Source organism: Dermacentor silvarum, chromosome 4 (genome assembly GCF_013339745.2).
Source record: "Dermacentor silvarum isolate Dsil-2018 chromosome 4, BIME_Dsil_1.4, whole genome shotgun sequence".
NCBI lineage: Eukaryota > Metazoa > Arthropoda > Arachnida > Ixodida > Ixodidae > Dermacentor > Dermacentor silvarum.
This window is the reverse complement of record NC_051157.2, coordinates 167,669,047-167,741,135: the sequence shown is the minus strand read 5'-3', so window position 1 is coordinate 167,741,135 and position 72,089 is coordinate 167,669,047. Positions and strand designations below refer to the sequence as shown.

At 45.9% G+C, this 72,089-nt stretch overlaps 2 long non-coding RNA genes across 3 annotated transcripts; both read right to left on the bottom strand.

Annotated features, from left to right (window-relative positions):
* Positions 1 to 20,331: 20,331 nt before the first annotated feature.
* On the bottom strand, positions 20,332 to 30,995 carry LOC125944836 (uncharacterized). Of its 2 annotated transcripts, none has more exons than XR_007466541.1 (4): positions 30,449 to 30,995; positions 29,580 to 29,683; positions 23,241 to 23,332; positions 20,332 to 22,548 (listed from the first exon to the last, which is right to left on the bottom strand). It is a non-coding gene; the product is annotated as an uncharacterized LOC125944836 (long non-coding RNA). The 2 variants fall into 2 exon arrangements; XR_007466540.1 differs by having other exon boundaries at positions 30,440 to 30,994.
* Positions 30,996 to 34,776: 3,781 nt separating this feature from the next.
* Positions 34,777 to 37,095, bottom strand: LOC125944837 (uncharacterized). The gene is made up of 3 exons (XR_007466542.1): positions 37,001 to 37,095; positions 36,718 to 36,776; positions 34,777 to 36,128 (listed from the first exon to the last, which is right to left on the bottom strand). It is a non-coding gene; the product is annotated as an uncharacterized LOC125944837 (long non-coding RNA).
* Between the last annotated feature and the right edge of the window lie 34,994 nt (positions 37,096 to 72,089).

Here is a 72,089-nt window from a genome sequence, read left to right as displayed (position 1 = left end):
AACCTCACGGCGACGGCAGAAATCCGGTTGAAGTGTCCATATAATTGCTATCGCAATAAAAAGCGGGGAGGCAGCGCGGGAGGGACGGGGGGAGCAGCTTCTACTCTGCCAACAAATACGCTTGCACTGGCTGCACCGTCTCTTTATCTCCACCACGGCCGGGCTCGACTGGCGCGCGCACTCGCTTCTTAAGAAGCGAGCGAGCGCGCGCGCCAGTCGAACCCGGCCGTGTCTCGACACGGCTCTGACCTTTATGCGCTGTCCATTCGCCGCTCAGTTTCCGTTGAAGTGATAGACCGCACGATTCTTCGCCCGCTGCAGCGGCCGCGCCAGCGTTTTGACAGTCGTTGTCTGCGGTCATTCAGTGGGATCTATTCATGTTTGCTTGTGCGCGATGACACCACGCTTGTCAATTCAGTTAGAAAGCGAATGTGTCCAAGTTTATGCGGCCGATAAAACTACTCTACTATCCCTACTCCGAATAGCTCTCTACCAATTTGCTATCGCAATTGATGCTTCGCCTTTCGGGCGAAACTGCGACATTTTGTTTTAAAAACATTTCATTTTTCTTGTACAGGTGACAAAGAATGCCCCTCTTCAGAACAACCGGCAGTGCGACACCTTGCAGGTCATGCAATTAAGCTAAGCAAAAATTTAGCAATCCGTACTTAAGCGAGTGTGGAGCTCTGCTGGAGCATGGCATTTTCCCATTTATGCTTCAGTGTTATGTGCTCAAGGACGTTTGAACTTCGCCCATGAATTCTCACAGCTGATCCCATACCGCATCTGAAGCTGTTGACCGTGAAGGTGCATGCAGGTGCAACATGTACAAAATTATTTGCAAATGGCGAAACCATTTAGCGAGGCCATTCAGACCTGTGCATGCAAGCAAAGCTTTTTGTTGCATCAGTTCCACCGAAGACTGCTTTTTTCAAGTAGTTTGTTTCACTTCTGCATGTTCTTATTTTGCAGCTTCTGAGGAGCCTTCATGCTTGGGATGTTCAGCGCTACAAGAAAATGTAGCCACAGTTCAGTGCCACCTGCAAGTGAATCTGCAGAATAACCAAGCTTCTGCATGTGAGCATCACACAGTTTTGTTTCTGGGACTTGTAAATCTCATTTTAATTCCTCCATGTCTTTCCGATTTGAACCCAAGTGGTATGAACAGATGTAAAGACATTAATGTACTTGTTTAAAATACAGTTCCTTAATGTGGAAATATGGTTAAAATATATAAAAAATGATCACATTGTTGGTGTGGGTGTGGCATCTACAGTACAATATGACCATTATGGGTGTGAAAAAATAGGGACGCATTTTCGCTTGCAGTGCCAGCTAATTGTACAACAAACAATTCAGTCTGAGGGGCACATTCAAGGTCCTACTTTATTAGAATCATAAAATCATCATGTAAAGGTGCTGAAATAAGCAACAGCATTATACATTCAGTGTTGACACCAGTGCTTTCCCTTTCATGCAGCCATCACACATTCAATTTATCATGCAGGCATGACAAAGGGGTGACACTGACCTGCTGTCAACCCACATCTCTTCACTGGAGGAAGAAAACCGCTGCCTTCAGCATGAACTGGCTAGCGCACACAGCCGCCTGGCAAAGGCAGTCCCGGTAGACAGGAATGTGCTCCGCAGCAACCCAGACATGGTTGTTTTATACAGGGCTGCCAAATTATGCAGTTTTAGAGGCTGTTTACAGCCTAGTTGAGCCTCATGTAAGGCATGCATTACGAAACCACCTGACCAAATTCCAGGAAATTATCGTTTTCCTAATGAGGTTGCGGCTTAACCACCCGTTGCAAGATCTTGCATACAGGTATTTGATTCGGGGCAACAGCCATACCTATATTCATTTGTATTAAGCTTGGTGCACCATGCAGAATTGCTCAGTTGAGTATTCAGTAGCTATGTTGTGCTGGTGAACTTTATTGCATTAGCTTAGATAAAACTTACTGAAGCATATAACAACTTCGCAGTTTTATCTTACAGGTTTGGCATTCACCAGTCCACAGTAACGACGACAGTAGAAAGGTGGCTTGATGCTGCTTACATTAGGCTTGTTGTGTAGGACGCGAGCATGGCTGGAAATCAGCAGACAGAAGCGAGTAGTGCGTCCCTGAAAAAACAAGCAACAACTGAACTTTATTTTTTAATCGTACAGCCTCTACGGCTCGGTTGCGCACCCTCGCACCACTTCCCTATCCCGCACACAACGCGATAAGATTTTACCGAGTCAAAGATGGGAAAGGGCGTCTGGCTGCTGCTGTGCGACCGTGAGGCCGCCACATCACTTCCCCTCCTAGTGAGTTAACGAACGTTCATAGGACGATTGAAATTGTTCACAAGTCCATACGACGGGGCGCCCTGGAGACTCGTCCACTGCGTGTCCTTGTGACTTGGCGTGTTTGAATGAGTAGAGCCTTGGAGGGCGGTGTCGCAGATGGCGTTGCATGTGAAACAGTGTCTGTATCTTCAATGTGCGCTGGCTTCAGCCGATCGAGTGATACCACTTCGTGACGACCGCGCACGTCGATAGTGAACTGCTGGTTACCTCGACGCAGTACTCGGAATGGCCCGTTACACGGTGGTTGGAGTGGCTGATGAACTGCGTCATGGCGCACAAACACGTGTGTGCACGAACCGAGTTCTGGATAATGTATACCGCGCGTGGCGCTGCCCGTCGCGGTGGCGTAGCGCGAAGGTTTTCCATTATGTCTCGTAGCCTAAGTGCGTAGGCTGCGGTAGCTGTACAGTCGTCTTGCGGACTGCCCGTGAAGAATTCTCCTGGAAGGCGCAGTGTTGTTCTGTAGACCAGTTTGGCCGCGCTGCAGCCGATGTCTGTCTTGACAGCTGTCCTGATACCGAACAGAATGAGTGGTAGTGCCTCCATCCAGTTGCGCTCTTCTGTTGCGGCGAGCGCAGACTTGAGCTGGCGGTGGAAACGCTCCACCAAGCCGTTGCTAATCAGGTGGTAGGCGGTTGTTCTCATCGAGAAGCACCAATGAAACGTGTAATGCTGGCGAAAAGTGATGGTTCCAACTGCCTTCCACGGTCCATTGTTATTATGGATGGTGCGCCAAAACGAGCAACCCAGTGGTGCAAAAATGCGCGGGCAACCGTGTCAGCAGTGATATCCGCTATAGGTATGGCCTCCGCCCAGCGTGTGAGTTTATCAATGCACGTCAGTAAATAGGCATGCTCTTGGCAAGGCGGCAGAGCTCCGACAATGTCGAGGTGGATGTGGTCGAAACGCACGTCTGGAGGCGTGAACTTTGCCAACGGGGTCACAGTATGTCGATGAATTTTGGCACGCTCACATGGTATGCATTCTCTTGCCCAGCAACGCACGTCTCGGTTGATACCTGCCCAGATGAACCTTGCTGTGAGCAGCTTTTGCGTAGCTTTGGTTCCAGGATGCGATAGCTTGTGAACAGAAAGAAAAATGTGGCGACGTATATTGGCAGGCACGAAGGGGCGTGGATTGCTCGTGGAGGTGTCACAGCAAATCTGGTCACCTGAACCCGGAATCTGCATCCACTGTAGTTTGAGGGCCGTTTTTGTTGTTAGGAGGCTTTTTAGCTCTTCGTCTTGTCTTTCGGCTGTAGCCAGCGCGAAGTTAACTCCTTCTGGATCATTGATGAAGTTTATAGCGCTCCGCGACAGGGCGTCGGCAACGACGTTGTTGCTCCCTTTTACGTGGCGGATGTCTGGCGTGAACTCTGAGATGTATGCCAGTTGCCGAAGTTCATGGCCCGTGTGCGTGCCACCGTCCGAATGCATAGAGGGAGAGCATAGGTCAGCAGCTTATGGTCGGTTAAAATGAAGAACTCGACGCCTTCCAAGAAATGCCGGACGTTGCGTATACTTGAGTAGACGGCTAGCAGTTCGCGCCCGAAGGTGCTGTAGCGGTGCTCAGTAGGCGTCAGCTTTCTCGAGAAGAATGCAGTTGGGTGCCATGTGCCGTTGCTTAGCTGTTGAAACACGGCGCCGATGGCTATGTCTGAGGCATCGACCATTAAACACTGGGGAATTCTGGCTGTGGGTATGCCAGGAGAGCCGCATTTGCCAAGGCCTGCTTGCTTTGGTTGAAAGCCCCTTCCGCTTCTTCGCACCAAGGCAGGTCATTCGAAGATCCTTGCGTTGCCTTCAGCAGTCCGTGAAGTGGTTGTATGATATGTGCGCATTTAGGCACAAAGCGGCGGTAGAAGTTTAGCAATCCGAGAAATTCACGTAGTTGGCGCTTCGTGGTTGGCAGTGGAAAATTTTGTATGGCCTGCACTTTAGATGGGTGTAGCGGCTGTAGCCGTACTCCAGAGTTCGAAATGATATGGCCCACAAATGATAACTTAGGCACGCCGAGTTCACTCTTGGCCGCATTGACGATAACGCCGTGCTCAGATAGGTGCCGAAAAACAATCCACAGATGTGCTTCATGTTCTTCTGGGGTGGTGCTCGCGATAACTAAGTCATCCAGGTAGGCGTGACAAAAATTCAGGCCCCGTAGAACACCGTCGATAACCCTTTGAAACGTTTGACCTGCATTGCGAAGGCCGAATGGCATGCGCAGGAATTCGGATAGACCAAATGGTGTAGTGATAACAGTCTTAGGGACGTCTTCCATTGACACAAGTATCAGGTGTTATGCGCGCACAAGATAAATTTTTGAAAAAATCTTGGCCCCATGCAGACCTGCCAGTATGTCATGAATATGTGGCACGGGGTACCGGTCGGGTGTTGTGACACTGTTCAGCACTCGATAGTCCCCGCAAGGACGCCAGTCACCCAATGATCGGTTAGGAACCATGTGAAGGGGAGAGGCCCAAGGACTGGAAGAAGGTTGGATGATGCCCAACTCCAACATATGGTCGAATTCCTGTCTTGCCACCACTAGTTTTTCAGGCGACAATCGACGTGGTCGAGCATGAACCGGTGGTCCAGTTGTGGTGATGTGGTGAAACACGTTGTGTTTTACTGGGGATCCCACTTGGCGCTGGTGTGTCAGGTCAGGAAATTCGCTGAGTATAGAAGTGAAGAGTGGGCCTGTTGGCTTGATCAGCGTAGGGCTGAGCAGCATATGTCTTGAAGGCTTGCCTTTTACATCGCTTTGTGACACAGGGTCCTGTAGCCTCCGGTTACACACGTCGACTAACAGTCCAAAGTGGTGGAGAAAATCCGCCCCGAGGATGGCGAATTTCACCTCGGCTAGTATGAAGATCCATCGTAGCGTTCTGTGCAGGCTCAGACTGACGGTTAGGGAGCGATTTCCGTACGTGGCGATGGCCGTGTTGTTGACTGCTTGCAGAGGCGATGTGTTCGGGCGCTTGCGGTCTGCGGGTGATGCTGGGGTACCTCACTTCGGCGCCTGTGTCGCCGAGGAAGCGGAAGCCGGTACGTGTTACGGTCGGTTAGGAAAAAGACTGATGAGCGACCTTCTTGCGTGGCAGAAGCGCTGGTCGCCCTCAGCGCCTGCCCGGGGCGTTTCCCGAGAGCTCGCAGGGTGGTACGCATTTGCGTGCAGCATTGCCGAACTTGCGATGGTACCAACATAGTTTTTTGGCGTTTCGTAGGCGATTGCGGAGCACCCTGACTGGTTGACCGTGACGCGGTATGGAGGGCGGCCACGGAATCCACGAGACGCGAGATTTCGTACTTCATCTCTTGAAGCTGTTCATGTGGCGACGGTTCGCTTGTGACGGCCGCGACAGATGTGGGAGTTACCGCCATGAGCTTGTCGGCTAACTCGGCCAGTTTGGATAGATCGTTTTCATTTGAGGCAGTCATGACCATTCTGACGCTCGGGGGAATTTTCTGTAAAAATATTTCTCGGAGCAGCAGGCTGTCAAGACCGTCCACTTTGCTGCCAAATAAATGCTGCATGTGACGCAGCAGCTGGCTTGGCGTTTTGTCGCCGAGGTTGGCTTCATGAAGAAGCTGTTGTAGCCGTTGGCTTTCGGAGGGCGTGATCCTACGAATGAGTGTTGCCTTCAACGCCTTGTAAACGTTGTCTGCTGGTGAAGAAAGCGACAGGTCTCGAACTTCGCTAGCGGTTGTTGGGGGCAGACTGCTCACCACATAATGGTATTTCGTGGAATCTGCTGTGATGCGCCGTGCAGCGAATTGATTCTACCTGAATGAACCACAATGCAGGATCCGCAGTTCAAAACGAAGGCAGTTTGACGTCGACGCCGGAGAGCGTCGGAGTTTCGGTGCCTTGAGGTGTGTCCATAGCCCTTGCTGCTCGTCCGGGTCACCAATGTTGTGTAGGACGCGAGCGTGGCTGGAAATCAGCTGACAGAAGCGAGTAGTGCGTCCCTGAAGAACAAGCAACAACTGAACTTTATTTTCTAATCGTACAGCCTCTACGGCTCGGTTGCGCACCCTCGCACCACTTCCCTTTCCCGCACACAACGCGATAAGATTTTACCGAGTCAAAGATGGGAAAGGGCGTGGCCGCCACAGGCTCAACAGTCTGATCAAATGGCCGCAATGTGAAGATCTTCAAAGAACAATGCCAATGGTATTTCAAGAAACATTTGGCAAGAAAGTAGCAGTCATTCTTGTTTTGAAAAATTTGTGGACAGACCTTCATCCATGGAACCTAGATCATTATCCAACAACTTAATGCGTACTCTGTTGAGGCCACACGTAGGCTTGCAAATGTTAGAATTCATGTAGAAAGAGTTATTAGGTTAGTCAGGAACAAGTACTCCATTCTCAAAAGCACTCTTCCCACTAATTTTTGGAAGTGAAGGTGTTTGACGGCAGAAAAGTCAGCGCACTTTACAAGGTTTTATTTGTGTGTGCTGCGCTTACCAACCTGTGCGACTCTGTCATACCATTTGACTGACAAGTGTCCTTCATGCAAAGCATCTAATAAATGTACACTACCATTTTTCACGTACAACCATGGTCTAGGTTCCATGGATGAAGGTCTATGTACAAGCATGGGAACACCGTGAAGTACATAATTGGCATCGCTCCGCAAGGTGTAATTACATAAATATCAAGAGGGTCGGGCGGACGCACAAGTTACAAAATGCTGACAGAATAGTGCGGCATTCTTGACAACCTGCTACTTGGCGACTCTGTGCTGGCAGACAGAGGTTTCTTGATCTCTGATGCCGTGGGCATGTGTGGAGCGAAGCTGGAAATCCCAGCTTTCACCAGAGGGAAGCCACAACTTATTGCATACTTCTGTTGAGGCCACACGTAGGCTGGCAAATGTTAGAATTCATGTAGAAAGAGTTATTAGGTTAGTCAGGAACAAGTACTCCATTCTCAAAAGCACTCTTCCCACTGAATTTTTGAAAGCGAAGGCGATTGACGGCAGAAAAGTCAGCGCACTTCACAAGGTTGTATTTGTGTGTGCTGCGCTTACCAACCTGTGCGACTCTGTCGTACCATTTGACTGACATGTGTCCTTCGTGCAAAGCATCTAATAAATGTACACTACCATTTTTCACGACTTTTTCCAGTCATTACAAAACCATTTCCGTGATTTTGGTGCCCTCTTCAAATCAACACACTGTAAATGAAACCATTGTCAAATACAATGCTTGCCATCACACCTAATCATGCCACCATACTCTGGCAGTTGACAGTAGCAATATTTATCGTCCCGACTGCCTGCACTTTGCTCCACTACTGCTTCTTCAGCAGCAGTAGTCCAATAATGGAAACAAAGTTCAGGCAGGAGAACTCGCTCAAAGTACAATGCACATTTATCCACGATTTTGTTGCATAACTCCTGATCAAGCATTACTCTTTCAATAAAGACATCTTTCTGTGTCCATACTACAAAACCGCAGTAGCTTCTTTTGCAGACAAACATCTGCATCATTACGTGTGTCACAGACCCCGTGAACGAGGCGCAGACGCCGGACCAAATTCCAAAGCCGACTTATCAGCTTCAGAAAATAATCCCACGAAAGCAAGGACAATTAAGAATGGGCCCTCTGGTATGCCAGCGAACGCCGGTTGCTGTCCAAAGACCGAGTCAGAGCCCAGAATTGTCAAAACACAACAAAATATATTCTTCACACAAGGCAGTTACACACACACACTTGGACACTTAGGCTAGACACAACACAATACAAATCAGATGGGTATTCACAAAACACAGGAAAATAATTAACGACAAGCACTAAGAGTCCAACACGCAAAGTACAAAAGGAATAGGAACACTAAGTGTCCAATCGTATTCACCGTGCTGGTTGGTCTTGGAGTCATACGATCTCGGCGTAGCTCGGGCAAATCTCAAAGAAAGAACTTCTTCCGGAAATGCAGACGCTCGATGAACTCGTCGACTAGCTTGCCGGGGAATCCCCTTCTTCCACAGATGCTTGGTCTTCACGTTACATCACCGGTGCAGACTGAACTCTCGAACTCCTGAATTCCACTGAACGATTCTCGCACGGCGGTTATATAGCTTCCACAGGCGTTCTCGAACCTTCCTATCGGAGTCGTGATCTCGTAGCATGGCCAAAGCCTGGGAAGCTTCTACTCTTTTCTCGTACCTTCGACCGCTGCTGTCGGAGCTTTGTCAAGAGAGGGTGATGACTCATGCTGTTGGCGCACGCTCACGCAGTAGTTATCTCTCTCGACTCGCCGGGTGAGACGGTGTCTCGGCACGCGCGTGTGCTCTCTCTCTCTCCCTCTCCGGTTAACGTCGCTTCGTCGAGGTTCTTCTAGACGTTTCGGCGCCGTTGTTCGGGTCGTTGTTTGAGGCGTATGCACTCTCCCCCTCTGTTGAAGTTGCCGCGGGGCCGGCGTGTTATTTCACTGGCTTGCGTGACACGTGGTGCGCGCTTGGATTAAACGCTCTTTTGTGACAACATGCTTGAAGTAATCATAGTTTCTGAGTAGCTTTGCATCATTGCCATCAAATACAAGGTACAATCGTTGCCGATTATGGAAAGGTGGACTTATAAAAAAGTATGGAAAGGTGTACTTTAAATTAGACTTTTGGAGTCATGTTTTACCTGTAAGTTATGTTAAGCATCATAACAGCACTGGAAAGCACATAATGGACTAAAGAGGACATTTATTCGTAGTGGGAAAGTGCACGAATTATGAAATGTGCAGATTATTATATTGTTTGGTTGGTAACTAAAAATCCCTCAAGGCTGGAAAAGCCAATTGATGTTCAGGTCATTCAACCAGAAAAGTGTTATGCTTTTTCTAGAAATAAAGCAGCGATTCCATTCACAATGAGCAATCATCGATGGGGCATGCTCATAGAATTTTTGTGAACACTGGCACCTCTTGCAGGTTTGAAAGGAAACCAAGAAATCATAGTGAAATAAATTATTAGTTTTATAAAAAGTGTATCATCACGAACACCACAATTTAAAGCCATTCTGCAGTTAAAATTTGCTGCTTCTCTCCTCTTTAAAGGCACAAGAACTTGGCAACAGGTCTCCACCACACCCATGCATTTTGAAAGAGAATGGCAACTTCAAAATTGCCTGCAAGGAAAACATTGTGGCTTTACCACCTGCATCATCAACTGAGAAGGCAGTCATCCTCCTGTTGACTGTATATTTTATTTTAAACCTGTCATACCCATACACTTTTGGACAGTTTTGGGGACTTGTGCACAGTTGTGTGAAGGGTGAGCCAATTGACAGTGGCTTGATGTCGTTTAAGGTAAAGTCTCTGTTGAAAAACCTGAAGCGGGCAGGCCTAACATTGATGTGCTAAATGTTTGGTAGGTAGAAGCAGCATGTCAGCTGCAACACTGTGAAGTCGTGCCCTCTTTTACAATTTTAATCACCAAGGCAAAATGCTGGCTGTAGGTTGCAAGGCTGGCTTTTTTTTCTTTAAGATATCTCACTTGTATTTTTCTCATGAGTTGTTTGGTTATTTAAAGATTTCTCACTTGTTTTCCAGAGAAACGAAATTTGGTTATTGTGTTTCAACCATTAGCTTTGTACGAGGATCATGTCAGCTGTGCTTGTGTAAAATGAACCTAATTGCTTTCCTTTAAATGACTTGAAAATGGCTGATCTTTTTTTTGTGTGTGTGTGCGGATCCCAAATGATCACAGTATTCTATTTGCAGCATTGCTCTGGCTCCTCCTCGTACTGTTCACCGCATTGTACACTGATGCCTTTGTTAATTGAACAGCACAAGAATGTCTTGTACTGTGCAATGTTAATTGCATCTGATCGGTTGCCTTTATGATGATGATGTGTGGTGTTTTATGGCGCAAGGGCCAGTTATGGCCAAAGAGCGCCATGCCAGTTTTTGTGAATGTGCCGTCGAGCAATGAATTCTGAGAAGTAGATGAAACATGGCTGTAAAGGGGCCTAAAATTATCGCTGTAAAGTGCGTAAAATATATATGTACTATATCATGGCAATGACTAATGATGTGTACTATGAAATGAGGAATGCATTGAGAAAGAATAATATATTTAAAATATTTAAGATACAGTAATTGGCAAGAAGCACTACTACCTAAACAGAGCCCTTGAACCACAAGGGCCTGGAGGCATGTGCTATCAAAAATTATCACAGCGACATCCTCTGGAGAGAGGATGTGCTACAAACTTATTGGGCTAATAACATGTAGCACAACATCATTCAAAAAATCGAGGACTGCTTTGGCATTAAAAAGCGGTTCTTCACCAATAAATAGCATGGGATGTAGAGGGATATTGTAGCGGTATGCTACCGGAAAATGTTTCCTTCTCTCGGCTTCGGCTTCCCGACACTCCACGAGGACATGGAGGACGGTCAGCCTCTCACAACATCTACCACAGGTTGGTGGTTCATCACCAATAAGCAAAAAATTGTGGGTGCCATATGTATGTCCTATTCTTAGACGACAGAACAGGACATCAGTTCGTCGTGTTTTAGTTATGGGGGGCCAGTAACCTAGCTGTGGCTTAATCAAATGAAGCTTATTACTTGTTTGTGTGTCCCACAAGCGTTGCCAGTGGCTTCGTAGTTTCTTTCGCAAGAAAGGTTTCAAATCTGTTGGAGAAACAGCAGCTGTAGAGTTAATAGCGGTTGATGTCACTGATGTGGCCATTTGGTCTGCAAGAACATTGCCCTCGATGCCTCTATGCCCAGGCACCCAGCATATAATGACATGCTGGTTAGTTGCGTAAGCTCTACAAAGAACAGAATAGAGCTCAATGAGTACAGGATTTCTTAGTTTGCAGAATGACATCAAGGCTTTCACGACACTTTGAGAGTCTGTATATATGATAGTCTTTTGAAGTTTTGATTTCTTTATATGCTTTACAGCTGATAAAAGTGCATAGGACTCAGCCGTAAAGATACTTGTTTCCGGGTGGAGTACACCGGATTCCGAGAAGGATGGGCCGACGGCTGCATAAGAAACCCCGGCGTGTGACTTAGAAGCGTCTGTGTAATACTCTGTGCACGAGTACTTGGACTGAAGTTCTAGGAAATGCATTTTAATGTGTGCCTCTGATGCGTGTTTCGTGACTTCTATAAATGATGTGTCACAATCTATGAGCTGCCACTGCCACGGAGGTAACAGTTTCACTGGGGCCATAGGACGATGATCAAGCAGCGGAACACCCATTTCCTCACTAAGATTCCTCACACGCAAAGAGAACGGCTTTCTCGCTGCAGGTCGATTGTGGAATAGTGTGGCAGCGGTCACATCGTTTATTGTTGAATAAGACGGATGTTCAATATTTCCTTGCACTTTCAGAAAATATGTAAAACTGCTGTATGACCGCTGCAGATGAAGTGACCACTGATTCGACTCTACGTAGAGGCTCTGGATTGGACTTGTCCTGAAAGCACCAGTCGCGAGGCGGATACCTAAGTGGTGAACAGGGTTTAGTATTTTTAATGCACTTGGCGTTGCAGAATTATAAATTATAGACCCGTAATCAAGGCGTGAGAGGACAAGACTTTTATACAGGTTAAGCAGACACTTTCGGTCACTACCCCAAGTCGTACGTGACAGAAGCTTTAAAAGGTTCATTGTCTTCAGGCATTTGGCCTTAAGATACTTAATATGAGGAATAAATGTAAGCTTGTAATCCAAAATAATGCCTAGAAACGTATGCTCGCTGCTGACAGAGAGTGCATCTCCTTTGATTTGTATACTGGGGACAGGCATTATGCCTCTCTTGTTTGTAAAGAGTACGCAAGTGCTCTTCTGAGCGTTTACTTTAAAACCGTTCTCATCTGCCCATTTGGACAATTTGTTTATTACAAGCTGCACTTGTCGTTCGCAGATGGCAATATTGCATGACTGGAAGGCAAATTGAACATCGTCGACATAAACGGAGTAAAACATTGACCGTGGAATGACTGTGTGCAGGGAATTCATTTTTACAATAAATAGTGTGCAACTAAGCACGCCTCCCTGTGGCACACCGGTCTCTTGGGTGAATGACTTAGACAAAGCGTTGCCCACTCTTACGCGGAATGTGCGGTTAGACAGGTAACTTTCGATTGTGTTTAGCATGTTGCCACGGACACCCATCGCAGAGAGATCTCGGAGAATGCCGTAGCGCCATGTCGTGTCGTAAGCTTTTTCTAGGTCGAGGAACACTGAAAGACAGAACTGCTTATGTATAAAAGCGTCTCTAATATAAGACTCAATGCGAACAAGGTGGTCTGTTGTGGACATACCTTCCCTGAAACCACATTGGAAGGGGTCTAGTAATTTGTTATGTTCAAGGAAACAGATTAAGCGCCTGTTGATCATTTTTTCAAATAGTTTGCACAGACAGCTTGTTAGCGCTATTGGCCTGTAGCTGCTGGCTAGGGACGGGTCTTTGCCTTGTTTAAGCACGGGAATGACTATAGCTTCCTTCCACGAGGACGGGATATATCCATGCGCCCACATGACATTGAAAAGATACAGGAGTGTTTTCAGCGCTTCAGGATTCAGGTGCTTAATCATTTCATATATGACACGATCACCGCCTGGCGCAGAGTTATTGCAGCAAGCGAGGGATGCTTTCAGTTCAGTTAAAGTAAATGGATAGTTGTAGACCTCACTCGATGAGCCTTTACGTTTTAGGGGCTGTCGCTCTTCGCGTTCTTTGACTCTCAAAAATGCTTGTGTGTAGTGGGACGCACTGGAGATATATTCAAAGTGTTCGCCCAGACAACCAGCCTGATCTTCCAGGCTCTCTCCTTGAGTAGTTACTAAGGGGAGTGGGTGTACCTCCCGGCCTTTTAATTTATTTACTCGATTCCACACTTTCGTCTCATCCGTGTAAGAATTTATACTAGAGATGTACTTCTCCCAACTCTTCCTTTTAGCACGTCGACGTGTTCTTCTAGCCTGGGACTTTATTTGTTTGAAATTAATCAAGTTTTCGGCGGTTGGAGAGTCGCGAAGTCGTCCCCAAGCTTTGTTTTGATTTTTCCGTGCTTCCTTGCATTCTTCGTTCCACCACGGGATACGACGTTTATTAGCCAGTCCGTTAGTTTGACGGATGCATGTTGTGGCAGTCTCAATTATAAAGCCCGTTATATATGCTACAGCATCATCTATATTTAAAAATGCAATATCATCCCTGCTTAAATAAGTTTGTTCGTGGAAACGTTCCCAGTTAGCGGAGTCAACCTTCCATCGGGGAATGTGTGGGGAACATAGATCCTGTTTTGTCAGTTTTAACATGATTGGGAAGTGGTCGCTCCCAAAAGGGTTCTTCAGAACGGACCACTCCAGGTACGGAATCAGTGTACTCGACACGATAATTAAATCTATGGAGGAGTATGTGTTGTGCGCCATGCTGTAGTAAGTTGGCTCTTTCTTATTAAGTAAACATGCTCCTGAAGAAAAGAGAAAGTTTTCAATTAGGCGTCCTCTCGCATCGCAACGAGAGTCTCCCCACAATGTGTTATGTGCATTTAAATCTCCGACAACTATATATGGTGCCGGAAGTTCATCTATGTAGTTCTGAAATTCAGTTTTATTAAGATGATAATTAGGAGGGATGTATATAGAGCTAACAGTGACTAGCCTGTCAAACAATACCCCTCGGACAGCAACTGCCTCTAGGGGCGTACGAAGTTTCAGTTCTCGACAGGCAACACCTCTGTCAACTACGATAGCAACACCGCCGGATGACACGGAGGTGTCATCGCAGTCTTTGCGAAAGATGGCGTATTGCCGGAGAAAGTTGCATTGTGTAGGTTTAAGGTGTGTCTCCTGAACACACAGCACCTTCGGATTAAACTTGTGTAGGATTTCTTTGACGTCATCGAGGTTGTGTAGGAGTCCTCTGACGTTCCACTGTATAATTTGTGTATTCATGTTGAAAGTGTTTTTTGTGCTGTGTGTAAAGGAGACTAACTTAAGCTACAGAGCCCTTGTCGGGCCCTGTGATGCGGGCTTTTTCTTTTTTGGAGCGATCGCGAGATTCTCGCGGCTCCTTAGGCGCTGACGGCGCCGTCTGGCCAGTTGTTGTGTCCATCGCCTCTTGCGAGGCGCTGGACACGCGTTCTTGCGAGCGGTAGGTTTGACAGGAAGGCCTCGCCTCGAGGGACGAGGCCCTGGAGGCCACCAGCCCAGAGGTCGATGGCCCCTTCTTGTGAGTTGGCGGAGCAGCGCTAGCTGCAGCCGCCGAGGGGGTGGATGGCGTCACTGCGGGCTCGCTGCTTGCGGGCCGGGCAGGCGCCGGAAGCCGTTGTGTCGCTGCCCCCTGACGCGCCACATCGGCAAAGGTGTTTTTGGGCAGGTATGATACCCGCCTACGTGCCTCCTTGAATGTGATATTTTCTTTGACTTTAATAGTCACAATTTCTTTCTCTTTCTTCCATGACGGGCACGACCGTGAGTATGCGGCGTGCTCACCATCACAGTTGATACAATGTGGAGTGTTATTGCAAGTTTCGGAGGAATGTTCATTGGCACTGCACTTAGCACAAGTTTGCCGGCCTCGGCAATTCTGTGAACTGTGCCCGAATCGCTGGCACTTGAAGCACCTAAGAGGATTTGGCACGTATGGCCTAACACGAAGTCTGAGGTAGCCGGCCTCGATGGACTCGGGCAGGACACTTGAACCAAAAGTAAGTACTAGGTGCTTGGTCTTGATTTCTTTGCCGTCGCGCCTCATCTTAATTCTTTTAACATTTATCACATTTTGCTCACTGAAGCCCTCCAAGAGTTCAGCCTCGGTTAGCTCCATTAAATCATCATCTGAGATAACGCCACGGGTGGTGTTCGTAGTACGATGTGGGGTTACTGTCACTTGGGTGTCCCCAAATGATACTAGATTGGGCAGTTTCTCATATTGTTTCACATCACGGAGCTCCAAGAGGAGATCCCCGCTTGCCATCCTAGATGCTTTAAAGCCTGGTCCAAAAATATTAGTCAAAGACTTTGAGACAAGAAATGGTGACATTGTTCGTACCGATTTGTTTGAGGTTTCAGAGTGAATGACATGAAATCTGGGGAAATTCGGTGTTTGGCGTCCAAAAAACTGGAACACATCTTCGGTGCGCCCTCTTTTCAGACGGCGATCAGGGAGTGGTGGAAAAGGACTAGCCATAAGAATATCTGGGTTTTCGGCAGCAACGCCAGCCACCCACCATGGAGCCCAACAAGGGGACGCTGCAGGGCCTGTAAACACAAGGCCTGCAGACGCCAGCTGTACGTCACCACTATAACCAAATATGGAATATCCAAGGTTGGCTACCCACACAAGGTTAACCCTTGCCGCCCAGAAGATCAGAAGTAAAAGGAAGTGAGTAGGAGACAGGAAAGATTGAAAGTCAGAGAGAAAGACGAAGATTGAGGAGGAGGACAGGAAAGGGCGACTGCCGATTTCCCCCGGGTGGGTCAGTCCGGGGGTGCCGTCTATGTGAAGCAGAGGCCGAAGAGGTGTGTTGCCTCCGCCGGGGGGCCTTAAAGGTCCGAACACCCAGCATCGGCTCAACCCCCAGGATCCCCCTTTCCCCAGACACGGCTAAGCCGCGCACAGCTATACGCGGGAGGGTCCAACCCTCGTGTGCTCGGGTACGTGGTGGCGCAACTCACCAAACGCCTGCTTACGCAGACGCCCCTGCGGGGGTTTGCCTTTATGGCATTTGCCATTGATTGTGTTCTTTTTTACTCAGTGACAGCATGAAAGGTGCAAGACATGATGCTTTTTTCAGAGTATTTCTGTGAAATGCAATCTGAAAAATGAATGTAATCTTTCATAACACTGACCATATTTCCAAGTTAGGACCCTTTTATAGGCCACTACTGCACAGAGAATAAAGATGTCAGCAGAAACAAAGGCAAATTTTCTTCCTCAATCGCGTCTTTTGAGTCAGCAGCTGTGCACCATAACCACTGAGCCACGGACCGTGGCAGCCCTTAAACATTTGTATTGATTGTGCAGATGCCACGTTTGTGTGCATGTGGCTACTACTTTCATATAACCTCACATTGACACTTCCACTCAGCAGAAGTGCTTATCCTCATGTTCTCACCAAATCCTTCTCATGTTCCTGTTTTGTTGTTGACAAGTTGGCCTTATGTTGCCTTTATTTCTGTGTGAAGCCACCTAAATAGGAATGCTTGACAAACAATTAGCACAACAGGTGAACAGACAATTTATAGTGAACAGACTGCCACAATTTACATGCTGAACTGATATTGCAATGCAAGCTTATAAACAAGGAAGAAGGCATATGCATACACAGAGCTAAAGGGCAGCTTCATCAAATATGTTCTCCCGTATTTGTGATAACAGACTGTAAGCCTGTACTTCTGTAATTTCATTAGATAGGTTTCCACTGTGCATTTCGTGCACAGTATGCGAGATGCGTTTGACTGTGAGTGAATGTTTGATAGCAGTGCAATAATAGACTTACATGCAACGCGGCTTGGTTGGCTCAGCAGCAGGCAGCCATGAAAGATACTTCCTTTAACAGATATGCGGCTTGAGCTGGTGGAGAAGCATGCATCAATACTAGCATATTTAATGACATTCCTGGCAGGTGTGCACCCATGAAAGAAATTATTTTACTGCCAGATACATAGAACGATGCACTGCAACAATAAAGGTGCTTATTAAAGTGCATGCTGTTTTTTCATTGCTGCCATTTTGTCTAGCTCACCAGTATATGATGCGTTAATAGCGCATTGATCACATGACCTTGTTGGTGCATACAGTTCAATTATTTTTATGTATAATTTTTAATTTCTAGACTTTACAAAGACAGACCATTACAAGAGCTATGCCAAAGTACAAATTGTTCCTTGTTTTGCATAAATGCGATACGTCTTGTGCTTACCTTCCATTGTGGTAGTGGATATTCAACATGCAATATTGTTTCTGCTCTTACACCAATGCTACAGCTCACTTTTCTTTTGCTCATTTATGCCAGTGCGTACGGCTCAAATTAAAACATTCATGTCCCATTTCTTTGGTATATGTTATAAAGAATAGTGGATAGATGCCCGATTTGCAGAATAAAGTCAATTCTGCTTGATGATATAGTTGGAGACTTCCAGTTTGAGTGGAATGTCTTTTCAGTTTTTGGTTTAGATTTGGTTAAGTGCACATAGATGTATCTGTAACTTTATTCTTCCACAAAACCCGAAAACCTGTACTTGCGTTCTCATAATGTTTGTTTTCTTGAGTTGTATTTATAAACTGTGAAACATATTCTTTGTCAGATTGTAACAGCATATGTCTGAATTTCGCAAAATGTACTGGTGTTAAGGAAGAATGTAACTACAGTGAAATCTTGGTGATACAAATCTCGTGGGGTCGCATTAAATATTCGTATCACCCAAAATTTGTATCATCAAAACATACATAAAGTCAAGAAAAAATGAATTTATTTTTACGAGAAAAAATGTCTAATAGTGGAACCCCGTTGATATGTACCTCGCTGCTGCGTTTTCCCGGCTGCTATGTTGCGTTTTCGCGGTCCCGATCTAAATCCAATTCACTTCCATGTATTAAGTTCATCATGGCACGTCGCCAATCTGTAATGTTACTGGATCTTACGTTGCGTTCAAATGTGGCGGTCACGTAAATTTAGCGGTGCAGCCAGCTGGTACGTTGCAACAAGTGAGATGTGTTGCAACAAGCGACCGGCACATTGCAGATACGGCACAGTTGCGCTGGCCTTATCTTGAAAGTTATTTGCGACGTGTGCAAAGTGCACACGCCTCATTGTCGTAATAATCTGCGATGTTGACAAAGTGCGCCTAGTGGTTTCGGCGTTTAGTTCACATTGCAGTGAGACAGCGTGAAGGTCAATTCGCTCGCTGATGCGCCCACTGCACTTCCTCACTCCAGTGTTACGACAGCGAGTGTCCGCGGTGACCGAACAAGATGTGATTACGTTTACCTGTGCACGCGTGACACCGTGTGTGACACCGTCCGCCTTTACCTGCAAGGCAGGTAAAGGCGGACGGTGCAAGCACATTGCTGCCATCGTCCATTACATCAACAATGAAGAAAACAGATCATGCACAACTGGGCCAAGGCTCTGGGGCAAGCCTTCTGTGTGCACATTTGGAACGTACAAGAAGGGATCGTGTTCGGATGGCTTCCTCGGCAAGGCAGTGGAAGATGTGCAACTGCCACCAGATGTGCCACCTAGTCAGAATGCAACTGTGTTAGCCGAACTACTTGATCGTTTGTGGGACCACAATTGCTCGCTTGTAACAGCCATAAAACATGAGCTATCAGTGACAATTCCTAAACATGCTGAACAAGAAGTTCTGGTACATGAGGAACAGATTGTAAAGGGGCATTTCCATTTTTCTGAACTGCACCGTGGAAATGGCACGCAACACAACACAGACGAGATGTGCTGTTACATGGCAAACATTGTGATGACTGCCGAAGAAATAGCAGACACAGAAAGGAAAACATGGGACCCAGGGCGAGACATGGTGCACTGGAAAGAAATGAGAGCCAGCCGCATATCAGCAAGTAGCCAGCCTCACGACATTTTGCATTCCGGGAAAGCACCTAATGTACTGGCGGAAAGCTTCCTTTCTGCCAAATCATTTTACTCACAAGGGACAGCTTATAGAATAGCCCTTGAAGATGAAACCATTTCTTGTTTTGCGAAGAGCACGGGGGCTGAAATTAGGAAATGTGGGCTTCATATAATGCTGGAGCAGCCATGGCTGTGTTGCACACCAGACGCAGTAGTTTTGCAAGGCTCCACATTGTCACTACTGGAAGTGAAGTGTCCCTATTCGTGCAAGGACAAAGCAATTGTTGACAGCAACGCAGCCGTGTCAACTGTTTTATATTTGGTGTTCCGGAATGGGCGTGTAGAACTAAAGTCATCGCACAAGTACTACATGCAATTGCAGACATCACTATATGTTCTTGGCCTCAACAAGTGCTTTTTCTATGTCTATTCACAGGCCCAACAGATCTGCATTGAAGTGCCACTTAACAACTTTATTGCACAGGCCATCCCCCGACTTGAGCAATTCTACTTTAAGCACTTTTTACCAGTGTTAACTCAAATGATGGTGAAAACTTCTAGTTAAATTTTCATACATACACAAGGTAGATCATACAGTTCCAGGTGCTTTAAACACCAAAGTGTAAGTTGTGTCAGTTTGTCCATACAAGTCCTTTCCAGCTGAAGACAAACCTTTACATTTACATCGTCAAAGGCCAAGTGTGATCTTTATAATGCCGCTGCATTAAAAAGGAACGTCATATGTAGGCATCCGATTCGTTGGAGCCGTCAAAGAATGAAAGGGAATGACTTAATGGAGTCAGCTACTGTAACTGCTACTGTACTTAACTTTTACGTACAATTTCACATGGTAAATTCTAAAGTATCTCTGTATTCAAGCTGCTCCTTAGCCTTCCCCTGGCAACACCATAGACTTTCAGCTCTTTCTTGTGAATATTTAATGGCAAAAATTTCCCAACAGCCAGGTGCTGTAGCGGCTACAGCAGTTGACACCAGTAAGTTGTTCTCTCTCTTTTGATGAGCTCTGCATTCAAGACACTTAAGTGTCATGCTTTTTAATGCAGTACTATTATACATCAAACTTGAATGTTCGAAACATGTAAGAAGGCATGTGCTGGGTGGTAACCACACGAAAAGTGAAGGCTGAGGAAACCACTTATATACCCAGTTTTAGTCTCAATACCACGTGGACCATGTGTTTGCCATGCTGTGGTGAAGCCCAAATGCTTTTCTGCATTCATGGCTTGTGGTGCGACATTGCTTCATTTTTCTCAGTTAAGGGCAAGCGAGTCCTTGCTTTCTTCCAGCACAATAATGCTACTACATTGCCTATCATTATAGATGCATTAAAGTTTGCAAAAAGGTTATGCACTGTTTTGTGTCATATTTTCAGATTTCTGTGCCACTGAAGCCTATCTGTACATGGGTACACATAGGTGGACGATGCCAATTTCTACTACAAAATAAGAAGTGGCACGTGGAAGGGCAACACAAAGTGTACAAAATGTGAGAACACTAAAGCAGGAAAAATGAGAAACTTCTAGAGAAATAGGCACAGCTCTATCAACAATCTTTACACACCCTTCAGATCAAAACAAAATTTTTTTTTCTGTTACTGCACTTCAAACTTTGTCACATTACTGGTTGGTCGACTTTTACATTGATGTGAAAATTATAATAAATTGTGTTCCATTGACATAACTTGCTAAGTTGTATAAATGCATGCACATTTATGTGTGCTACCACATGCAAAACCATGAACAAGGCAGCGTAGTGAGAAGATGAAACAAATGAATTTCAGAGCTGTTGCACATCTGCATACATTACAAATGGTCTTCACAAACATTTACAGAGTTTGTTAATTATGTTACTAAAATATTGCAAGAACAATGCCAACTCAGAGTGGGCAAACAGTGATACAACTTACAAAAATGCACAAGGTGAATAGCCAAGCACGCTCGAACACAAATGCTACAAACTAGTTTCATGCACATACTCTACATAATGAATCACTTCAACATGGTGACCACGTATTTTGGACGATAAACGTGCTCACAAACACTGAATAATTAGGATAAAGAAGCATGTTATAGCTTGCAGCTTCATGCACCAGTGGTAAACATGCAGCAATCCACGGAAGCACTACAGCTTAGTTTTACAAATGTGCACACATAAGACTAAGGCCCTCATAAAAAGTATGACATAAGATTAAGGCCAGTATTCACAAATCATCCTAGAATTGAAATGCCCTCCTAGCAAAGAAAATCCTCTTTGAAACTGAAATTTAGGGAACTTCGAGGCGCGGTGGAGTGTTTCTTTCCCTCTGTGGAGTCAAGATGTAGCACTGATTAAGAGAGCATTTACAATTATGGGCCGAAAGTACCTTTCTTTTTCTGGCGGAATGGATATGTACAAGGCACTATTATAGATGCCATGCTATGATTTTCTTGCACGCCACTAATCTTTGTCCTTAATAATTGGAGCCTGCAAATTTGCCAGCACTGCACACATGTCGATGATTTTGCGAATGTGAGGAAGCAGATCAGAAGAGTCTTTCTGACAATATTCTGAAAAGCTTCATGCACTGTATGCACCGCTCAACATGTATCCTTGCACTTGCAATCTTGTAGGTGCTGAGAACATCCTCACGTGTAAAAGGCTCATTTGGCCTGCAAAGATTGGCATCTGAAATTGAACTCCTCGCTCCACAAGAGCACTCCTGATTTGAGGAAAGCCCTTGTCAGCGAGCACAAGGTCCCCTGGCTCACGCATGTGCAATATGCCACAGTCAGATGTGATAAGAGAGTCGGTGGCACGGCCCCCATAAGGCCTCGATATATAGCTTATGATGCCACTTGGAGTTATTTCTACAAGGAATTTCACAGTGTATGTTCCTTTGTAGCTCGAATACATGAGCACTTTCTCATCGACAGTGCTTGGCGCCGCGCAGGGTACTTCTGTGCAGTCAATGATAACCCTGCAGTTCACATAGTCGGGCTTCAAACAGTTGGGCATCATCAGCTGTGTGGTTGACCGTGATGGCCAGTAATTTACTGGCCGCATTTTTACATGGAGACTGGAAAAGATGAACAGAAAATGCCTTGAACATGTGGTTCTGTGCAACCCAAAAAACACTGCCAAGGACGAGTAGGACAAGTTTAGTTTTAGCTTCATCTAAAAAAGAAGTAATTTGTTTGAAGCCCTGGTGGTGTCCTCATTCCCTGTACATTGAGCGCCTGAACTACAAGACATGATGATGTATGGTGTTTAATGGCGCAAGGGCCAGGTATGGCCAAAGAGCGCCAGGCCTGTGTTAATAAGTTGACAATGGAGCAATGAATTGCCAAAGGTAGATGTGTCGTGGCTGTAAAAGGGCCTAAAAACAATCGCTGTAAAATGGAACTACAAGACATAGCAGCTTTGTAAAAACACTCCGTGAAACTCCAGCAATACACTTTAAAACATCTGAAGCTCTTTCACTGGGGCAGAATGAAACAGTCGCATAACCACAGAAGCCAGGGCTTGAGGTCGTGTGGTCAACGTTCATAGGATCACATGCATCGTCCTTGACGTCGTAGGATGTTCCCCATGATGCATCCTTGCTTTCCTTCTTGCAGGCAAGAACAACCTAGAACAGATGTTAGCGAATGAACACAAAGAACAGTCTTAAAAACACTCGACAAGGGTAGCGATGGGCGCTATGTAGTGATTCATGAGGAACACTTTTGGTGCAATGCGAAATGTAACAGGACACAAGAAGGCACAAGTAAAAAGGCAACACACAGCGCTGTGCGTTGTCTTTTTACTTGTGCCTTCTTGTGTCCTGTTAGCTTTCGCGCTGCATCAAAAGTTAAAAATACTATTTGCCCAAACATTGCTGCATGACTGAGAAAGACGTGGTCTGGACAAATTATATCAACGTGAAAAGAAAGTGGATCTCGGAACAGTAATACTTCAAGACAATCAATCAATGGCAAATTAAAGTAATGGAGTGAAATTGAAGGAAAATGGAGTGTAGCCAGGCCGGGCAGAAAATTTCATGTTGAGATGAAATGAGAAAACCTCTGGGCACGGATTGTAGTCTTACTGCAAAAATTCATTCTGCAGTCGACAGGATATAAGGTAATGTCTGACTATGACGGTAGTCAGTTATTCTTTTGTTAAGCAGTTCTAGCACCACGGTAAAATGCTGACTACTGAAAACAATGCACTGAAAAGCCCATCCTCCTAAAGTGACTAAAAGAACGTAGCTTCATTCACTGTAAACAAGCACACACAAGATCAAATGTGTACTAGCCACTCTAGTAAACCTCATCCTACCTGCGTCTTAGCTTCGCATTCTTTTAAACAACAAAAGAAGAGGCTCGGCATATCCACCTCCGACAACCACGTGCAAGGGTCTGTCTGCGTTCCTGCCTGCACAAATTTAAACCACAGTGGGGTTACCTTCTTGCCATTTCTCCTTTCAACTTTGTTTTTGCACTATGCAAAGCAACAGCAGCATAGCCATCACTTGTCCAATTTTCCTCTCACACTACAAGCGCTACTGAAGAAATGTACAGTAGAAATATGACATTTTACATTTGCCTGAACTTTCCTGAAACACCGAATTTCATGAGTGTTTTCCTGGTTGGTAGACACCTTAGAACTACTGCTGTGGACGGGTGTTACAAAATGTGTTGCATGGCCGTAACAGGCACGCAAGGGGAGTTTCTGCATATCCACGTGCATGTTTCATCTACACCGAGGCTGTGACATTTCCTTTTAGGAGCAGACCTTCTTTCAGAGACAGAGAATGTAGCTGCTTTCAGCTCTTGTTTTGGTAGGAGTAATCCTGAAGACGTTAAACATACTGGTAGCTGTAGGGCGTGTTCAAAAGCATTCTTATTGCTGTTAGCCACATTCAGAACAGTAGCCGACGGATTTTTCGGACTCCAAAAATTCGGACTTGTTGGATATTCCGGAGTTCATAGATGTACCGGCAGGATTCCCATAGTGCTAATGCATTTTCGCGACCGATTTTTCGGGCGAATCTAGGTGCCAATGTTCGAGTTTCCGGACTAAATCGCTCGCTCCGAGCCACGCTACCCGATCTTGGAGGCCGCCATGTTGGATTTTTCGCTGGCTTGGCCGGGCTTGGATTCCAGTGCCCCCCTGTATAGCCTTCAAGATTAGTAAACGCACAATATTCTCTCGTCTACGAGGACACGCCCGCTCTTCCTTGGCCAACAAAACGTTCCAAAAAGCGGCAGTTGCTCTTTTTTTTTTGTTCGGTCAGCTCAGCACTATCGTCATATCACTTAAGCGGTATCCGGGCTTTTTTTTTGTCTTTGTTTTTTAAGTTTCCGTTGCGCCGTACGCTGTGTGCGGGTGAAAGCAGGCCCCGGAAACTCTCGAGTTCACCAAATGGCCACAGAGGGCGAAAAATCAACCGCGGCGCGTTCCAGCATAAGCGCGCAAGTGGAGCTACTGTAATTTGGTCGAATACTTTAGTTTGTATTTTTTCTGCTAGGGGCGCTCAACTCGACTCAATATTTGAGCTATTAATGTACATATAATAACCGACAAACACAATTACAGTGTCATTTTTTTACAAAATAAGGAGTCTATTGTTTTTATTGGACTTCTGTTATTAAAGTCCGTGCTTCGTTACTTGAATAAAGGTTTTGAAGCCTCACTGAGATGTGATTAGCGGCAGCCCACTGGTACCGATTGCAGTCCGTGCCGTTTATCGATTCAAATTGTACGGCGGTTATATTTGCGAACGGGGTGGTCGTTTCCTTTGAGCAGCATCCCGCAGGTTCATTTTAATTAGATATCAATAATACCTCAGCCAGTTTATGCGTCCAACATTCGATAGCTGCAACCAAGCGAACGTGTTTAAAGACGGTGAACTTTCTCAGCTGCGGCATTTCACTGGCGGCTGCATGCACAGCTTCCGCCGTTTGTGATCTGCCGCGTCTGGCCGCATTACGTCTGGTTGCTTGAAAAAAAAGTGCTGGCCAGCATGAAAATTCATCGCTGGAACCGAGCACAGTCTGCTTGAAGACTACCCACGAAAGCGGATTAACCTTGCAGCCCCTGGGCTTGTGCGCCGGTGAGTAAAAAAGCAGTGCTTCGCATTTTCAACTTTGAATTTCTTTGCATGCGAGGTGGATAAAGCAGATTCCTGTGGTCATTTCTTAAAAGTAGAAAATAGTAATAATTCTAAAGTTATTGCCCTTCCAAAGCATTATTCAAACGAGGCTCTTGCTACTTTGCCAAGTTGCTAAAATTGCTAACATGAGTACAGCATAAATAATAAGTTTTGGCTGTTTCTGCATAAATGATACACTGCGATAAATTCACTGCACATTAGTGACAAGTGTACTTCCGGTCATACAGTTAGATTAACTGCATTTGAGACATAATAAAATGACTGTGTTTATTACTAGTATCTGGCAGAAACAATTGTCATCTAATCGAGACTTGACTAAGCACAGCCCGCACAAGGACACCACTGAAAGAAATGCACACTCAAAACAGTGTTGTGTGTGTGTGTTTGTGCGTTTTTCCGTCATGAAGCATTTCGTGCACTGTTCTCTGTCATACATGAATCACAAACTCACGCACACTTCCAGCATAGTAATTGAGGCTCTTTTTTCTTTCGATTCTAGCCTCCTAGACGCTGCTCATATTTGGACTCATCCCTTTGGACTCTATTGTCTCTGGACATAGAAGTCAACCGTGAACATGTCTCCACTGGAAGTAACATCAAGGGCCAGAATCCTCACAGGGTATGTTTCTGAACACTTCAACTAGAACCGTGATTTTTCTTCATTTATGGGACTAACTTTTGTTTCACCACTTTTTGCTTACATGTGTGTCATGGCTTTGTCATTTCTCTTTTCAGGAAGATGGACAAAAGAGAGATTATTGGTCTGCAAGCTGCCCACGCTAAGCCACAAGATGCTCAACTGTCACCACAATGACAACAGGTCCTCTTGAACTACGTGCCTCACTATGAAATGGTTGGAAGTTTACCAGATAGAGAGGTGTGAGACCTATTAGGAAAACAGCAGTCTACAGTTCTGTATCATACTGAGCGGGAATGAGAAATTTGACATACAAGCTTAGTTGCTTTTAAGGGCGCTTTATGACAATCGGAGAAGTAACATGTTGAGTCCCAACTTGTTTCTTTTGCAGTCATTATAGCCATGACGACCAGAACAGAAACAATGTAGCAAGCTCCTACTTGCTAATGCACAAACTCTGTCATCTGCTCTTTGCAAATAAATTTGACGGGCATTAGTACCACGAAGTATCACATGCTCCCTCACAATGATAATTTGTTACATGAAAATGCAAAGAATTTTAAAATGATCAAAAGCGCTTAATGCAATTTTAAGGAAATGACACTTCATGATGAGTGAAACTCATTTTATTTTTTGCTTAAAGTACCCTCAGGGCCACAGGTATTAAAGAGGGGAGTGGTTACAAAGTAGTAGAGTAAAACAAGCAAGTGCAGTGAGTTCTTGTAACATAATGATTCTCCTGATTATACAATGTTAGTTAATGTTTTGCAAAAAAGTTTGTTATCTGTGATGGCTACGATACTTGGTGGTTCCATTTCTGAGATGTACGGGGCATGACAGAAAGACTTCGTGTTCCGGAAATAAATCAATTCCTACCTTACTGCGATGATCGACGCAGTTTGAAATGCACTGAGGCAGCGGTATAAAGTCATCATGAAGTGTGGTGTGATAGAAAATTTTATGAAATAGCAAAAGATGGCCGACTTTTCGGCGATTAGCTAGTGGAATGAGTGCTAGGCCAGTTTACATTGAAGTTATACTTGTGGTACAGTTATAATTAGGAATAAAAGTATAGTTATTTTGTACTAGTTCAAGTGAAGTAATAAGATTAACACGACTGGGATCCCATATTGCAGATGCATATTCAAGTTTCCAGCGAATTAGTCTTGTAAAGCTGTAGTTCTAAAGTAGACGGTGCTTTGGAAAGGTTGCGCCATAAGTACCTGAGCATGTGATTAGCACTGCTAATGACGTACTCTATATTATTGGTCCAATTTAAGTTATTTATATGACATGACAAAATCTAAGGGAACGTTGGCATGGCAAGTGCTAGGATTAGAATTAGATCTGGAAATGCACATGATTTTACATTTGTTTACTACAAGAGGCTCATATACAGTTTGTATGAAATCAATAACTAGGCTAGTACTGCACCATAAGAGATAGCCAGAAAAGGCAAGCTCACACAACTGGCCAGCCTATTTCACACTTCACAAACTTGAGAAATCACTAAAAGCAAATTTTCTGTCTCTTCAAACAGCAGATGACAAAACCTGCGCACAGTGTGCTCCGAAAAATATTTTGAAATGTACTCGCAGAATAAGTTCAGCTTAACATTCAGCTAATCAACAGTGAACGAGCAAGGGAAACCTCAGCGTGGGAACTTGTCTTCGTCTCGGCCCTCACAAATATGTTTGCTTGGTGAAACGTTGGCTTCAAGCTGAGGCTTCCCTTGGTCACCTCAGTTACTCAACTGAAGTGTTCATCTCCTTGCAACCTCTTTGCTGTGTTTCAATACCTATACCGAGATTCTTTTTCAACATGAAACCACAAATTCCATTTTCCAACGATCTGTGAGCATTAATTGGGCTTGCTTATATGTTGATTTAGTGTCCTTGCTTATTCACACAATATTTCCAGAAGTCCTTGTAAGCACTGCTGTCTCCATAACGTTCCTTGGTTTCCCTACGAGTACTCCACTTGTGTCAAAGCCTGTGCTGCCGCACCTGAACACTAAATGTGCAGCAGAAAAATATCGAGCAGAAAATGTGATGTAAAATTTAGCATAACGCCCCCCTCCTACACTTTGTGCCTCTCGCCAATGTGTTATGAGAGCAATGAGACATTGCAGCTCGAGCTTATTTTGCTGACAGTACATTTTTGCCGAGTAATTTTTTGTGTTCCTTTCTTTAAACTATCGGAAATCGTCGAACGCAGAGAATATAAAACGTCAAGCAGCACTGTACGCAATACAAGTACGAGGGCAGCTCGGCATAAATATCACTGTCTGAACCTTCGTTCTCCCTGCTTTACGGCACGCCGAACACGATGAGAAAACTTCGCTCGATTTCAGCTTTGGGTCTCAATAAATAGATGGTTATCTGTGTTTCTATATGTTGTAAACTCAGTGACGGACAACATTAAGTCCACCTGAGCTGTACGAAAATTGTGATCATGTACTGCCTCATTCACCATTGACAATAAACAATGTTAGCTTACTTGTTTGAAGTGTTTTATTGCCAGTTTGGCCTCTCGGTCACCTGGCGACATAATAAAGATATCTGTAGTCATGTTAGAGTACAGTACACACGAATACCGCCCCGAAAGCGGTAACAAAACGCCCCAAACCAGCGAGCGAGCAGCGCGACCAGCCCTACGAACCGCTACCGTAGCGGCCATATTGCTCACTACCTAATGATGATGATATTAGTTTCGATTCTGCCAGCGCCATCTCTCGGTCGCATACTTTAGTTCAGAACGCCACCGCTACGCTTATTTTCGTTGCACTGTGGAAGGTACAGTTTCCCTTCTCTAAGTTTGCATGGGTGTTCTGTGGTGAAAGCTTGCGAGGGTCAGCCGGCAACCGCAATGTAATTTCACGCACGCGAGAGAGGAAGGCAGCCAGAGGCGCACGCGGACGTCGTTCACTCGCGGGGCACGGGGAGAAGGCGGCGAAGACGGTGGGGAGTTGCATTCAGCTCTTGCGGCTGCTGCCGACGGAGCTGCCACACAGGCACCGTATCTTGAAAGCGATCTGCTGTGGCCGAAGTGTGCGCCCGCGATCTGCGATGGGTACAAAGGGCGTGCGCCGAGTGCCAGTAGCTTCGTATGCGCCGTTTTTTTTTTGTTTCTTTTTTCCGACGTTCGCGTTAAAGCGAGAGAATGGACAGCGCGAAGGTCAATTTGCTCGCGGTCATCGAGCGAGATGTGTGCACGTAACCTGTGCGCGTGTGACACCGTGCTTATTTAGTTAGTAACGCATATTTACAACTTTATACGGCTGATAAAACTAACATCCTTACTTCGTATCGCTGTCTTTTAATTTGCTATCGCAATCGATGCTCCGCCTTTTGGGCGAAACTACGACATTTTTCTTAAGCCGCTCTAAGCCTCATAACTTTTTTCTCTTGGGAGGGGGGGGGGGGGCGAGTTTTTCGAACTGTTCGGTTTTTCGCACTATTTTTCAGTCCCCGCGAAGTCTGGAAAATCGATCGGCTACTGTATGCTCAGTTCCTGGTAACACCATGGATGAAAAACTGCCACTGTGATTTATTCTGCACTAAAGATTGTTCCTACTTAAGTTGCAGGGTCAGCTGCCAAAAATCTGTCTTAGCTTATAAGGTTACTTTAGAGGAATGCTTAAAAATTTCTTTATAATAAAAGAATGCAAGGACATTGAGGTGAAAAGGCGGGTTTCTACTGGTGGAAATAAACAGTTCGTAGTGAGTGCTTGTGTAACCTTTCTTGTGCATGTGTGCAGCTGTTCGAGTTGTGAATATTGCACTTTACAATAGCAAACAGTTGTAAGTCCTAAAAAGCTTTACAATCTGCCCAGACAAAGGGAGCACAACCTATTCAACGATACCTACACTTGTGTGCACTGCAGTTGCACCACCCCATTCTTGGTCGTCAGGAACTGGCAACACACAGCTCCATGTGGCTTGTCCGTGCTGCTCACGTGACCGGTGCCTGCACGATATTATTGTTTAAGCAAAATGAACAAAGCACTAGAGAGACTGTGCTTGTTCGGCATAAACAAGTCTATCCATGTAAACAACATGCGTACGTTGGCAGTGTTAACAGGTGGCATTTATGCACCAGAAATGTAGCTAGAACAAGCTGCTAATGGGAGCAATTTTATGACGGCAAGAAGAGTTGTTCAGACCATTTATAATTCTGTTATTAGAATGTCACAATAACTGCTGTATTAGAATAAAGACACCAGAGTCCAAAAAGCTTAATTTAGAGCAACCAGATAACCTTGAATGGCACATGCAGCAATGCCACAAGTATAAATCCAAAAGTATCTTTAACATTCTCTCCAGCTAAGAAAGAAAGCATGTGTCCACGCAAAACGAAACTTGTGCTGTACAGTACCTTGCTTGCAACGTGAAGAACTAGTGGCTTTCATGCCTCTTTCGTTTCTGTTTATCTGTTACTGCTCTTAAAGAGTGTCCTTGGCAGACTCTGTAGTTAGTTATGATTGCCACTAGTAATGATGTATTGCATAGAACAGCTAAAAGGTGGTCTATTAGGGAAAGAGAGAGGATAACGAGAGAAGGGAAGCAGATGAGTAGAGGGAACACACATGGTGCACAATACGGATAGCTGCAGAAGAATGTCCTACAGTGGACTTAAGTAGGCTGGTGATGGATGATTTCCGCTACGCAAAGGAAAACATTTAATTCCCTTATACTTACATTTTGCACTGTGCTTAGCATTTACCTTTCATACCTGTGTGCAGTAGCAACGTTGGTAGACCTGTACACACTTGAAAACAAGGTTGGTAGATAGTCAGGGCTTCTCGGATCGTTCGACTTCTCGTCATTTACAAAGTGACAGCTGCAGATCCTGGTGTGTCTGGTAGGCTGCCACGGACTGCCATCTGCACTAAATGAACCAATACGCAAAAATGCCCATTATAACACGCACAAATGCAAGCACACAGAACGTTACCAGGCATTGCACTCCTACGCCTCAAAATATATTAACAAATGATTAGAATTAGCACAGCATGCACACACAAAATGTATTCAGCTGTGAAACAAACATAGCACTCTATGTGGTAACTGTGCTCAGACAGTAGGAAGCTGTGATGACTTCTCAAACATGAGGCGAATTTTTCTGCGATAATCTAACAGTACCATAACCATATGCAGCTGCTAACAGCAAGTCTACATCTTTTCTAACATTTTCCAAGCAACCACAGCAGAAGAGATATTTGCGAGCAAAAATAATGAAACTGTTAAAGAAGCATTTGTCTAATCATTCCGAAAAAACGCAGCGTGATTCAACCCCATTAAAACGAGGCGAGGCAAAGACCTCATATTCAAAAAGAAATCAACAACAGTTATTCAAGAAGAAATTAGCAATGGTCCAACACACGCGAAAGCACACATAAAATAGATCCAAAAATATAACTGCTGGCGCGACGATTTTACGGGCCGCATAAAACAAAAACAAAACAAAAACACTTGGAAAGATGTTCAGCAGCTTTAACACGCAACACGATGAACTCCTGCAATTGTGCGCCCTAGCTAGAGCAACACAGTAAAGAAGCGGCAAGCGGCATTCAGAACCTGCGAAGTGCCTTTAGCCCGCATGCTGCACCGCAGTCGAACCGAACCAAAATATGGGCAGGCCGTGATGACCTTCGTCGCTTGCCCGTGTCAACATAATCGAGTGCAGCAAACAACGAGATGGCAAGTCGAAAGCGTGATAACAAGAAGCGACGTATCAACGCAGAAAATGACAAAGGGGTCACCTTTCCCGATGAATGGCGGCGATCAATTGTTTCCGTCGCTCCTGCTCATGAGGCCTCGCGGGGAACGGGTAAAACCGCGTCCCCGGCGAGTTTTTGTAGGAGTTTGAGCACCCCACCACACAGCAATTGTTATTCAACATGCCCTGAAGTTTCGCCAACCCCACACATGCGACGGACGTTGCTATTTCACTACGTAAACGTGAACTAAGCGGAGACACACGAACAACGACGCAGAAAACTACGGTGGATAGCTGCTTACTCTCCCACGCGTTATGAGCAAGGTCGCCACCACTAGCGCTTCCGGCGGCGCGCACCATGCGTATACAATGGACCTTTTTCACGATGGGAGAGTGCCTCTAGCGGCCAGAGCCAGAAGCAAACACGATGGCTGTCGATCGACGCGACGGGGTCAACTGGTTCTTGGTCCGCGGGATAGCTTGCGTGCCGTGCAGTGTGTCAGGTGTCATTTGTAAAGTTGCTGCAGTTTTGCATATACGCAGTACGCCTGCATCGGCACCGCTGATTTTCTTAGCTGCCTGTCGACTGTTGCGAAGCTTTTTTTAGCATGTTTTCTATTGAAGACTTGAAGAAACTTCACGACTCCGGCGGTCAATGGAGCTGCGATTTGGAGTTTGTGCCGCCAGTGACGGACAACGTGATCGACAGCCACTTCGATGAGTCACACCAGCAGCTGCATAAAGGCTGGATGTTCAAAGAGGAGAGGTACATTCGCCGGATCGAATGTTTGATGCGACAACCAGGAGGGACCGAACTTGTTGTGTTGCGCAGCATATGTTTGTGCTCGATGAAAGCTGGCCACTACAAGCAAGTCATAACGCTTCGTGAAGGCGGAGCAAGTGCTGTCATCCAAGCATACTGCAATTGCGTTGCTGGGTAAGTATGTTTTTGAGAGACATGTCAAATGCTGTGCATGAATGTGCTACCCGCCCTTATAATACTGAAAGACGATATGGAAAACGGTGTCCTAACAACGATGTGTTCGCGAGGCGGTGGCGCGGTCACCGTCTCTACGTGCAAACACTGCGCTAAGGCTCGCTGTCATAAAACATTCATTTGTCGTTTACAAAGTGAGTCGAGCCACAGGGTACGGGTCAAGCTTGTCGTAAAAGCATTCACACGCTACTGGTTCGGGCCCATTGATTAGGACAGTCGGCAAGTATGATTGCGAAGAGTAGTTCGGGGCGATTAGTTCTGGCGATTATTTGATGTTCCACCGTATTAATTGCAAGAAAAAGATCCCTACCGTGTATAAACCGTTTGCGCTCACTATATACGAACGGATAACCGCACCGTCAAGAACCTTGACCGTGCGGCTAGGAAAAAAACTTTTTAAAATCAATAAAAGCTCTCACTGCAGTGTAGTGCAGCAAGTCCGCATTGATATCGTATTCTGAAATAACTATTCTGTAATAAACATTACCTTTAACTTTGTTTTGCCCATACACTGCAGCATTTACCAGGCATCTAAAGGTGAACATGTTCTTTTTCTGATTTTTTTTAGTCAAAGCCAGAGGTGCCAGCATATAGCTGCACTGCTGTTTGCCATTCGAAGCATCCAAAAGCCGTCTTGTACGAGTGTCCCGTGCAGATGGATGGCACCAACACAAGGTAAGGCATATTTTTTTATTCAGAGCATGGATACAAGTTAAATAGGTAAAATGCAGCGAACAGAATAGGGAGGTATGTCATAGAATACAGGACGATGTGACAACTAACTTCATAAAGGAGCTTTGGTCTGGTATCAATTTTCCTTGTAATGATACCTCAATGTAAAATGTAAGCACGCTGATAGAGAAAGAATGTATCTGAAGAGATGCGAGCTAGCATGCTGATTCGATTCACAGTAGTTTGCAGTGTCCATCATCAGTGCAAAATAACCGCATGCGTAAACAAATGTCAAAATAGATCTAGGCCAGTAATCTATATACAACATGCGTATGTATAATCTGTGTACAAGTCCCCGCATTTTCTTATTTACAGGACAAAACCATTTGGTGATGAAACCCTTGGTGGACATCACATTTAAGAAGCATGTGATAAACAAGACTGTGCCCGTTAAAGCTAAGCGAGAGCTTCCTCCTCATCTCAAAACAGCTGGGCAGTCCGGATTGTTGCAGTTTAGGAGTGAGATTGCCACACATGCACCTGAGCTGGTGTGGAACCGCTACACAGAGAGGCCAGCACCACTGAGAAATGTGAGCCCCATTGCGGACACAGAGGACCTGAATTCGCAGAAGTGCCTCACATTGTTCAATGAATATTTCAGCAAACAGATGTCACTCACAACTACACAGAGGGCAGATATATGTGCAAAAACAGTAGGCCAGAATGAGAACCCTGCATGGCTCACAGAAAGGACTGGCAGGCTCACTGCTTCAAAGTTCCGCAGGATACTGCACTGCCTGAAGCCAGAAGGGCTTGTTAAAGAAATACTTTACCCTCGCAGAGAAACAATGAAGAATGGTGACCCCAGGCTCTACGGCATACAGTATGAACCAAAAACGGTTGAAAAATACGTAGACTTGATGCGACTCTATGACAAAGATATAGATGTCATCGAGACTGGGTTGCACATTCATGAACTGCATTCTTTCATTGCCGCATCGCCCGATTGCCTTGTGAGAGATGGCAGTGAGGATTGGCTTCTAGAAGTGAAGTGCCCCACTTCGAAAGCTGGGCAAAGAGTCGTTGATGCCTGCTCTGATAAAGGCTTCTGCTCAGCGGTAACCAATGGTGAGATCACCCTCAAAAAAGACCATTATTATTATTATCAAGTCCAAGGACAGATGGGAGTCGCGAAGAAGCCATGGTGCGACTTCGTTTTCTTCACCAACCATGCTGACCTTCAACACTCCATATCAGTGGAGCGTATACATTTTTATCAAGAAATTTGGGAAGACATCCTTCAGGGCCTGGTCTTCTTTTATAAGGCTGCTATAATTCCAGAACTGATGACACGACGTATCCGACGCCTTGGATTTCTTTACACCACAGGTGCAGGCTACGTGTCATTCAAGAAGTATGCCCTGGGGTTTTATCTAGTTGACGACTGCGATAAGGACAATCTGAAAATGAAGATTAGAAGACTAAAGCACACAAAGTGATAATATAGGCTGAAATACCCACATTGCAAAGGTGTGTTAGTGTCCCATTTCAAGGGAAGAATTGTTGAATCCAAATGCAAAAGTTCCCTTTATTTTATGACAATGTGCTACATGCTTTGTGGTACATTGTTCCTTTGCATAATAAAACTTTGGTGCATTGTGACCCCATTTCTCTGAATAAATATACCGCATGCTTTCTCGTTCTATTATATGGTGTCTGTCTCCACTTCCCTCACATTATTTATTAGTGGTCGTCTAAAGTTTGAGAGCAAAGCACATGTTGTGAAAATTGCGTCTGCTATGTCTAACATGTTAATAGGTAAGGGTCTGTCCAATAAATGGAACTCCTTGATTCTTCTTATGACCCTTTCAATGTGCACCCGCGCACTTGCAACATGTTTTGTGGCTTCGACATCTTTTGCGCTCATCTGCGCTTCTCCAGGAATGCGAAATGGGGGCATATGAAGGACAACACCACGTGGCAGAAGGTCATCTACCTTGAATTCTTTATCAACCATGATCCCATCTCCGGCTTCGAATAGATCAAGTACTCCAGACTGTTGCACAATAGCTCTGTCACTCGTTCCTCCCCCATATAATGGTGACACAAAGCTAACATAGCAGTCTGGTGTTGCGCCTACAACACATTTCATTGTGTTTGCAAACTTATAATGGGAGAAAGTTCGTCTCTGGGCAGTTAAGCTTAGGGCTTTTGTATACGGATTTCTGTCGTGTCAAGTATTATACGTGTATTTGGGTACCGTCTAAAATGAGGTGGCATGTGTTGTTGCCCTTCAGGAAGTGTGGGGAAGCTAGTTATTTCAGTGAGAACCTTCTGCAATATAAGTACCCATTCTGAAAATATACGGCTGAATGACGGCATTGAAATTGAAAAGTTACGAGCAATCTTTTGTGTAGCCATACCTGTTCTTAAGCGAACCAGTACTGCATACATTTGCTCGGCAGCACTAAGTGACCTGCTCTTTATGTCTATTGCAAACCGAGGGTTATTGTTCAGAACTAAATTTAGTATATCAGTAAACACTTGCACAGAAGGCAGTCCTGTGTAATATAACATATCCTCAGCACCTTTCATGTTATCAAGGCACAGTGTTGTAGCCTTCAGCTCATAGTAATGTGCCTGCCATTGAATTGTTTGTTCCTCAGCAGCTTTTAGCTGTAATTCCAACTTTTGCACCTTCTTTCTTTCTGCATTCAATTGGCTTTCAAGCAGTATAATGTGCTCTAGAGAGAAATCATTAGCCTGGCAGCTCTTAATTTTCAGCTGGTGTGTTACACAATGTCGCACTATCTTCACAGGGCGTACAACCTAATGACATTGCACTTGCTGCTCCGCTTAATGGTGTTCCTTGATCAAGAGGTGGTGTAGATGCCCTGGCAACTGGTTGAGGATCCTGTGGTGTTGCATTCTGTCTTGATGCGATGCTTGGTGGAGTCCCCTGTCCAACAGCTGATCAGGCAGCACAGCTGCCGGCTTGGCTACTTGCATCTGCCAGTCTTGAGGCTGATAAATAAAATAAAAAAATATACTACACTTCTCTGGACCTAAATAAAGTTGTTTCACTCACTCACTCTACAGTACAACAGTTTGCGATGTAAGACTAATAGGTGCAACATGAAATATAAAATAGGTCTGTACTACTTATAAATAAGTGACCACTTAATCTCACTTTGAAACAGAACGACGCATGGTAAACAGAGTGCCCTGTAATCGTTGCATTGAAAATTGGTTGGTGTTTAGAGAAAAGAGCATCTAGGCCGCCGATACCGTAACTGACTCGCCCAAGAGGACAGCGTGAGCTATTTTGCGGCAGGAATAGCCATCAACTCTCGGTGTTCGGGAAGCATCTCTCAAGTACTCCACGATACGATGCTGCTTGGCTTCGGCGATCGCACGAGAGCCGGCGCATTCAGCACTACGCGGGCGACTTCATAATGAAAGACAAGATGAAGTGCCGATTAGAAAATGAAAGGTTACTGTAAGGTGGTAACTGCTGACAGTTGAGGGACCTCAAACAGCGTCACACACAACCTATACCTTGCCGTTTCTTCAATCTTTCAAAGCGAGCAATGGATCCAGGGCATCTCATTACCGTGTGCTTGAAAACCGATGGTACGTAGTCCGGGTGGGGCATAAAGCGTGAGGGCGCACCTGCGATAAAATGCAATGTTTAAACAGTTTCTTTAGTGTTTCAGTTATTAACACGCGCACGACACAAGTGAAACTGCGCTAACACGACCAACATCGTGTGCTAAACAAATGCACGATAGCCGCCATGCCCCGTTCGGAAAGAGCTCGATTGAAACACTTATGGGCTAAGCAGACACGCTCTTAATCAAGTACTAATAAGGAACATCAAGTCACTGTTTCTTTACCTGTTACGAAGTGATCGCTGCAGACGCGGGATTTCGGTGTCGGTTCCCACGGCGACCCGTCGGTGTTGACGCGATGTATTGCTTGCAGCCATTTCTTTCGTCTCGTTGCCTGAAGCGTCGTGGCAGGAAATTGAAAAAATCGCACGTTTGGAGGCTTTCCACTGGCATTACTGCAGCCTACGGCAGCACATCGCTGTGGCATCGCGAAGAAAGAAAAGCAAAGCTGCGATCCCGCCCGCGGAGATGCAGCGCGGCCAACACGGAGAGCTCGTACGTGCGTGTAATACGCGTGCGTGCGTTCACTGTGGCGGATGTCACCAAAAATGTTTCGGGCCCTCGCCGCTAGTGGCGCCGTCAGTACTTTCGGTGCGCATGCGTAGAAGGCGCCCGTGAAAAAGGTCCATTTCGTGTTGCATGGCTGTGCTATAAAAGGTCTTTTTTTTTTTTGCTGATGCCGTGGTCTCCAGACTTTTGCACTCGACTGTACTTTCCATGTTTTGTGCACGACTGTGATTTGTCAGGATATAAATTTTTCAAAATTTTGGTTTTGTAATGGCCGTGAAGTACCTGAAAAAAAGAATTTCAGGCTAATGACGTTCATCCTTTGCTGCACAGTAAGAATCCCGGCTTTTCTTCTTGAACTTGATATGGACTGTGTTTGATGTGTTCGACGAAGTTTATGATAAACCTTAAGGCCTTATTTTGAATGCGTTCACATTTGATATGTCTCTATGTGAATAGCTGCCATACTGGACATGCGAATTCCAGCAGCGGCAGCATGGTTCCTTTATAACCTAAAACCTTTACTCCATATATCGCGTCACCGAATTTAAGCACAGCATCCACAATATTTTTTCGTTACTTATCACAGACATGGTCAACATGTCGTGTCCAGTTAAGTTGTTCATGAACTGTACATCAAGGTATTTGTGTTCCGACACTTGTTTGAGAGGTTTGTTATGAATGACGTATTGAAATAAAATTGATGTGCTTTTTCGTGTAATTGTCCTAAAAACTGTTTTGCTAGTGTTCAATTACATTTGCCATTTTTTGCACCAACCGCCTATCATGCCCAAATGGTTATAAAGTCTTTCCTGATCACTATGGATTCTACCTTTCAGTAATTACCTGTGTCATCCGCACAACGCCTACTAAAAACATCAGGCAAGAAACCATCATTCATGTTGTTAATATAAAGTAAAAACAGCAGTGGCCCTATTACGGAGTCCTGGGGAACCCCTTAGCCTACTGCCCATCACGTACTTGCGGTGCCATTGTAGCAAATGACCTGCTTTCGCTGTGAGAAATAAGCTGCTATCCAGTTTACGAGTCTATTGTTCTGCAAAATCATGTTCAGTTTATGCTATAATTTGGGGTGTGGTGCTTTGTCGAATGCCTTTCTAAAACCAGGAAAAATCATACTGACTTGTCCTCTGGCATCTGTGCATTAGTTAATGTAATGTAGTACTTCAGTAAGAACACTTACGTTTGTAATCCCTCATATGAAACCATGTTGTGGACTGCCAATTATAGTTTGTGCTCTTCAAGAAATTCAGTTAAGTGTTTAGTTAGTACATTCTGCAGTGTTTTACACCATGTGCTTGTCAAATATAAAGGTCTGTAGTTATTTACTTTATCTTTAGCACCCTTTTCATAAATCAGTATGACCTTAGCACATTTCCAGTCAGCAAGAACTTTGCCTGCTTACAGCGATTTATTAAATATGTCAGTCAGATAATAGGAACACCACACAGCGTATGTTTTTAGAAAAGCATTCTGGACTTTATCCAAGCCAGCTGATTTTTTATCAAGATTTAGACGTAGGTTGAAAATATCTTCTTTGGTAACCACAATTTCAGCTATTGGCAAGGCAGAACACCAAAGGCTGTAATCCGGTAGAACGCCATCATCGTTCGTAAACACTGATTCAAAATAATTACTAAAAATGCAGGCAATCTGGAAATTATCTGTAACAGTGCGATTCTCGCTTGTTAAGTAGAAATTGCTAGATTTTTGAGCCATGAGATAATGCCAAATAACTGTGGTGCTATTTTAATAAAGCACATTAGCGACTCATTCATACATCGCTGTCTTGCATCAGCCAATTCGCCTTTGAATGAAATAGAGAGCACTGTGACGTCGTGTTTCCCACTCCCTTTGCTACGATATGCTAATTCACTGCATATTCTGAGAATGTGCCATATATTTTGCTATTAATTATGCAAACAACTTCATGCATTTTTCTGTGTTATGATGCAATGAGTCTCGACCATTAAGCACAATTCAATGGTACTTTTCAGGTCCAGCCAAAGCTTTCAAAAGATATTTCATACATAAGACACCGCTACAGTGCGTTGCCAACAGTGCCACAAAAACAGAAGGCTACTGAGCCACGTGACAAGCCAAATGTGGACAGCTTCATACAGAAACAGCGAGACGTGAATACTTGATACTGCCGGCCTTCTAGAGCGCAAGCAAAGGTTTTTCTGCAGTTCAAACACTATAACCTTGGCAACTTTCATAACAGGTGGCTCCTTGTGCGAGGCTCTTTACATTAACTACATGCAGGCCAAAGCAGGAAACAGCCAAAGTGCCACCAGATGGCAATATTTCTGAAAATATTTTTACAGGGGTTCTGGCAATCACTGAAGATTGTCCACTATCTGCATTTATGTCAACATTCCCGTCCCGTAGAGGATTCCAGAATGAAAATGTTCATGAGCTCGCACAGATGTTAATCGAAAAGGTCGCTTAACAGAGCCAGGGCTACAGAAATGGGCACACGGAATCAAAGGGATAGCCCACTGTGGTTTCTACACCACAAGGGAAGGGTGACAGCATCGATATTTAAGGATGTGTGCTGCTCAAACAAAGTGCACTGCAGCACCATACTAAACAGAATTTTTCGTCCTCGGCTCATTAATATGTATTGCAGTGCAATATGGCATTGTTAATGAGCCCAATACAAAGGAGAGGCTGCTTGCCCATTTGCAGCAGAAGCGTATGAATGCACACATTGAGGATTGCGGGCTTATGATAAGCCCAAAGTACCCGCTTCTGGGTTGCAGTCCCGACGGAATTTTCAAATGCAATTGTCATGAACCTGCGATGGTTGAGGTGAATTGTTTATACAGCCTCAGGGACTGTAGTCCAAAATATTTAGTCACAGATGGCCCAAAAAAAAACAATTTTTCCTTGATCCTGCACGAGAACTAAAAGAAAATCATGCCTATTATTACTAGGTGCAGGCCCAATTACATCTTAACCTCGACAACATAAGGACAAAATACTCATGTTCACGTTGAGAGCGGTGGGCACCTAGTAATAGTAGAAAGAGACGAAAACTTTATGAATGCTCACATTGAGAGTTTATACAGCTTTATCACAGATATTGTCATGCCAAGAATTATCCTTGGCAACACAGTCTACCATTTTATGTCTCTAACTGGCATAACAGCATTCTAAGCCTGGTGTTGCTGAATTTCTCTAATATATAATTTTACAGCCAATTATTTTAAAGGGGTCCTGCAATACCTTTCGAAGTAAGCGTAATATCACCTCACGGATGTAGTCTGTTGGGTCTTGAATGGGCGGAAAAATATTTTCAGATCCTTCAAGTGTAAGTGTATTAGTTATCGCACAGAACACAGTGACTGCCAGCAAGCTATGGCAGTCACTGTATGAATTCTTAGATGATCCTGAGACTACAGCCACTGGGACCAGGCTTCGTCTCGGGCGTACCAGCGAAAGCGTCAGACCCCATGATGTAGATAATCAAGTCTCCTCTAAAACCAATTCCCCGCAGCCCTTTAAGGGCAAAAATGTGAATAAAGACGTGTAAACAACAACACCACACCAGAAGCTATGCAGAGGAGATATGGCAAGAGGACACAGCCCTGCTCAACAGTTGTGTTGCCATGCATCATGACCTAGTTATTTTAAACTTCTTATGGCTGCTGCTTCGGGCATGCACAGTGCCAGAACAATGTGGAAGCCGCAGTACACACACGGCAGAACAGAAATCTGAAGCCCAACTGTCGTGCTAGAGTGTGAGTGCGTGCACTCTGATCTGGCTGAGCTACCGAGTAGCCGGCTCAGAACGACTTTGTCCTGCGCCAGCTTGACTAACGGATACTAGCGAAATCCAGATTGCACATACTGGAGCGATTTCAATTAGGTAAACATAAAGCGCAGTCGCCAAGGCATCTAGAAGTGAGCTTGCGTGCGCCCGCAAGTGCACCGATGGTTTTTGAAATGACCATATGCATCAGAGATTGTTGTCATTGTAGGTTCAATACAAGACAAGTGACCGACTCGGGCGCATAGTGTTTGAAATAGCACGCATGTAGTACGCTGGATGCCGCCTTGCATGCATGCAAGAGAAAACGAAACATTAGGCAGACAACTTGATCGAGCCCTGAATAGCAAATATGAAATACGAAAGCGTTACAGCCCATATAACGCTCACAGCACTTATGGCAGCTAAATTTTTGCCAATGTCAGTGTGCACATGGATGATCCGACTAGCTTGCTTTATGGCTTGTCATTTTTTATGAATGTCATCTTCACTTTTTACAAACTAGATCACACACGACGAACAGAACGACTGGGTCTGGAGGTGCTCCATGGAAATTTTACTGGAAATTGCACAAATTCCTGGGCACATTGCCAGCAAATGATGCCAGCCTTGCAGTTGAAAGCAGCTGTGGAGAGCTGTCTGTCTCCGAGGTAGGCACGCACGCATCTTTCAACACCCTAGGATGAATTGTATGAAACTGTTCAAAGTGTCACCAAGGTTCTTGACCATAAAGTATACATTCAGTACCTGTAACTACATCTCTTCACGTTAGCAATGCCTTTGCAACCTTTTCCAGATTGTCCGAAGCATGCAGACCGGGCAGTCGTGTGAGGAGCTTGAGTTGTGTACAATATGTGATGCTCCATTGGACGAAAGTGAGATTTATTGTGCATTCGTTAACTGTGACGGTCGTGTGACGTCACCCCGGCCATATTTTTCGTTGGCCCTCTAGACTCAGTGGCTCGCCGAAGCTTGGTGGACAACATTGGTTCACCGCATCTAATAAACATCGCAAGCACAACTGCTCAGCGATCAGTCATCGTTTACCACCAACACGTTGCGCGTCGTATCTGGGACGGGGGTTCCTCGGCCCCCCCTTCGTTCACGGCCCACGGCAAATCGTGACACTGGCAACGAAGGAAGCCCACGTGTCGACCCAAGCCACCGAGAGCGGAAAAACGCCGCCCCCCGTTCCTGCCGCCATGCCGCTGTACGGGAAGCTCGAGCGTTTCAAGGGTGATGAGTCCGCTTGGCCAGTCTACGAGGAACAAGTTCACGTGTTTTTCCGGGCGAACGACACACCCGAGGCAAAACAGAGGGACATTTTCCTGGCCAGCTGCAGGACCCGCGTCTTCAGTCTCCTGCTCGACCTTCTCAAGCCGGCCACACTGCATGTCAAGACGCAGAGTGAGCTGCTGCACACACTGCGGTCGCATTTCAGCCTGGCACCGTCAACCATGAATGGAGCGTTTTCGCTTCAACAACCAGAGCCGCCGCGAAGGAGAGACCCTCGGCCAGTTCGTCGCTGCGTTACGAGGGTTAGCGAGTGCCTGCGCCTTCGGGGACCAGCTTGACTCACTGCTCCGGGACCGTTTTGTTTGTGGGATAAACAACCCCACCATGCAGACACGACTCCTGGAGCTTCCTGATCGCTCGTTGGACGATGTCGTGAAGGCAGCGCAGCCGATGGACGCTGTGGCCAAAGACGCCAGCGAGATTGCACGCGCGACCGGCTCACCATCGACAGAAGCAACGGTCAACAAGATGACGACTAAGGGTGGTATATGCAGTGCTGCGGTGGTGACCACTCCCCCTCACAGTGCCAGTTCTCCCAAGCACAATGCTTCACGTGCGGAAAAACTGGGCACCTCGCACGGGTTTGCCGAGGGGGGAGGACGAGCAGCGGACAGCAGCAGCAGCCTGGATCAAGCCCAGGTTCCACACAAGCCCGCGGTCAAGGTAGCCGTCGCAAGGGTTCGCGACGGGGACGTACGGCAGCAGGCTCGGGTCTTTTTGTGGCCAGGCTTCATGTCGTGGCCGAAAACCCGCCAATCTTCAATATGTGGCACACAGGCCTTGTTTCATCGTCTGTGCCACCGTATCTGCTGACCGTCGAAGTCTGCGGGCACCCTGTTTCCATGGAGCTGGACACAGGAACAGCGTGTCAAACAAACTGGGGGTAAGGGGGTGTGACGGTCATGTGATGTCACCCTGGCCATATTTTTCGTTGGCCCGCTAGGCTCAGTGGCCCGCCGAAGCTCGGTGGGCAACATTGGTTTACTGCATCTAATAAGCATCGCGAGCACAGCTGCTCGGCGATCAGTCATCGTTCACCACCACCACGCTGCGCGTCGTATCTGGCATGGGGGTTTCTTGGCGTCCCCTTCATTCACGGTCCGGGGCGGATCTTGACAGTGCCACAAGATGATGTCCTGGAACAGTTCACGGAGGTTATATAAACACAACCTGGCACACGACGGCATGCCTGTGTACAAGCGAGTACTCTCATAGTCAATGGCCGCCCCAAGCCTCTCCTTTTATGTGCTGTTGCACAGACAGGTGACACCATCAAAGTGCTCACAGGAGTGCCATGTCTGTAGCTGCTGAGGAATATTATTGACGAGTTCGGTGCCTTGCACAGGGTATCCATTTCGAGAGGTTTTGCAGTAAGTGACGAAGATACCGTGCTGATGGTTTTATTGCGATAGCAATTATATGGACACTTCAACGGGATTTCTGCCGTCGGCGTCGCCGTCGCCGTCGGCGTCGCCGTGAGGTTCCGTATAGATAAAATCTTCGCCGCGCGCCGTATGCCCCAGCGGAAGCGTGCGGGGACGCGCGCTATCACGGAGAGCGAACGCACTCTATCTCGCACGCGCAAGCAAGGAAGCGGAAAGCCAGCGCCGGAGGGAGCAGGGGGGGGGGGGGGGCACTTCTCTGCCAACAACCGCGCTCGTCGCTCGTCCGCACAGTCTCTTATCTCTCCCACGCGCAAGCAAGGAAGCGGTAAGCCAGCGCCGGAGAGAGCGGGGGGGGGGGGGGGGGGCGCACTTCTACGCTGCCAACAACCGCGATCGTCGCTCGCTCGCACCGTCTCTTATCTCCACACGGCTCTGACCTTTACGCGCTCAGTTTCCGTTGAAGCGATAGACCGCACGTACGTTCGCCGCTGCGGCGTATCCGCTTGCTGCCAGAGTTTTGACGGTCGTTGTCATTCAGTGTGAGCTATTCATGTTTGTTTGTGCGCGCTCACACCACGCTTGTTCATTCAGTTAGTAATAGTCGGGCCACATTTTCCAACGCACGCTACACATGCAATGCTGCCCGGATCGGCAGTGCAGCGCTACAGATGTGTCCCTTCGCACGCGCTGCCCACGGGAAGCGCTTCTCATCAACACCACCGTTTCACACGCGCCTTCTCGTGGTCATCGAGTCTCTCGTCATGTCGGTCTACTTACGCCGCAGCACACCTCCTTACTTAATCAGCTCATGTTTACTACAATTCATATTGCTACCAAAGCCGCTCACCTTACTTCGTATGACATTGCTGTGTTGCTATCGCATTCATTGCTTCGCCCTTAGGGCGAAACTGTGACATTTTTTGTGAGACTACCACAATATAAGCTTCAGCTTTTTACCTGTTCTGTTTTCTATACACCAAGCAACTGCATCAAACATTTTGAAGAATGCCATATGCATTTTTGCAAATGTGCTTGGAGAATTTTGCACACACTCGTGCTTCTCCCTGGTTCGGTGGTTCCATTGGCTCCATTTGTTTTCATCAAAACGGTAGGATTTCTCGATTCAGTGCTTCTAAATTATATATGGGGTTGCTTTTTAACGTCTAGGGACCTCACTCGACGTTGGGCTAGGCTCAAAAAAAGGGTATTGCCTTTTTTTGGCTGTCCGAACCAACGACCCTTGAGCCGGGAGGCCAACATGGCAGCTCGGCTCATACCCTCTTTGGTATGACAGAGTTTCGGCCGTCTTGCAGGGATCTTACCGTGGACGGGCCCCCCAGTTCGGGGAGCTCGCCGATGGCGGAGGACGCCAGTTTTTCTCAATGCGGTAGCATGGTTTTTGCGAAAAGGAATCGCAGTGGCGTCAATGCGTCGGGGGTCTTTCATGCTGTGCTCTTGGCTTCTGGTCTGGCATTCCCGGGTGCAAACGAGAGGCTCCGAGCACTTTGGGCCGATATGGCTGGGCATCAGACGCATATAGAAGCTATGCTCTTCGAGGACAAGACAGAACCTCGAACCCGGTCTGTGCACAAATCATCACGGAGCTCAACTCTATGATGATTTGTGCTGAATTTCAGGCTGCAGCGGCCTCCAGGGATAGGGCATTGCAGGAGCTCCATCATCAGCTGGACGAGGCGTGGCAGGAGGCTGTGGAGGGGGCCGCCTCCGGACCGGCTTGGTCCTTTGCCACAGTAATGGCTGGACGTCGTGATGCAAACGTTGTGGCAACAGACTCCGGTGCAGCGCCTGGCATCTGCGTGTTCCAGTGTGGTTTTGGCGGCTCCGATGGTGCAACGGCCCCAGTGAACAGCGTGGGACCTGGTGATCATCTAGCGTTCCTCATGCCCATTGGTGAGTCACGAGCTCCTTCCAAGGATGTTCTTGCTGTTTGATGCAAACAGCGAATGAACGTTAACCCCACAGAGGCTGGCATCGGCGAATTGCCTCTCAGACAAACATGTCTGGGAGTCCCAGTTATCGCTAAGGATAGGGTGATCATCAATAACCTTAGTTAGTGGTAGAGTTTTATGGCGCAAGGGCAACTGAGGCCAAAGAGCGCCAAACACAAGGTTGATGGTCGACTCAGGTTAGTAAGCAGTAAAAGATAAGGATAGAAAACAGTGGTGTATAGGGCCTAAAATAATTGAGTAATGATTACATTTGATGATTATGGGCAAAGCGCATGACATTTACAAGGTCAGGCAGCCTCAGCAACAGTCCTTGTCAGGGCAAGGAGTGCGGAGCGCCTGACATGTAAGATAAGAAATCTCAGCCATTTCCTCGGGAATGAGACAAGGCTGAGTTCAATGGTAATATGAAATGGCGCGTAGGAAGCCTACACTCGCTAAAAACTTAAAAACTCTTTTTAGTGAAAACATTTGGTAGTCGCCGAGAAAGAAGGACGGGTGCGGATGTATCTGATTTCTGTATAGTTCTGGGAAGTAACGTCTCCTGTCTGGTTCTAGCCTCTTGCACTTGATTAGAACATGAATGACGGACAGTCGATCACCACATTTTGGACAGTGCGGGGATGGAGAATTGTTTAACAGATGTGAATGTGTTGCATATGTGTGTCCTATTCTAAGCCTGCATAGTGCAACCTCTTTATATCTGTCGCATTTCTCGGTAGCATATCTTCCTATTATGGGCTTTATTGTATGTAGTTTGTTTTCGATTACTGCATCCCATTCTTCTTGCCATTGCCTACGAATTCTGTTTCTAATGTGTGGCCTAAGGTCCTCGTAGGGTACATTGTCTATGTCAATAGAAATACGGAGGGCAGCTGACTGCGCAAGTCTGTCAGCTACCTCATTGCCAGCTATGTTGCAGTGCCCCGGTACCCAGCATAGTGTGATTTTAAGTTTGGATTTATGAGCCGACATGAGACATTTTAGAAGGAAATTAGTCACTGGATTTTTATGCTTTTTACCGGATGACAACGCAGTCACCGCACTGAGGGAGTCAGTGTATATGATGGAGGCTGGTTGTTTATTCTGTAGGATGTGCTTTACGGCTAGGAGGATGCCACAGCATTCTGCAGTAAATATGCTTGTATGTTCGTTCATTGTTTTCGATTCGGAGAATTGTGGGCCATGTGCGGCACATGCGACAGCTGAAGACTTAGAGGCGTCAGTGTAATACTCTGCACACCTGTATTTTGCCTGCAAGTACATAAGGTGCTGATTTATTGCGAGCGGATTCCCATGTTTGCCCACCTCAAGAAATGACATATCACAGTGAACAGCGTGTATTTCCCAGGGCGCAATGGCGTCTTTGTGGGACACCACCTGGAGGTTGGAGGCCGGTATCTGCAGGCTTTCAATGTGTGACGCGACTCTAACGGGATATGGTGGCGTTGCTGATGGTCGTCTCAAGAACAACTGGGTGTTGCTTGTGTCCTGCTAGAGTTCACCAGATGGATGCTCTGCATGAGAGAGCACCTTAGTGGCATACACTATGCTTGTGTACTGCCTTCGTCGTTCCAGTGACCATCTGTTCGCCTCAACATACAGGCTGGCTATTGGGCTAGTTCTGAAAGCACCAGTGGCCAGACGGAGCCCAAGGTGGTACACTGGGTCAAGCATCTTTAGCACAGACTTTGACGCTGATTCGTACACTACCGAGCCATAGTCAATACGTGACAGTACAACGCTATTCAGAAGGTTCAGTAAACAGTCACGGTCTGTACCCCATGACTGATGGGAAAGGATCTTCAGTAAGTTCATTGCTTTCAAGCATTTCAATCGCAACTGCTTGATATGCGCAACAAAGGTGAGCTTTTTATCGACCACAACACCTAGGAATTTGTGATCTTGTTTAACGGCTATCGTCTGCCCGTTCAGTGTGATGTTGGGGTCCGGCCTAATGCCACGCTGTTGAGAAAAAGGTAAACAGACGGTTTTCCCACAGTTGAATTTAAACCCATTTTTATCTGCCCAGCTTGAGAGTTTATTTACCCCCAACTGAATTTGCCGTTCACAGATGGCCAAGTTGCAGGATTTGAAGCTGATCTGGACATCGTCTACGTAAACAGAGTAAGAGATTGTTTTGGGCAACACACTGCTTAGGGAGTTCATTTTAACTATGAAAAGCGTGCAGCTGAGTACGCCACCTTGAGGAACGCCATTCTCCAGTATGAACCGCTTCGATAGAGCATTTCCAAGACGAACCACGAAGGTGCGTTCGGAGAGGTAGCTTTCTATAGTATTAAGCATGTTTCCCGAGACTCCAAGAGAATGCAGATCACGGAGAATGCCATAACGCCAGGTCGTGTCATAAGCTTTTTCCAGGTCAAAGAATACAGAAAGACAGTGTTGTTTGTGGATAAAGGCATCCCTGACATAAGATTCAAATGCTACAAGCTGGTCAGTTGTCGACCGGCCGGACCTGAATCCAGCTTGACGTTGGTCAAGAAGGCCATTGTATTCAAGGAAATACACAAGGCGGCGATTTATCATTTTCTCAAACACCTTGCACAAGCAACTAGTCAAGGCAATGGGCCTGTAGCTAGCTGCAAGTGTGGCTTCCTTTCCTTGTTTAAGAATGGGTATGATAACAGCCACTTTCCAGGCTTTGGGTAGGCGCCCAAAGGACCATATCTTGTTAAACAGAAAGAGGATGGTTATAAGGGTGTGTTCATGTATGTGCTTAAGCATGCCACATGTAATCCTGTCTGGGCCTGCTGCTGAGTTGCCACATGTTCCCAGAGCCGCCTTCAGTTCCTCCATAGTGAAAGGGCTATTGTACCCTCCTGTGGATGGCCTTTTATCACGGATAGGTTTCCGTTCCTCGGCTAGCTTGTGTCGCATGAAGGAGTCTGTATAATGTGCTGAGCTGAAGATATATTCAAAATGTGCTCCTATTGCATCTGCTTGGTGTTCCAGTGTATCACCAGCAGTGCTGACCAGAGGCACTGGGTGAGCACTGCGCCATTGAAGTGCTCTAAGTCTGTTGTACACCTTATGTGTATCTGTGTAGGAGTTTACAGAGGAAAGGAATGAGCGCCAGCTTTCCCGTTTGGATGCACGTCGGATACGCCTGCCATTTGCTTTAGCACGCTTGAAGTCTATTAAATTGTTAACTGTAGGATACCTGCGGAATTTTGACCATGCTTTGTTTTGGTTGTCACGGGCATTCTTGCACTCCGCATTCCACCATGGCCTACGTTTGTTTTGTGTCTTATTTGATGTCTGTGGGATTGATTTCTGTGCGGCTTCTATAATATGCAGGGTGATCATGGATTGTAATTCGTCTATGCCTAGGTCTATGATTGAACAAATTGGCAGTTTAGTGAGTTCTCGGAACTTCTTCCAATCAGCAGCCTGTTCTTTAAATTTCCTGTGATACTTTAAACCCATATTTATGTTTCCTGTGTGTTTTAAGCAAACAGGAAAGTGGTCGCTTCCATACAGATTATCGATAACAGCCCACTCAGTGGTTGCCAAGAGCACTGGAGAGCCAATAGCAAGGTCTATTGCTGTGTATGAGCTGTGTGCTGTATTAAAGTATGTTGGGTCTTTCTTATTAAATATACAGGAACCGGAAGACAATAGAAATTTTTCGATTAGCGCACCTCGGGAATCAGCTCATGAACATCCCCATAGTGGGTGGTGTGCATTAAAATCTCCAACCAACATGAATGGACCCGGGAGCTGGTCAATAAGTTTTTCAAATTCTTCGACGGAGAGGTGATGGTCCGGAGGAATGTATAGGGAACATACAGTTATCAATCTTCCAAAAGTTAGAGCCCGTATTGCCACTGCCTCTAAATCGGTAACTAGGGTGATACTCTGACAGGGGATAGTGTTCTGCACGACAATAGCGACGCCACCCGATGAGTGGGCAGTGCCTCGCCTGTCTTTCCGGTATACTGCATATTGTTTTAGAAAGTTTCTGTGTGTTGGGTTTAAGTGTGTTTCCTGTAGGCAAAGTATGTTAGGTTGGTATTGTGCAAGTATTTCATATATGTCATCCAGATTTCTGAGTAGCCCTCGGCAGTTCCAGTGTATAATGCTCTCAGCAGCCATTTTTGCGTGTGATAAGGGGACGGGTTATTCAAATGTCACCGCCTTTATTAGGCGGCTTGACTGGCGGATGTTTTTTCTGTTTGAGGCGGTCTAGAAAACTCGGCCTCTCTTTGGGGGATTCTCTCAGCGTCTGAGACACTGAGGATCCCGGGGTCACTTCCATTGCTCCCGGCGGAGACTCGGAAGCGGATGAAGGTTTGTCAGGAGGGGTTGACTCCCTCTCTGTTGTCTGGGTTGTTCCAGAGGTGTGTGCAAAGTTGACCTCTGGGACTTGAAAGGTTGGTGCAGCCGATGGCTGCTTGCTGGGGGGCCGAGAAAGGCGCGCATCAGCAAAGCTGTATTGCGTGCCCACCGTAACTAGACGCCGCCCGGCCCCCCGGCGCGCTGCGTCAACGTAGGATCTTCCGGAGAGAAGCGAGAGCTTCTTCCGGGCTTCAGGGAATGTGATGTTTTCCGTTACTTTGATTTGAATGATCTTTTTCTCGTTCTGGAACATTTCGCAAGTTCGCGAGTACGCAGCGTGCGGCCCATGACAGTTGGGACATTCTGTTTGGGTGGCACTGCAGCTTTCAGTAGGATGCTCGTGAGCACCACACTTTGCACAGGTGAGTTTTCCGCGACATGTGTTTGATCCGTGTCCGTACTTTTGGCACTTAAAACATCTTCTCGGGTTTGGGACATAGGGGCGTACTTTGCAGTGAATGAACTCTGCTTTCACAGCATCTGGTAGACGGGAACGATTAAAGGTCAAGACGATATGGGGTGTCACTACATCTTCGCCGTTTCGTCTTATGGTGGTGCGGTGTAGGGCAGTGACACCTTGATCTCTGAAGCCATCAAGGAGGTCTGAGTCTGTTTCACGGATCAGATCACGTTCTGATATTACGCCTTGAACTGTGTTCAGACTGCGGTGGGGGGTAATGGACACCTGTAAATGAGCAAACTGCTTTTGTTTGAGTAGGATGTCAGAATGATCTTTCTGTGACACTTCAACAAGAAGATCGCCGGATGACAGTTTCTTTGCTTCATAGTTTCTTCCTATCATTTTCTGAAGGGTCCTAGCGATAACAAAAACAGACATTGCAGCGACTGAGTCGTTGTCTACAAGAGAGTGAATAATCAGGAAACGGGGAAAGTGATCGCAATCAGTTCGAGTTCTGTCAAAGCTTTCTTCGGTGCGGCCCCTTTTCAGGGACCGATCGGGTTTTTTGGAAGAAGAAATACTCATGCGATATGGGCATGCTGACGGTTCCTAGAATGTCACCCGTGTTTCACCGTCTTATTCACAGGAAGGTCCCGGGGCTCGCCGCCTGGTAAACAGACGAAGAGCCCGTCGGCCGCAGCTTGACCATGGCCCCGACCGCCACCGTTCATGGTTTCTACCCTTCACCTCAAAACCTTTCGCCACGGTGCGGATGACAGCTTCGGTATGGGGGCTAAGGGTCCGTGGTGGCGCCAAGCACCATCACCTTGATACTCAAGGTGCCCTTGCGGGTGATCATCAATAACCTCAAGAAGACGATCGATGACTGCCTCGTCACGCGATCGTCGATGACCACTCGCATTCTCGTTAAATGCCAACCTCACAATTGCATTAGAAACTGTCTATTTATTTGAGACCACCTTCTGTGACCCTTCGTCAGCTGAGCTGCAGCGCTCTATGGTGAACGGTGCATGACATTCAATGCGCATCAACTATTGAACTTAGCACGAATTGCCCGCAACTTTGGTCCACTGTAGGCTCATTCAGAATTTGGGTTCGAGTGGGAATTGCCAGATTGTTAAATTAGTTGCAGCAGCAAATGGTGTACCAGGACAAATTCTGAAGTGTGTTGTTCTCTCTAAAGAATTGAAACTGCTGCTTTGTTTATTAACAGTAATGCCACCCATAACTAAGCAGTCGTGCCATTTCTCTTCACTACCCAAACGTTGAGAAAGCTCAGCATTTGCAAGGTGCTTGCATGTTTAGTCTAGCCAAACAGGTGGCTGTGCTTTTGCCTGCAGAAAGAGCTTGTCTTGAGTTAGCCCTGAATGATGCTCCTCATGTACAGGAACATATACAATTTTTTTATTGGGGAACAACTTTTCATAGCAAGAAATACGAAATACGCAGGAAGTGACAGCGGCACTTCTGAGTCCGAAGATGGTGGTTTCTGTATGATTAAGAGAATTTTTGAAGTCACTGATGAGAGGTCTCTAAGCAATGGCAAAGTTTTCTTGCTTTGCTGAAAAGTTGTTTGCGAGGAACCTGATGCCGGCATGCCAGACCACTTAGAGAATGGAACCAACTCCCTGAAGACATAGTAAACATAACCGATAACAGTGTATTTTTCATTGTTGTGACATGTCTATTATAACTTTTCATCGGCTTACCATTTGCAAACTATTGTACTAAAAGTGTAGTGATATGCTATTATTGTTATATTCTGCTTTTGTATTCTTTTCTAGCGATGAGTTTAAACTATGTCGACCTTGTATATGCACGCTGCACCCCGTGATCCGCGGCGTGGCCCAGCTCAAGCTGCGCACTTGTGGCCAGCACAACAACATACCAGCATTTAAGGTCAAAATTGACATGTTTGTAAAACTTTGTCGCAGCTCTAGAGAAATGTTACAGTAGATCTACGTGGGCGGGAGTAGTAAGTATTTGACCATGTTGCAATGGCAGCAGCCCACAGTGTGGTCGCCGTTATGTCATGTCCCGCCAGAAACGCATGCATTTACGTTCTGGATTGCACACTTGTGGCCAGTGCAACGAGAACATGTGAGTATTTAATGCAATTATTGATCGGCTCTAAGGTATATGTTATGGCTTGGAGAATACAGACACCAAATATTCTGTAGTGCAGAATATCAATAGTTAATTATTACACTTAAACTATTCCTGCAAAGAATGCTCCTCAGTGAAGCTAATTCGATTTTTGGTACGCAGACCCACAGGTATGGAATCCTGCTAGCCAGACGACTGAAGTTAACAGCTGTGTCTTCCCATGTTTACCTGTACGGTCTCATGACAGAAGGAACTTGTCGAGGACGCATGCAGCAGAAGAACGTAAAAAACGTGCATCTGCAAGGGATTCTCAAAGGTTATGTCATCTGAAGACGTGTGCTTTATCAACACTATGCTCTGGCGTTTAGCCCGCCTGTGCCCGTTATTGTAAACGTGAAATTAAAGTTAGCAATCAGTACTTTGCAGCTATAAATACATATCGACAGTTGTACTGCGACCATGAATAGGCACTTCTCCCATGGTAACAAAAGTTGTGATTATTTTGTGCAGAAGTTACTTGCAAGGCCAATAAAGTGTCTGGGCACAACAGCACTCCGTATAGAGAAGACCACATGGAGGTAATAAAGTTACAGTATATGCTCCCTACGGGAGCAGAGTTGCGCATAACTTTTCAGGTGCCACTCGAACCGCTATTCGCCAAGCGCCATCACGTGGCGCAAAATGACATCAAATGTTCAACTGTGCCACTGCAAAGCCAACTTTACGGGCACGACGGCGACTCAACGCGTTTCCATCGGTGTCATCGTCATTGCAATCACCGGATCGTCGAGCGTGTGGCGTGCATTTCATTCAGCGGCTCTTGGTTGCAGGTACGTACGGTATTCGACGATATTAAGTCAAGGACCTTGGTGAAGTGATACGAAACACATCATATTGACACTTGTATTCCAGTATGACGGGGTGCAGCGCACCCAACTGCCCAAACCGCACGGAAGGCGGCAAAGCTTTTTACGCGGTACCGTGTGGACGGACAGACGTGCACCGGCGGCTGATATGGTTGCTTCGTATGGGCCGAGACCGAACGGCTCCCAAAGGGACGGTGGTGAGTTCGCCTTGTTTACGCGTAAAGCAACATTTATCTCGAAGAACACCCCTGTTAACGCTGAGATGCATACACCTAGCATGAGAGGTTGTTCACTTGTAAGATTTCTGGCGCATACGTGCCACGCGACACATACGCGAGACAAAGAATGAAGAACACGTCAGTGTAGCGCTGCGCATATCCGGCAAGAAGAATGTTAACCATGTTAGCCTACTAACTCGACCAATTTGCTGTGTTGCTTGTATGATTGTTCCGACTATTTGGGTCTAAACAGCCTGTTCGAAACAGTAAATACTAACAGCTGCAATTTGTCCACTGCAACCTGGTTTTTCTCTCCTGTTTTTTTTACTTTAATTTTTCTGTCGGCATTCTAATTGTCCATGTAACTTTGGTTGAAGTATGTGCTAGTGTTCATTTTTTTGTAGTAAGCGACAACCTCGCTCGCTCTCGCTTATGAGACAACTTTGATAGGTTCAGCATTTACCACCCGCAATATCTTGCTTGTTCTATCGGCCTTAATCGAAATGAGAAATGTAAAATTTTGCCTGTATGTTTAATAAGTGCCGTGTTATAGTAAATTGACCTTAATGACCTACATTCTCATGTTGGGATGGAGGGTCATGCACAGACATACAGATGGTTGTCATCTGCACTACTAGTTTGTTCTAGGTATATTTCTGCTAGGTATCAGGCAAAGCACGGCTGTTGAATATTGCGCATGTTTCTGCGGTTGTGTTTATCACTGAAACTGCTTTTATTGCAGGACCACTTCACAGAAGACCAGTTCGAGCATGGCCGGCAAAAAAGAAATCGCCTGAAGCGAGACGCAGCCCCAAGTATCTTTTCCTGTGAGTTCTCACCGCATAGCCACTTATGCCCTGTGGAAATCGATGTTATGTGAAGCAGTATACACTGTGTTAGTCTTCTTTAACAATAAATTGCATGCTCATATGCGCCTGTGATTGTACCGAGGTCAACACACTTGTCTAAAACACACTCGTGAGGGCCAAAGCAGCCACGAAAGCTTAAGCCAACTTCCACATCGAGAGAAATCAATGGAAACTGTAAATGTAGTCACGCAAGCTCACATACAGCTAATTTTCTGCCACATGTCATTAGATTTGCCAGCACAGTCCTGCGAATGTGGTTCGTGCATTCTAGAGATGTGTGTTGACCTCTGTACATACATTTGTTATATTATCATGCTTGGTTTATATTGATCCCATTCCTCTGTGTATTATTTTGCACTTCAGGGTAAAATAAATAAGTCATTGGTGTGTACGCAGGCCTGCCAGCATTTGTCGAAGTTGATGGTCCAGCTGCTGAGTCACCTTCATCAGCACGAGGTAGGAGAGCAGTCAATATAGAACTGAATGCTAATATTCTCAAATTATACTTTGCATCACATTAGGTTCTAGTTCTTTAGTTGTGGGAGTGCTTCAAAATTACAGGCTGATGATGATATTTGTTATATTATCGTGCTTACTTTGTATAAATATCTGTATTCCACTCCCCTCTTTAAATTCATTTTGCCTTGAGGATTAGACAAATATTAGGTGTGAATTATCTGCAGGTATGCCAGCATTTGCCGAAGTTGATGGCGCAGCTGCAGAGTTGCCTTTACTGGCACAAGGTAGGAGTGCAATCACTTTAGTCTGATCACTTGCTCAGCCTAAACACAATATCTTTTTGCTAGTAGTAACCTTTGAAACCAAAATGGTGTGCATTGTCTGCAGATTCACCAGCACCAGCAGTAGTGGAGAACGCACCTGCCACATCATCTTTGTCAGCTCAAGGTAGGGAAAATGACCATAGTAAGTTATAGAATAAAAGTTATTATTGAAGGGAATGTTAGTCTTCGTTAACAATACATTGCATCACATCTAATTTTTTAGTTGCATGAGTGTCGTAAATTGCATGCTATATGCATGTGATTGTACACACATTTGTTATGTTGTCATGCTTGGTATATATACAGGTCTGTATCGATCCCACTCTTCTGTGTAATATTGTTACGGGGAGTATTTAATTAACCGTGAACGGCTAGCACTTGCCTAGTCAAGACTGCACAGAGCGCACAGGTTCCAGCAGTTTTTCAGTCCAACAAGAGAGCCTCTGACCCAGCCCCACTACAATGTCTTTGTCTTTGCCATTGCTCGTGACATTATCCCCGGCCGATGAAGCACCGTCCCGGTGCTTGTTGTGATCAAAATGGATTATCACAGTTCTAAAGTTTGAGGCGGGAAACATGTACGATGTCACTTCGCGGTGCGGCAGTCGATGAGGTGGATGCCATGGGAGATATCTCATAGGTGACAGGAGTCACCTGGCGCAGCACGTGGTAGGGTCCGACGTACCGCGACATTAACTTTTCACACAGGCCGACACGACGAGATGGGGGCCAGAGAAGGACGAGAGAGCCCGGTGGAAAATCAGTATCCCGGTGTCGACGATCGTAGATGGCCTTTTGTGCGGTCTGCGATGACGTGAGCCGAGCGCGGGCTACTGTGCGCACGACGAGTGCACGCGTGATGACATCTTGCGCATAAGAAGTCGTAGACGTGGAGGCCGGATCAGAAGGGAGCAAGGTGTCAAAGGGTAGTAAGGGATGGCGTCTAAAGAGAAGATAAAAGGGTGAGTAGCCGGCAGTTTCATGACGCGATGAGTTGTACGCAAATGTGACGAACGAGAGCGCAACGTCCCAATCATGGTGGTCATCGGAAACATACATGGAAAGCATGTCGGTCAGTGTACAGTTTAAGCGTTCGGTGAGTCCATTAGTTTGAGGGTGATATGAGGTCGTGAAGTTGTGATGAGTAGCACATGATCGAAGTAGATCGTCAACCACACGAGACAGGAAGCAGCGACCATGATCTGTGAGTAGGTGATGTGGAGCACCATGTTGGAGGATGGCGTCGTACAGTAGGAAGTCGGCTACATCTGTGGCGCAGCTGGTTGGCAACGCTCGAGTAATTGCAAATCGAGTGGTATAATCCGTAGCGACTGCAATCCATTTGTTGCCTTTCGTGGAAATTGGAAAGGGACCCAGCAAGTCCAGGCCCACTCGATAAAATGGCTCGGCTGGAACGTCAATTGGCTGAAGGAGACCAGCGGGTAGAGTCGCAGGTTTCTTCCGACGCTGACACAGGTCACAAGATGTTACGTAGCGGCGAACAGGCCAATAAAGGCCCTTCCAGAAAAAGCGTCGTTGTATGCAATCATAAGTTCTGGAGACGCCTAAGTGCCCGGAAGTGGGGGCGTCATGAAACTAGATGAGGACATCCCTGTGCAGATGATGCGGGACGAGCAGGAGTTCTGCGCCGTCGGGGTGCATGCTGCGGCGGTAGAGAATGTTATCCTGAAGCAAGAACATGTTCAGGGAAGGGTCGAGGGTGCCGGATTGCAGATGGTCAATAAGAGAGAGCAAAGATGGATCTTGACGTTGTTCGTCGGCCACATGGGTGAAGTCTGTTATCGCCAAGACATAGGTGTCGGGGTCCGTTTCAGTGGAGTCGGATGGTTCAACGGGATGGCGGGAAAGGCAATCGGCGTCATTGTGTAACTTGCCAGATTTGTACACTACCGAGAACGTGTACTCCTGTAATCGTAATGCCCAACGGCCGAGCCTCCCTGTGGGGTCTTTGAGTGTTGAAAGGCAGCAGAGCGTATGATGATCTGTTATGACCACGAACGGCCATCCATATAGGTACGGACGGAATTTTGCGACAGCCCAGACGAGAGCTAAGCACTCCCGCTCAGTAATGGTGTAATTCTTCTCCCACTGTGACAGAAGACGACTAGCATACGCTATCACACGGTTGGCTCCGTTCTGTGTTTGGGCGAGGATAGCACCAATGCCATGGCCGCTTGGGTCAGTGCGAAGTTCTGTTGTAGCAGCCGGGTCAAAATGAGCCAGCACAGGTGGTGTAGTGAGGGCAGAAATCAACGACGCAAAGGAAGACGCTTGGTCCGCGCCCCAAGAAAAGGCCGCATCCTTTTTGAGTAGGTCCATGAGGGGTCGAGCAATGTCCGCAAAGTTGAGAACAAAGCGGCGAAAGTAGGAGCAGAGCCCAAGAAAGCTGCGTAATTCTTGAGTGGACCGTGGAACTGGGAACTCGCGGACGGCACGGACCTTGTCAGGGTCTGGTTGGACACCAGTAGCGTCGACTAAGTGTCCAAGTAATTTGATCTGGCAGCGCCCAAAGGTACACTTAGACGAATTGAGCTGGAGGCCAGCCCGGCGAAAGATGTCGAGAATGGCCGACAAGACGAGGGAGGTGGCTGTCAAAGCTGGGCGAGAAAACGATGACGTCGTCCAGATAACTAAGACAGGTCGACCATTTCAGACCGAGTAGAAGAGTGTCCATCATGCGTTCAAAAGTTGCAGGAGCATTACACAACCCAAAAGGCATAACCTTAAATTGGTAGAGGCCGTCGGGTGTGATGAATGCGGTCTTCTCGCGGTCGCGGTCATCGACAGCAATTTGCCAGTATCCCGAGCGGAGATCTAGCGACGAGATGATTGTTGGAGTTTAGTGGCGCAAGGGCCAGGTATGGCCAAAGAGCGCCATGACAGTATTAGTTCGCGGCAAGACGATGGTAATGGCTTGTTAGTGGTAGATGAATAGGGAATTATATGAACATTAGATGTGGCATGGCTGTAAAGGGGCCTAAAATCAGTCGCTGTAAAGTGCGTAAAATCTATAAGTAATAAGATTATGGCAATGAGTGATTATGTGTACTATGGACATGAAGAATGCATTGCGAAAGAATGATACGAGTTACAAAAAATTAAAGATACAAGTATTGGCCAGAAGCACAAGTGCCTAAACAGAGCCCTTGAAACACAAGGGCCTGGAGGCATGTGCAGTTAAAAAACTATCGCAGCAACATCCTCTAGAGATCTAGCGACGAGAAATATTTGGCACCATGGAGGCAGTCGAGCGCATCATCAATTCGTGGGAGAGGATACACATCCTTCTTTGTTACCCGATTGAGATGGCGATAATCGACGCAGAACCGCCAGCTGTTGTCCTTTTTCACAAGCACTACAGGGGATGCCCAAGGGCTAGAGGAAGGCTCTATAACATCTTTATCAAGCATTTTCTCTACCTCCTTTTGGATGACTTCGCGCTCAGAGTGAGATACTCGGTAAGGGTGCTTGTGAAGGGGGCTGGCGTCTCCAGTGTCGATGCGGTGGGCCGCTACATGTGTATGTCCTAGTGGACTGTTCGCAACATCAAATACGTCAAGGTATGAAAATAGGACACCATGGAGTGCTGCACTTTGGGAAGGTAGGAGGTCGGGGAATATCATTTTGTCCAGAAGTGCCCGGGTTGGCGCCGGTATGGCAGGTTGCGTCGCGGTCTCAGCGTCAGCAGTGAATGCAGAAACAATACATTCTTCCAAAGGTGACAGTTCGGCTAGTGAAATTCCTTGAGGAAGAACATGGGTCGAAGTAGAAAAGTTGAGGACTGGAAGCAGCGTTTTGTTGTTGGCAATAAGCACTATGGTATGGGGAAGTGCGATGTTGCGCGAAAGGATCAGATCTGTGAGGGGAGCCACCACATATTCACCATCAGGGACTGGGGGAAACGGTGACATAAGGACGTAAGTAGCAGCCTGCGCGGGTAGTCGTAGAAACTCCAGGGAGTGTAGGCAAGCGTTACTTGATGCGGTGTCATCAGGACACAATGGCAGTTCGAGCCGCAAAATGCCAGAAGAACAATCGATGAGGGCAGAGTGGGCGCTCAAGAAGTCAATGCCAAGAATGACATCATGTGGGCAAGCGTCGAGAACGGCGAAGAGAACTGAAGTGTGGTGGCCGGCAACAGTAACGCGGGCAGTGCACATACCAAGAACAGGTGTTCGGGTGCCGTCAGCTACTCGCACAGTAGGAGAGACGGCAGGTGTCAGCACTTTGTGTAGGCGGCGTCGGAGTGTAGAACTGTAGCCAGTATCGATGAGAGCAGTAACGGGCACGCCGTCGACGAGAACACCGAGCAAATTGCGTCTTGAAGTAGGGGTCGATAGAGGTTTTGCGGTCCTTGTCGTCAATGCAGCCTCACCTCCCGGAGCTGCACTGGCTAGTTTCCCGGGTGGTGTCCAGAGGAAGCCACAGAAGGAGAGCGACGGCGTTGAGAGGAGCGCGACTGGCGACTCTGAGGTGACGGCGATCGGCTGGACCAGTGTCCTTGTGCGGCAATATCGGCGTAGGTCGATTCTGAGCGCGAAGAAAGACGGTGAGGATCACGGGTCGGGAGTTGGTCGTCAAGAAAAGATGTGCTGTAGTACGGGCCACGATCTTGGCGGCGGTCACCTGGGAAACTTGGTCGGTAATTCTGACGCTTGCGGCAGTGGCGTGAAATGTGGCCGACGCGAGAGCAAGAAAAACAGATTGGTCGATCGTCAGGCGTCCTCCACTCAGAAGGGTTGCGGTAGAGGGATGTGAACCGGGGAGCGGAAGCGGCAGCAGCAACAATTGGGGCGGTGTGGTGTTCAGTGGGAGGACCAGAAGCGCACATGGGAGGAGGGGCGTAAGTGGGGGCTTGTGGAAATACGACGCCCATATTGACAACCTCCTGACGTCAGATGGCCTGAATGAGAGATATTGTCGCCAAATGGTCGTGAGCAGGTGCCTGATAAGCGGCTGGAGCTTACCAGGAGCTCGAAGCCATGGCTGGAGCCATGGCTTCGAGCTCCTGGCGAACAATCCTGGCCAAGTTGTTAGGCGGCGAGAACGGAGGGGGCGTCACGGGATCATCGCACGAGGAGGTCGCAGCTGTATTCGGGAGTCTGTTAAAGCGCTGAGTAATCTGCCTGCTTTTTGCTTGTTCAAACCGCCGGCATTCAGTGATAATGGAGTCAACCGTGGTGCAGTTCTTACACATGAGGATGTTGAAGGCATCGTCAGCTATGCCTTTCAACACGTGGCCAACCTTGTCTGTCTCTGGCATGTCTTTGTCAATGGTACGGCACAAGGCTAGTACGTCTTGAATGTATGCGACGTACGCCTCCGTGGACGTCTGAGCTCTGGCCGCCAGCTCGTGCCGGGCTGTCATTTGGCACGCCGCCGATCAGCCAAACAATGCGTGCGTCTTCTCCTTGCATAGGTCCCAACTTGTAAGTTCTTCTTCGTGTGTGTTAAACCACACCCGAGCCGTGCCCCATAGGTAGAAAATGACGTTGGCAAGCATTAGAGTCTCATCCCACCTGTGGTGCTTGCTGATGCGCTCGTACAATAGGAGCCAATCGTCGACGTCTTTGTTGTCCGTGCCGCAAAACGTGCTGGGGTCGATGGGCTGTGAAAGGACCACGGTTGCCGGCGCCACGGGCGCGGGCTGCGATGACTGCATACTGTCTTCGGCCATGGAGGCGGGAGAAACGTGGCGTCCGCTCCGAAGATCCAGGGCCGGGTGGAATAGAGCCCACAACCTCCACCAAAAGATGTTACGGGGAGTATTTAATTAACCGTGAACGACTAGCACTTGCCTAGTCAAGACTGCACAGAGCGCACAGGTTCCAGCAGTTTTTCAGTCCGACAAGAGAGCCTCTGACCCAGCCCCACCACAATGTCTTTGTCTTTGCCATTGCTCGTGACAATATTTTGCACTTCAGGGTAAAATAAGTCATTGGTGTGTACGCAGGCCCACCAGCATTTGCCGAAGTTGATGGTCCAGCTGTTGAGTCGCCTTCATCAGCACGAGGTAGAAATGCAGTCACTTTTGTCTGATCACTTGCTCAGCCTAAACACAATCGTTCTTCTAGTAGTAACCTGGGAAACCAAAATGGTGTACACTGTCTGCAGGTTCACCAGCACCAGCAGTAGTGGAGAATGCACCTGCCACATCCCCTTCATCAGCTCAAGGTAGGGAAAATGTCACAACCGAAAGTTGGGCTAACTCACCTGAGACACCATAAGAACTATCACTTCACTATAGATTACTTGCTTAGCACCAGTACAAATTTTTGTTGTCACAACTGTACTAAGTTAGGGGACAAAATGTAACTCTACCCAGTAACAATCAAACTTTCTGGAAATGTACATAATGCTTTGGTGAATGCTTTTTCTGTGGATGGGAGTGAACTGAATGCACTGTTGATTGGCGTAAATTTTTCTTGCCTGTGATGCGATAGGTAACAAAGCATTGTAATCTAGCTTTGTGCCCAAAGCCTGCTTTAATGATGTCATTGACTTGATACAGTGTCTTCAACTACTGCTTCTTCTGATCTGAGTAGTATGAAGAGATGAAGAAAAATGGTTTGTCATATTAGAGTCTGCAATGTGTTAATTGCTTTGCAAGTTTGCCATCTTGTTGTGATTAGTGCAATAAAAATAACCTGATGTTACCCTTAATAACTTGTTGCCTTTTCAGTTGCTTCAAATTCTGCCCCGCCCACCAAGGCTCCACGAACCAGCACTCTTGCCCAGCTGCCAGCAGCCATTGGTCATCCATTTCCTTGTACGAAATAAATTTGATCTAGAAGCTTCTGCATCTTGAATCTTTTTGTACTTGCAGATTTGCTGCTTCAAAGCAGATGTTTATTCTGCAGCATGAATGAATCGTAAAAAATAAGCTTTGCATAAAATGTGCGCATGTGAACATTTGAAATGTGTTTAAATCTATGTGTCTGCACCGCACATATCGAAAATGTGCAGCTGCTGTGAACGACAGTTACTAATAAATGACACTCTGTTAACGGCCACTGACACAACTGTAGGCACGATAGTTGTCTTGGCGATGATCATTAATCGGTGGTTTCGCCCGCCAATATGCGCTCACATAATTGGACACCTTACGTGTGTGAAGTTTTCTTGAAACACCCTTCAAAACATTTCTTGCCTTCCGGCCTCAGTGCGAAAACGTCATATGCATGCTGAAAAACATTGCACTGCTTTTTGTTGCAAAGTATTGCGTGTTTGCACGCTAACTTTTGAGCTATATGTTCATGCTTGTGATTGTATATGTGCGTGTATGTGTATATACAGGCTGTTCAAAATTAAGCTTTACTGAATTTTAAGAAATTACCTGTGACAGGTAACATAATTGTTATCATTGAGCTGGAATATTCGCTGAGGCGACATTAGTAGCACAGGAAATCGAAACACATACTCAACTAATTAACAAAAATTCACTAATAAACTTCTTAGTTACTTTACAACACATATTGCAATTTATGAATTCTAGCCATTGAGCTAGCAAGATGCATCCACTTGAAATTAATTTCCAGGATGACACTAGTTTCGAGATATTTCCCAAAGTGTGGGACGAATTACAAGGGCATTCCAGTTACTTCTGTGCTTCAATGTATAAAACAGAATTTTGGTAAAAAGTAAGTGGAACAGTGCATTTTTACGACGAGTTTGATGGCGCATATCTCCAAACTAGTGTCATTCTGGAATTCATTTCAAGTGGATGCATCTTGCTAACTCAATGGCTACAATTCATAAATTGGAATATGTGTTGTAAAGTAACTAAGAAGTTAATTAGTGAATTTTTGTTAATTAGTTGAATATGTGTTTGGATTTCCCATGCTACTAATGTCGCTTCATCAAATAATCCAGCTCAATGATAACAATTATCCTACCTGCCACAGGCGATTTCTTAAAATTATGTAAAGCTTAATTTAGAACACCCTGTATGTACTATTATGAGCAATATGAAAGGAAACATAGGAACGCGTGGCAAACAGCCTCGAAACAGACTCGGAGCAATACGCGGATGGTGCTGTGAAAAACAAAGGAGGAAAGGAGGGCGCTCTTCCACTAACTGTTGGCACTCCTACCATGCTGGCATTTCTACAAAGCAGTAGCTTACGTCATTTCGCCGATACTATGGTATCGTCCGACAGCTCATAAGATGGTAATCGTCGCAGTGACTTACACCTATTCGTTTTCTTATGTTTCATTCCTTCTTTTTTTATTCGCGCAACCGCTTGATAGTACTCTTAGACCAAGCTTGCCCTGTATTTCAAATTGATTATTTTAATCGACGCACCCAGTTGTCAGTGACGCAATATCTAACAGTGTTATCACTGTCTGCTGGCGATGCGAAGTTCCGCACATTACAGACGCACGGCGGGAATGCGAACAGTTGTTAGAACAACGTCCCCCTTTCCACTTTGTTTCCGACGGCGGCCGCTGCGTATCACCTATAGCTGGGGCTGAGGGTGTTTTCTACGCGTTCCTGTGTTCCCTTTCATATTGCTCATAATAGTACATACAAATTAAAAATTTCTGGCTGAGCCAATGTTTCGAGCATAGCCTGCATTGAAAAGTGCCATCTTGCTCAGCGCTTGCGAACAATTTCCGCATGTAGCCCGTGACCAGCAGAGAAAAAAAGCAAATGTAACACCGCGCGGCATTTGCCTCCTGCGCGCGAGGAGTGGCTTCACTGCGTAGCTGGAAGGCGGACCTATGCACAACTCTGCTTCCGTAGGGAGCATATACAGTAACTCTAGGCGGTAAGATACACCAGTGGCATCTAGCGGAGCCCTTATTTACCATTACATTTGTGTACAGTGATGCACTGCTTTGTTTACATTCCATGCAGCTGTAAATTCAAGGTGATTACACTCTGTCTAAAGAAGAATGGCTGCAGCTGTTCCTGATGAAACTGAAATTTTGCATCAGCTATTCATCCCTGACTGTGCTTTTCAGGATTATAGAAACATCAACCTCACGGCCTTTCAAAAGTGTCCTTAAAGCCTTGGCATTTGCGACTAAACAACTGAATTTTCGCACGCCATTCAGGATTATAGGAGCTACTATGCCGGACTGTTTTAGGGCACACTATCATTGACTGCGCAGAAATCCGCACCGATCAGCCACCAACTGCTCAGCAGCAGAGAACTCTATACTCGTAGTACAAAGGCGGGTGCACTTTAAAATCCCTTCTTGAAGTTACACCAGGTGAGACGATTTGTCTCCACTCAGACGCATATGGAGGCAGAGTATCTAACCCACAGGTTACTGTCGACTCTGGTTTCCTTGACATCGTCGAGGCTAGTGATAAAATACTTGCAGACAAAGGATTTTCTGGTATGTGTAGTTATGGGCAGACGAAACACTGCTTGTCATGCCCCCATTCCTGCAAGGCCCCCAGTTCAGTGCTCAAGGGGTCAGGGACAAATGCAATAGTGCACAAGTGCAAATTTATTGGAGAGATGGTGATGATATATGGAGTTTATTGGCTCAAGTGCCTGGGATGGTCAATTCATATGGAGAGGATGCTTCCAAATAACCAAAGAGAATGCCATGGAACAACAGGAAGCAAATCATTTCTGTAGATATCCGCAAGGTCAAGCATGGTTCACATACTCATCTCACATTATAGTGCTTGGAGAGTAGAATCTAGGCAACAATTTAGACAAGGTCTGTCTAAAGCAATTCTTTTAGACCTAATTCTGTAAAAAAATAAGCACAGACTGCTGGTTTAGTTCTTAACTGAACATAAATAACCAGCAGGATAAGACAAGAGATGACACGCACAAAGCTCAATGTCTTGTTTATAGCTCTTTAATTATGTTCCATAACAGTGCCAATTAAGCAGTTACAAAGTGACAGGATTATGGTTAATGCAACCATTTTCCCTGATGTCAAAGCATATTCATTTGTTTAACCATTTACCTGTGTATAAGTGAAATTCACATGTCTGGCTTCTGTTGCCATCTACTTTTCTCTGTGGATTGGTTCTAATGAGTGCTTTTATGATAACTGCATCAAAATATTCATTACTGTGAAAAATTACAAACATTACGTAAGACTGTGAAGCCTAAAAAAAGGCTGTAAAACTGATATCTCTTGTAATGATTAGTTTTATTAGGCATGACTGAAATCACTTAATGCACCTCAACTGATAATTCATGCTGCAGTTGTTCAAACGTCTCCTCAGTTCTACTAGACTACATTGAAACGAACCACCTGTGTCACCACTGAGGCATCATTCCTGCTTTTTGCGCACGCAAAAAATTCTGATAACATGATTGGACCTAGTGATATTTACGGGCCCAATCAAGTAGTGACCTTGCCCAGCTAATTAGCACTTTCAACTACACAAAAACGTATTGCCTTTAAAGTGGCGGTCCCACTCCGGCGGTACGCGCTCGGCATTTTAGTCATTGTTTGCGGACGCACTGTGCTTCCTGCGCTCATTGGACAAATCTGAACTTTACTGCGTTAGAAAGCTTGCTTTATGCGCTTTCCAATGATAGCTAGTATTATTTCCTAGCCTAAAGCGTTACCTATGTGCAGTCAAAACAGTGGGAGCAAGAAACGGCGTTTTTGCTGTACTAGCCTCCGCTCTACTGCCATTCCGACTAGACTGTTCAACATAACAAAATTAAATTTGCTGTGTCTTTAAATGCAATGTTATACAACGTTTCTATGAAGAGAAAGTGCGTGTAAAGCAATTAGAAATTTATATAGGCGCCAATAAAAATGGGCAAAACTACAAAATTTATGAATGAATATCTTTTTTCCTTTTAAGCTCAGGACAACAATATTTAGTGGTTTTATAGGCTACAGTGTACTTATCATCTATGCAAAGTTGTTTTGTGTTCTGATGAACAGTTCGTGAGGTATTATTACTTACAATTGGCAATTTATGACTGTACTTGGTCACGCATTACCGGCGACGGTACAAAACTATTCTAGCTGAAACTCTGAAATTTTCAATAATCAAGCAGCAAGCCCTTATCTCAAATTCCATGAAGAGAAATTAGCTTATGTTAATGAGGGAATCTACAGGGTAGTAGTGAATTTAGCTAATTTATCTGCTTACCAGGTCCGTACAAATTGACATTCCTTTTCATGTACACGCTAATTCACAACAATTGTTGCACATTACTATAACCATACAGTGTCATGTAATTACTAGCACTCACGAGTTTTACTAAGCAGTGCTTGAAACAGATTTTAAATAAATAATAAATCTCACAGGCGATTTTTGGTGGTGGTGCCATCTGTGCAAAAAGATATCAAGCTGTTTCACGTCAGTTCCAATGTTTGTAAAATGTGGCGCCACTAAACATTACAAAGCGGGCAAAACACGGAGGGAATTCTTTCTCCAGGTTTGAGTGTTTGGCTCAGTCTAGTCACGGCGCCTCCCCCACTTCCTTTAAGCACACGTGTCTGCAACCACGCTTTCAATGTAGTCCTACATGAGTTCACTAACTTGTGGCTGCGGGGAGAAAAATAATGAAAGAAAGTGCCGTGCACGGTACATCATGAGTGCATGCCAGATAGCCAGCAGGTTAGGCTATTGTGCCAAGGAGAATTGCAAATTGCCCTCGCCCCCTCTATTTTACAGGCTCGTACGACGATATCGGGAAACTTGCTTTCCCCATGTGATGAGGTGCGACGTGTGTGGCAGGGTACTGTGTTTGACTATTGTACGCGACGCCGGTGGAACGATAGGATTAGCAGCAAACAATAAGCGAGCCTGCAGCGAAAAGTGCTGATGGGTGCGTGACCTGCTGCATTCCAAGCCGCGTGCTACTAAGCAAATGTCACGTGTTCCGACGCCCAGTGAAGTTTTGAAACACGCGATTTCCAGTAGGTGCTTTTCTCGTTGAAAGATATATCATATTTATCCGCATAATCATCGCACTTGCATAGTGGTCCCACACCCACTTACTTTTTTGAGTGATCATCATACCCTTGAAAATCACTGTAGTGACTGCAGTTTGCTTGTTGTGGTGCATGGCAGCCGACCGAGCAGACTTTTCTGCCATTTCTTTTCCGCCCTTGCATGCACAAAAGTGTGCACAACAGAATACAGTCTCACATGCGCTCGAAAGTCTCTGAATTCAGCAGAAAAGTTTTCGCGCATGGACAGCGCGAAAAAGGCAGACCACACGTGCACAATTTACACTATATAGATTGATGACTATTAGAAAAAATACTTTTAGCAAAAATATTTATGCAGTTCCTGCTTGTGTAGATCATGTGATCTTATGCCATAGGCTAATGTGAGGACTTGGTATTGGACGCCCGTGTCACGAAAACGGCTGTCGGCGAAACATGCACAACTTCTGAGGGCTGCGCGCAAGGCTGTGTGCGAGTGCTTGCGATGGCCATCGTAATCATAACGCTGGCGCGATGAGCGCTAGCAGCGGTGAGCGCGTGTGAATTTCCTAAAGCAAACGTTCTGTGCAACCGCTTCATTTACCATTCCACTGTACCGCAGCTCTCCAAAACAATTCACGCGGGCTCTCTAGCGGGTGTGCCATCAAACCCATGACCACGCGATTATGCGCGCAATTTCTACCCCAATAAAGCAGCCTAACCACGTGTACTATGCTTTCTATTTGATAGGGGCCCAGGAATAACAACTTTTGTCACCGAATCGAATACGAATCGACTACAGCCAAAGAAAAATTGAATCGAATAATGACTATGCGATTCGAAAACAGAATTGAACAGTACATTATTTGATTCATTCAAAGTTATGAACATTCGCACACCCATACTAGTATTTCCTTTCCGGAAAACTTATCTCCACTGTGCACCTGCAACTTACAAATTTATAGCTGCTGTCCCGTGACAGAGTTCTACGATGACCAGGCCCGTAGCCAGGGGGAGGGGAGCCTTAGGCCCCCCCCCCCCGCGAAATTTCCATCTTTACCGAAAATAATTACTGCAAAATATGTGCTTTCCTCAAAAAGTGCAAGCCTTCAGCAAGTCCCCCCCACTCTCCCGAAAAAAATTCCTGGCTACAAGCCTGATGACTACAGTATATTTGGGGAAACAACCAAACACGAGGACATCAGCAACTGGCAGATGGCAAGCATTGCAACAAACCCATATCAAAAAAACTTTTTATGTACGCACATACGCATATACATCGTGTCACTAAATGACAGTTATCACTCCAATCATAATGCCTTCTTTTACTCCTGCAGAGAATACCTTTTTACTCCTGCAGAGCATACAGTGACACCCAAGCAGTATTCTTCAGGCTGCATTGATTGCTTCACGTGTTTGCTTGTCGAATTCTTCATGAATTAGAATACTATGTTGCTTAGACGGTAGGTGCACATGAAACACTGATTTCACTTTTATGCAGGACGCATACTTGTGCTAAGTGCATCATATTCGTATTACTCGTAAAAAAAAACCTCCAACTTTTTCTTATACGCTAGGTTCCTCAGCTTTGCGTGAGACTAACAACTACAAATACTTAGGTGTTACTTTGACTTCCACATTGTCGTGGAACGTGCACATTAATGATATTTGTTCTTCTGCTTTCCGCAAACTCTGTTTCCTAAGACACAAGCTGAAAAACTCCCCTCCTAATGTAAAATTACTCTGTTATTTTTCATTTATTAGACCAAAATTAGAGTATGCATGTATATCATGGGATCCTTATACTAAGTCAAATATTGCGCGTCTTGAAAAAATACAAAGAAAGGCAGTTAGATTTATATTTCATAAATTCGCAAGACTGGACTCTCCCTCTAAAATTATGACAGAAAATTCCATACCCACTCTTGAATCACGCCGAAAGCAGCTAAGGTTTGAATTCCTTTCCCTCCTTCTTAACAACAGGCTTCAAATGAAACCATCGACCTACATAACGCCTGCAATAACACGACACACAAGACAGCATCATCCGGACTCACTAACACCCTATTATGCTCGAACTGATACGTTCAAATTTTCCTTTTTCCCCAGAACAATATCAGACTGGAACGACAATTTACAGACACAGTGTGACTAAACATTGTATAATTTCGTACTTGCTTGTTCCTAATTTGTTCTCTTTTTTGTATGTATTCTGTTGCCCCTCTGCTTGGACCGCAAGGTCTGCAGTATGTACTAAATAAATAAATAAATAAATAAATAAATAAATAAATAAATAAATAATAAATAAATAAATAAATACAAGCAGCGATATGAAGACTCGCGTGAAAGGGTGCATTCTCTAGTTTCTCTTACGCGCCATCCCACACCAAGTGAGCTAAAAGCATGCATGCACATGGACAAAGGAATGGGAAATAATTCTGCACCACTGCTGCATGAGGTAATCAGGCTGCTTATACTTGAAGTTTATTCGGCACTTGCGGCCTTCTCCGGTCTCTAAGAAAAGAGAAAAACCAGCAAATTTTGTAGGATTGCTGCAGTACTGAGTAATGCTGCATCCAGGTGTACTGAAAAAAGAATGCACTAAACACGTTCGTGAAGGAAGGGAGGGTGTACACGATATTGCAAAGGATTGCGGAAAAAAGGAGACCAAGACATGAGAGCCTTTTGCCACAACACTTCTGTGTTCCCCATTGCAATATCATGTCAATCCAACTAGCACAACAGCTTGCTATTCTAAAGGATGTACAGTGGTGATCACTGTGAGGGTGAATACCTCATTAGTATTCAAGTTGTTATAACTTCAACATACCTTGTACTACAGGGGGGAAATGTGCTGAATATAACGCCTAATGATGATGCCGATAAAATAAATGATACTTTTCTTTATTTTGTGCTAAACATCAACTGCTATAGCCTCGTGAATACTAATGAGGTGTTATGAGGCTCGTGAATACTAAAGTGGATGTCCAGCGAAGGTGTTGAAAAACACCACTACAACTGCCGAGTATGCAATGCTTCAAATGACTTTAGAGTAATGGTACTAGTTCTATTTTTGAGTAATGGTAAGAATGGGAGAAGTCGTAATTTTGACACCACGCCGCTGCCCATAGCGGTGCTGCAACATCATTGAAATCATTTGCTAGGCTGGGTATTTCATATACGAAAGGCTAGTGACGTCACTCCCCACGTCGCAAGCTGGAATCGTCGCGGCAGCTTGAACAACAGTAATCTTTACCAGGAAACATAATTCTATCATGAACTCCTTGTCATCAATTATTTGGCTCGGATACTGTTCGGTATGTTGTATGTGTGATTCTGAAGAATGCATGCACTTATCGCTTCATTTTGTTGAGTGCTTGCAGCCTCTGCTTTACGGGGGTCGAGCCATTGATGAGTCACTGCTTCTAGCCTCTGCTTTACGCCAGTGCTCTACCCTGCACTGCCGCCGGGATCGGCCCACCATTGTGTTCCGTCGGCATTTTTCGTGTCCGCGTCTGTCGGCAAAAATGTGGGCCAATTCCAGCGGCAGTGCAGGGCCAAGAGCAGTGGCTCGTACCCCCGTAAGGCAGAGGCTTCAAGCACTCAGCAAAATGAAGCGAAAAGTGCATGCATTCTTTAGAATCACGCATACAAAATACGTAACAGCATTCGTTTCAATAAAGAACAAGCCCAAAAGAATAATACAAACCGCATAATTGATGATAAGGCCCTCCTGATAACAATGCAAAGCACGCAGCACTCCCCGCATACGTTTCCCGGTAAATATTACTGTTGCGCAACGTGAAGTGTGGAGTGACGTCCCTAGCCTTTGGTATATAATATAACCTGCCTAGCGACTGATTTCAATGTTTTTGCAGTACCGTTATGGCTGGAGACGTACTGTCAAAATTACCATTACTCCCATTCCTACCATAACTGTAAATTATAATCACTCTAAAGCCATAAAGCATTGCATACCTCCCTCAATCGTTGTAATGGTGGTTTTGAACAGCTTTGCTGGGCATCGACTTTTGCAGGGCCAGTATGGCGAGTCAGTATATTTTTTTTATTGCGATAGCAATTATATGGACACTCCAAAGCAGATTTCTGCCGTCGGTGTCGCCGTGAGGTTCCGTATGACGTCAACGGCGATGAAATCGTCACCGCGCTCCGGACGCTGTATGTGCGAGTGAAATGGCGCGAGCTACGCGAGCTTTCACGGGGAGCGAACGTACGTTGGAGAGAAAACGCGCATTCTGCGCCGTGCTCCCTGAAGGGCTGTAGAATTAAGCGTCTCTTTCCTCCTTTCCATATATAGAGAGCAAACGCAACTTTTTCCGTCGTGCAAAAGGCTGTGGGGGGATGGGAGGGAGGAAGGGGAGGTGCCGTTTAGCTGCGGCACCAAATACGTATTTATATAAAAACGCCGCGCACGTTCGGTGCAAACGCGGGCAAAATGCCGACGGCGTCGACAACAGTTCTGCGCGTTGCTGGTGCTGCTGCATGTCCAAGTTTATACCAGCTGATAAAACTACTATCCTTACTCCGTATAGCTCTCTACTAATTTGCTATCACAATTGGTGCTTCGCCTTTCGGGTGAAACTGCAACAATGTTTTTTAGAAATGTCCGACCTTTTTCCTTTTCCTAAATTTCAGTGGAAATGTTGATTCAAAATCTTGCTGTCAATCCTTTCGAATACAATGCCTCAATAGGCATCGTATTCAAGTTCTACAGAGCCGGTTATTTCCTTTTTACAGAGAAAAAGCACGAGCTGCTTTTACGAGCAGAAACAATGACGAAGCTGCAAATGAGGATCTGCAAATGAGGGCCATTGCTCGCCCAG